This window comes from Spinacia oleracea, chromosome 3 (assembly GCF_020520425.1).
Source record: "Spinacia oleracea cultivar Varoflay chromosome 3, BTI_SOV_V1, whole genome shotgun sequence".
NCBI classification, from domain to species: domain Eukaryota; kingdom Viridiplantae; phylum Streptophyta; class Magnoliopsida; order Caryophyllales; family Amaranthaceae; genus Spinacia; species Spinacia oleracea.
In genome coordinates, this window is record NC_079489.1 from 117,366,966 (window position 1) to 117,439,054 (window position 72,089).

General features: G+C 34.8%; 4 protein-coding genes across 12 annotated transcripts; 2 read left to right on the plus strand and 2 right to left on the minus strand.

Annotated features, from left to right (window-relative positions):
• The first annotated feature begins 1,608 nt into the window (after nt 1–1,608).
• On the plus strand, nt 1,609–7,678 carry LOC110791521 (chromatin assembly factor 1 subunit FAS2). Of its 3 annotated transcripts, none has more exons than XR_008930922.1 (13): nt 1,609–1,894; nt 2,640–2,751; nt 3,618–3,644; nt 3,733–3,805; nt 5,010–5,113; nt 5,191–5,402; nt 5,498–5,594; nt 5,885–5,957; nt 6,129–6,217; nt 6,305–6,443; nt 6,557–6,657; nt 6,739–7,008; nt 7,549–7,678. XR_008930922.1 is itself a non-coding variant. In XM_021996270.2 (12 exons), exons 1-12 carry the CDS (start codon nt 1,781–1,783, stop codon nt 6,945–6,947), a joined length of 1,350 nt encoding a protein of 449 aa, XP_021851962.1. In that variant the 5' UTR covers nt 1,610–1,780; the 3' UTR covers nt 6,948–7,523. The 3 variants fall into 3 exon arrangements, 1 of the variants encoding a protein (XP_021851962.1); XR_002534108.2 differs by lacking the exon at nt 7,549–7,678 and adding an exon at nt 7,195–7,523; XM_021996270.2 differs by lacking the exon at nt 7,549–7,678 and having other exon boundaries at nt 1,610–1,894; nt 6,739–7,523.
• LOC110791522 (protein TRACHEARY ELEMENT DIFFERENTIATION-RELATED 7) lies at nt 7,369–8,453 on the minus strand. Its single transcript, XM_021996271.2, has one exon. The coding sequence runs from the start codon at nt 8,419–8,421 to the stop codon at nt 7,573–7,575; it is 849 nt and encodes a 282-aa protein (XP_021851963.1). The 5' UTR covers nt 8,422–8,453; the 3' UTR covers nt 7,369–7,572.
• Nucleotides 8,454–9,329: 876 nt separating this feature from the next.
• On the minus strand, nt 9,330–13,484 carry LOC110791523 (protein trichome berefringence-like 7). The gene is made up of 5 exons (XM_021996272.2): nt 13,171–13,484; nt 11,839–12,951; nt 10,952–11,110; nt 9,969–10,248; nt 9,330–9,665 (listed from the first exon to the last, which is right to left on the minus strand). Exons 2-5 carry the CDS (start codon nt 12,666–12,668, stop codon nt 9,657–9,659), a joined length of 1,278 nt encoding a protein of 425 aa, XP_021851964.1. The 5' UTR covers nt 12,669–12,951; nt 13,171–13,484; the 3' UTR covers nt 9,330–9,656.
• Nucleotides 13,485–46,934: 33,450 nt separating this feature from the next.
• Nucleotides 46,935–51,260, plus strand: LOC110791519 (DNA repair protein REV1-like). Of its 7 annotated transcripts, none has more exons than XR_008929776.1 (7): nt 46,935–47,201; nt 47,875–47,975; nt 48,184–48,470; nt 48,727–48,930; nt 49,496–49,653; nt 49,770–49,862; nt 50,930–51,260. XR_008929776.1 is itself a non-coding variant. In XM_021996269.2 (7 exons), exons 4-7 carry the CDS (start codon nt 48,862–48,864, stop codon nt 50,939–50,941), a joined length of 294 nt encoding a protein of 97 aa, XP_021851961.1. In that variant the 5' UTR covers nt 46,935–47,201; nt 47,875–47,975; nt 48,184–48,470; nt 48,727–48,861; the 3' UTR covers nt 50,942–51,260. The 7 variants fall into 7 exon arrangements, 1 of the variants encoding a protein (XP_021851961.1); XR_008929779.1 differs by having other exon boundaries at nt 49,496–49,627; XR_008929778.1 differs by having other exon boundaries at nt 48,184–48,310; nt 48,382–48,470; nt 49,496–49,615; nt 49,770–51,260.
• Nucleotides 51,261–72,089: the final 20,829 nt, after the last annotated feature.

The window sequence follows — 72,089 nt, forward strand, 5'->3', positions numbered from 1 at the left end:
AGAAGCCCACTCTCATACTTAGAAAAATAATCTAAGTCTTTTAAGCAGGGCGCTTCATTGTTCGCCCGAGCATGGGGCTCATTAGCCTCTATTGGAGAACAAAAGCCCACCTCATACTTAGAAAAATAATCTAAGTCTCTCAAGCATGGTGCTCTATTGTTCGCCTAAACATGGGGATCATTAGCCTCCATTGGAGAACAAAAGCCTATCTGATACTTAGAAAAATAATCTAAGTCTTTCATTGTTCGCCCAACTTGAGCATTGGCTTTTAATACGCGCGCAAAATAAACTAACCGCCCAACTCGGGACCATCGAACAGCAAGGCAACACACTCTCTAACATTGGGCTGTTAATACTCGCACCTCACGCTTGGCAATGGTTGCGGACATCATCCGCCCAGCTAAGTCCAATGCCTAAAACCTGCCCAACGTGCATCATCCGCCAAAGAGTTGATGACATATTCAAACCATCCGCCAACATCAAATGCCTAGAAGTATTATCATCCGGATGCGTTAAACCATCCGCCAAATTTTGACCTGGGAAAAAGCACTACGCATGCATCATCGACAATATTCACATGCATGGAGACTTAAGTTGGCGGCACATAAATAGGCATAAGCAAAGTAAACTACACGCCAAATACTTGCCTCCTTAAATTATCAAAAGTTGGTTTACTACCCAACCAAAAATACAAGTACTCGCCACCTTGCATGTATCAACCGCCAAAAACATTGCCCCACATACATTTACATCTTCAGCCACTCTTGTATTTTAGGATAACAACAGCCCCGCCCAAAAATATTGGAAGGAAATGCAAAGTAACCGCCACCTTGGATCCGCACTGCTAACCACCTGCAAAATATCAAAAATTGAAGTATGCCTTAAACATTTGCTACTATGCTGTTACCCGGCAATACTATACTTTATTCCGCCAAACACACAAGCCTTGAGACGACCAGTCTTATATATTTGGCGTGGGGCTAATGTTCGGGCCCCCTGTGGGACCCACTTTTACACAAATTACCAAAATACCTTTTAAGGGAAATTACTCAAATACCCTCAAACACAAACCCCTCAATGGGCTTAAACCAGAATTTCGGGGCCCAAGTATCAGCCTCCAGCAGGCCCATGATTTCATACCCCTACAATTGCTCATATTTACTAATAATGCCCTTCGGTATTACTATAAATATGACCCACCTAATCATTACTCAGGGATGCAATTATTCCCACACTCACTCTCTCACTACTTTCTCTCTCTACAAGAACTGACTTGAGCGTCGGAGAGGGTTTTCTCGGGAACCCCCCCGAGCCAGTTTACGTTTGCCGTTTTTGTAGGACAAACCACAACCGATTGGAGGAAAACGACAGCCTGGTTGAAGAGGCTTCCCCTATTTTCACACTTAGCATTTTCTTCGCAGAAACAGTATTAATAGGCTTAAACAACGTGTTAATATTAATTTTTAGACAAAATTCATGTTGTGTTAGTTGCAATCCGTTCTATTTATCCGTTACAATCACTTTCTACGCCAACGCGACCGTTTCCGCGGATTTTTATCCACGTGAGTCTAGAAACCTCTACAAAACATCTTTCCCGCCAAAAGAAAAAAAGCGCCAAACACCTCCCAACTCATCACTTCCTCCTAAAGCCCCTTTCTATTTCTGAAAGGCAGATAAAACTGAATATTTCCCCAATAATTTCCAAAACCCTAAAATTCTTGATTTGAATTTTGTTGCTCTAGATAATTTTACCCGATTTCCTCAAAAATTATTGTGAGAAATGAAAGGAGGAACAGTTCAGATCAATTGGCACGACACTAAGCCGGTTCTAACCCTAGATTTTCACCCTTTTTCTGGTCTTCTCGCTACCGGCGGCGCTGATTTCGATATTAAGGTATTCTCTCTCTTTATCTCTCCTTTATTTCATCTGATCTGAACTAACCCCCTTTCGATTACTTCTTGACTGTCTCAATTGTAGCTCGATTGTTTGATATTGTAGTTATGCTTTAATTGATATGTTGGTATGATGAAATATTCTAGTAGGATACTTGACTATCTATTTATCATAATATTAGTTGCTTCTGTTAATTTTGATGCTGGTATAGGGTTAGGGTTTAACGGGTCTTGTTACTTTTTTCCGATTTCGAGTGTAATTTTGACGGTAGTGAAGCTAAGAACAGTTAAAAATCATTCAGATCTCAATTTCGTGTAATTTTGAAGCTCGAATTAGTTAGATTTCTGTGCACCAAGGAACTGATTAAAGTCATATCAACATAGTAGTAACTAATATTGAAGTTGTAGTTGGTATGGCCACTGGGGTTATTGGTTTATCCTGATACGGAGTACGAATAATATTTTCTCAAGCTACAATCTCCCCTTTTTCATTACCCCTGTGCATTTTAGTGACTAGCTTTTCTACTAGTGGTTAGTGGTTCGACACTTCGATTGCCTTCCCAACATAAGTGAACCCTAAAATTGCCAAATTTTTTTATGTTGAACGCATAGGCAACTTTATGAACATGCTTCTTTAACAATAGTCAGACTCTTGACGATGCAATTCAATTTTGTGTATTCAATCTTATTTTTGCAATGGCATCAGTTTTCTATAATGCTTGAACTACCTGATGTGATTATTTCAGATATGGAAAGTGGAATCGGAAGCAGCACAAAAGAAAATTCCGACAGCTTCCTATCAAACTAGTCTTTCTTATCATAGCTCTGCAGTGAATGTTCTCAAATTCTCTCCTTCGGGTAAGAGTTATTCTTGCTGACTTGCAATTCTTCATTTTCTATTCTTACGAGCTAAAAGTTTCTGGCACTGCTTCAATAGCCAAAATAGCTAAATAAGGTAAAATGCTATTAGCCTGTTCTCTAGGGCTGCATTGAATATGATTTTGGTTGTTGGAAAATGCAAGGTTTGTTGATCTAATAAATTTAACACTTTTCCTTTTGTTGTTCATATTTTGAGGATGACATTGTCTGCCAACACGCTTGACTTCAATTATCGTTGAACTTACACTTTAATATTCAATTGTCTAGTTGTCAAGAGGAATTTGTGTATTTTCCTCCATTTGATGTTCGAACTGTGAGCGTTAAACATACTAATACATCTCAATTGATTTTTTTTTCAGATGTCAGGTGTTTTTTAACAGACTTGTTTCTTTTGAGTTATTGGGAGAGTAAAGGAGGTTCTTGGATAGAGGTTTCAAATAGTTTTGTTCTGCACCCTTTTGTATAGATTTGATATGGACATGACATGAGGACCAAATGACCAAACCAATTGGATGGAATTTTCTTGTTCTATTCCAATCTCTGACAAATGTTTCAATCTGTGTTTGGAAATATCTGTTGTTGCACGTGCCTGTAAAGAAGTATGGAGATCTAAAGTAGGTGAAACTAAATTGTTATGCTATGTGTTAGGAAATCCTAATTTCTTGTCTGAATAAGTGTGGAAAATATGCAATTCTATTTAGGCACATACTAACATATACGCACATAAACATGCTTGTGTTTGCCAGTATCTCTATATGCTTGTACTTCATATCTATGTTTTCCACACTCTGTTGTGGTTTGGATAAGTATGCTAATTCACATTTCTTTCACTGTGCTGTGCGCAGGAGAGTTAATTGCTTCAGGTGCAGATGGTACGACAATTATTTGCTGTGATATTAAAACTTTACCTTTTCTTTTTCATTACTTATAGATTGCTGAACTGATTTCTTATAACTGTAGGAGGTGAACTTATTTTATGGAAGTCTCACCTAACAGATGCCGGTCAAGTTTGGAAAGTTCTCAAGACGTTTTCGTAAGACTTACTTCTGGATCAACTGTTAATCAATTTGTATATATTCTTGTTTTTGTTAGGAAAGTGTTAGGCATTGTAGATAAGTGGTGGATGATGGGAGATAAAAAACTTCTACGGCTTGAATTTATGATCTACATGGAGATTTGTTTACTTCAGTCCTCGACTCCTTGTATGAAACTTATAAAGTCATAACTCAAAAGCTTACAGTTAACAAGGGGTTGGAAACAATAAATTTAATCTTATTTGATCATTATATAAAATTTCTTGTTTTTCACTACTGGCCCTTACACTTTTGGACTTCCGTGAAGGCAGGATTAATATTGGGTTGTTTATTATCTTGGATTCATTATTTTTAACTGGGTCATGAGGTTGTTCCTTGGTGGAACTCGCAGATTGTGTGTTGGAGGTTAGATAGGATTAGATTTATGTTCAAGGCATCCATAAAACAGCAAATAGTTTCAAAGTCTCAGGCTCCAGTGAGTCATGAAGATTTCCTAAGAAGCTTGGTTGGAATGATGGAAGCTGCTGAAGACTAGACAGGCTTCAGTTCTTCTAGAATAACGAGCAAGGAACACACATTAGAAAGTTTTATTTATGAAACGTGCTTGTTAACTGATTTGGTAGTCACCTGTCTGTCGGTCCACTGAAAGCTCATCAGTATTTGTTATGAATTTGTGACCACTATCAATTGTAAGGTAGTAGAACTCAATACTTAAATAAAATAGTGGCCACCTAATCCCTTAAACTGCTTGAATGACAGCTGCACAAACATTAAGTTATTTTGAAAGCAGAATCAGAGAAGTTCTTAACATTTGCAATTCTATTGTTCGCAGAGGTTAGAGGCAGCTAGCATAGACAACCACCAAGTAGAAAAAGAAATCCTTCTTTTTCCATTGCGATACCGGTAGTTCAGTTTTATACAATAACTGATGTAAGGGGAGGGGCACTTTGGACAGTATCTTATAAGTTAGTTATGGGAGCTTGGGGAATAACTTAGGGAGTTTGTTAAAGGAAAAACACTGTATATGAAAGAGAGAGAGAGAATTAGGTTGAAGATTGATAAGAGTAGGGAGAGAAATTGTTACTTGGGAGAGCACCAATCTCTGCTATTTTAATTCTTAGCATTTTGTTGTTGGTTGAATACTTGAATGGCAAAATTTCTAACTATTCCGAGCTTTGATTTACCCTTATTGTTGTTTCACAGATTTCATAGAAAGGATGTACTGGATCTGCAGTGGTCCAGGAATGGAGCTTATATAATCTCCGGATCTGTTGATAATTCCTGCATCATATGGGATGTTGAGAAAGGTACACAAAGATAATGAATTTGACGTGGAATATCTTTTGTTTCATTATTGTTTAAACCTCATATATTTATCATTCAGGTTCTGTCCATCAGATCTTAGATGCACATCTCCATTATGTTCAGGGGGTGGCATGGGACCCATTGTCCAAGTATGTTGCATCACTTAGTTCTGACAGAACATGTAGAATTTATGTTAACAAGCCTCAGAAAGCAAAGGGAGTAGAGAGGATGAATTATGCTTGTCAGCATGTGATCGTAAAGACAGAACAGCAATCTGCAGATGATACCAAGGTTAGTAATGGGCCTAATGGCCTGGTCATAGGTTTCATACTACGTGATTTGTCGATTATTGATAAGCACTAACACTGTCAAAGTTGGAGATGCAGGGCTTGAAGAATCATCTCTTTCATGATGAGACATTGCCATCATTCTTCCGAAGATTAGCCTGGTCACCTGATGGCTCATTTTTAGTAGTACCTGCTGGTAATCGACATTGGATTCATTTAGTTGTAAAATAATACTTAGAATGTTTTATGCCTTTACCCTCTGACATCATTTCAATTTATTTGCTTATTTGGTAGAAGGTTGTGAGTTAAGGGGGTTTTCCCAATTTTTTCATAAATGTGGAGTAGATCGAGACATAAACCTTTTAAGGATGAAGAATTTGAGTTTCTTATTACTCTTAGTTATTACCAAATATACCTTCAAAAAAAAAAGTTATTACCAAATATCATGAACTTGTTTTTGTAACTTCCGACTGCTTTGTCTTGCAGGTTTGTACAAAAGTTCGCCTGAATCTGAATCTATTAACACTGCTTACATATTTTCCAGAAAAGATCTTTCAAGGCAAGATATTACAATTTTACTTTTTTGACTTCAAGATGAATTTTGTTGCCTGAGATGACTGGTTTTAAAAGTTCATGCATTGTGTCTGCTATTTTCTTGATCAAATTAGGAGTACACCCCCAATTTTGTGGGTACAAGGCATACAACTAATCTGTTTTCGTTGATATACAGACCTGCTTTGCAGCTTCCCGGTGCCAGCAAGCCTGTGGTGGCAGTGCATTTCTGCCCTTTGGCTTTTAGTCTCCGTGGATCAAACTCAGGTAGGTTTGGTTGTTAGTTCGATGCATATGGTGATTAATTTCACAATCTAATGTATTAACAAGTACCCGTAATTTTGTCTTTGACAGCTGGGTTCTTTAAGCTTCCATATCGGCTCATTTTTGCTGTAGCAACTCTGAATTCAGTGTACATTTATGACACAGAAAGTGTTGCCCCTCTGGCAGTCTTGGCTGGTCTCCATTATGCAGCCATAACGGATATAGCATGGTACAGTCCACCACTCTCCCCTTCTTGGGGTAAATGGCTTGGTTAAGGTAGTTTACTATTCAAATATTTACTTCAAAATTTGCCGTAGGCCTGAAACATTTTACTTTTGATAGGTCACCAGATGGCAAGTATTTAGCAATATCTTCACAAGATGGATACTGCACATTGGTAGAATTTCAGAGTGACGAACTGGGATCACCTATCCCTTTTCCAGGTTTGCCTGTTATAATTGAGAAATTTAGCCTTTAATTCTGCATGTTTTATTTGATATTAATTTTGTATTAAACTTTCTTAGATGGAAAGACAGCTAATAGTCATGCTGGTGAGACTCCTAGTCAAAAGAAGCCTGAAGAAATGATGGTCAAAGCACCCGTAAAAATTAGCCCTGTTATAGAGAAAAATCGAATCGATAACAACAAACAAGCATCACCAGCGGCGATAAGCACCCCTGTTTCTAGCAAGCCAGCTAAGAGGCGTATTACTCCCATGGCAATCGATCCTTAAACTTCATAGTTTTCTTTGTAAAGTTGATGCTGTAATCATCTCTCGGCTTCCATTGTCTGAGGTATGGATTTTCTTCCTCATTTTGTATAGCGGGTCTTGAAAGGAATCAAGCATGGGTGTAATAAAAATAGTGGGTCCATATATCAGCTAAAATTGAAAGTGACCATGAGATGATGCTAATATATACGAAGTAATTGTTTTTCAACTCCGCGTTCTAAAGTTTGATCATATTGTATCTTCCATGTAGCTGGTTCTTTTTTATCAGTTGGTATTAGACAAGGCAAACACGGACTTCATCTTTAACTGCTGATATTGGGATGTTGGTTTTATTTGAGCTGGAGTATAGTTTATTAGCCATGATTACTGGGAGGTACTTTTTTTTTTTGGAGACCTCTCAATGTCAAATGGTGAATTCCGCATGTTGCAATTTGTATTTAATATTAGATCTTATTGGTACAATTTTCAAATTTTGTAATTCAGTTGAAATAAAAAAAAGCATTCTGAACTTTATTTTGTAACAATTTTGTAACAATCAGCAAACATTAAAGCAATATTGAAATATACTTGTTTCACTCAGTGTTGGGAGTTTATGATTTTGTAGTATATACTTCATTCTTCATCTCATTCACGAGCTCTTATTCGCAATCTGGGGATGATCCGAGTCAAAAGCAGGTGCAGCTGCTTGGAAAGAATGAGGATGATGTGCATGAGAGGTTCTTCCGCCCACAATTTCATCCTTTGTTAGAGTTTCATGAGAATGAATATCCTCTTCCAAGGTTACTAGCACAGCTTGTTCACCATGAGGACCACGTACGATATCTTCGTGAACATGCATCTGTTCATCGACGGTAATATCATCAGTTTCCTTCATCACTCTCTTTCTTCTCTTCTTGATAAAGCAAACCAATGCTGCTGAGAGGAATGCAAGAAAGAAAAGCCCTCCAAGAGATACAAAAACAATAATGATGGTAGCATGGTGCCCAGGAGCAGGAGGTGGAGTGGGTACCACATGAGGAGGTGGTGGTGGAAGTTTCGGTGGAAATGGTGGTGGCTTTACTGCTGGAGCTGGTGGAGGCAAATGATGTGGAGGCGGCCTAGGAGGAGGGTTTGATGGCTTTGGTGGAGGGAGAGCATGTGGAGGTGGTTTTGGTTTCGGTGATGGAGGGGGGTTAGTGGGCTTCGGTGGAGGAAGAGAATGCGGAGGTGGTTTAGGTATCGGTGATGGAGGAGGGCTTGAGGGCTTTGGTGGAGGGAGATAATGTGGCGGTGGTTTCGGTATTGGAGTTGGAGGAGGGTTTGAGGGCTTTGTCGGTGATGGTGGAGATGAAGGAGGGGTTGGTTTTGGTGAAGAACTGGGATGAAAAGGAGGTGGTAGGTTTGGTGGAGGAATGGGATGAGAGGGTGGTGGGAACGGGAAAGCATGCGGTGGCGGAAAAGGGAAAAAGGGATAGTCGAAATTTTGAGGTTGAGCCATGATAATTGGAAGTTGATGATGTTTTGAAGAGATGATATGGGTTAGTGTGTGTGCATAGAGACATTATATAAAGCAATGGAATTTGAGTAAGCTTGAATGTTGAATGAACTTCTAAGTTCATAATAAGAGACTTGCCCATCATTCCAAGAATTTGAGGTTGTCATGTTTGCATTTAGAAATTAGAACTAGTTATTAATATGTTGCTTTCATAATGGCTCATTGAATTCCAAGCATGTTTATTTATACTATAAGATTGACAACATAATACAAATAATGTTAATATTGGCTTTTGATTACCTATCCCACATTCTCACTCAAATTCAAACAAACTGGAAATGAGTAATTTTAATATAAGGTTGATCAATGCTTACAATTTTGGGGTCGATTTGCTCCTATGAAAAGTTGAGGGGACAACTTACACAATGGTTAAAATTCTAGGGGGGGCTTTTGCCACTTTTCCCTACAAAGAATGGAGGTATAGATGTAAAAGGTTGAGGTATGGTTGAGAAGGAAGTAAAAAGTTGAGGTATGGTTGAGGAGGAAGAAATATTTGTCACTTTTCCCTACAAACTTACGAAGAATGAAGGTATAGACGTAAAAAAAACGAAGGTATGGTTTAGGAGGAAGAAAAAGAGTAGTTTGTTGCAATCTAATGGTGTATAGATTATGTGCATTGAAATTAATTTAGGTGTATTTAGATTCAGAAAATATTTGGAAATATTTATTTCCGGTGCTGTATCGTCGTTCGGTTGAGAAATTGATGAAAGATAGGGGTTTGAGATTGATTGCACAATTTATACAAGTGTTGGGGTTAATTTGCTCCAATGAAAAATCAAGGGGCGCAACTTGCACATTTGATGAAAGTCTTGAGAGTAATTTGCCACATTTATTTGGAGAGAAAAGGTATGTACACTTTGCAACTTATTTATTCTTCTTTAATGAACAAATGAACAAATATTCATATTTTCTACATACAACACTTGATCAAAATGTTAATAAAAGAATACAAACTTTAAAACTCCAATGGCTTTCCTTACAGATCTTCATCATACACGCAATGACAAAATTCATGAACGAAAAAGACTGTAGCCTGTAGGAGAGGCTCTTTGACACAAAATCTCTGTACTGATACAACATGCCGCAATTCTCCAAGCTGTATATGTCCTATCAAAAAGAGGACAAATAATGTATAATGGAGAATGGAAGTCGAAGAATCCAACTTGAACTGCCTCATTTCAGCCGGTCTGCAAAAAAGAGTGAACTGAAAGTTAACACAAAGTTAATCTGTTCAAACAACAGCACCCTTTATCTTTCAGAATTGAAGCACCAAGTCTAGAACAGCCCTTGGACTCAATGGGAGCATTAATGTAAGTTAAGTTAAGTTCAGTTCAGTTCAGCTCAAAACAACAGGGCCTAAGATGAAGTTTGAGGTAATGCAACAAATTGGTAAAGAATAACGCAGTCAAACAGGGGCAAAAAAGGTCACATGAAAGATTAAGAACCTGATTGACCAAACTTAATTATTCCGATCATGTTTAGGCAAGTACCTTGTGGGAGAGAAGGGAAGACAACAGAATTTCATTCCAAAAGTCAGGTACTCCAGGGAGACACCAGTGGCTACAGTCAGCAAAAGATTTACGGTCACTCCAGTTGCCTACATGTGCATCTCCCCTAGAAGCTGACATGGAAGTGATCCTCAACATAGTGGCAGGAATTCTCATCTTCTTCACTATATCAGTTACCATATCCGAGAATGGGCTCTGCTGCTTATAATCATAATCTGGTTCTGGAAATTGCATCACAGTACAATGTGCGGTAGACTCATTACTGGTGAAACAAGACAGGAAAACTAAGTTATTAGCAGAATCTGATGATATTTGCAATTTGCAGAAGATAGAAAATGAAGAAGGGAACGAAGAACAGAATAGAGGAGAAGATGATTTTATTAATTGTGAAATTGATCATCTACTGTGCACGCAATCAGCTATATATACAAGTTGCAATATAACTAACTTCCTAATAATCAGGAAGTGGTTACAAGATATTCTGTAATTCTTGACAGTTACTAACTACTTAGGATTGTCATCATTTGAGCTGGAATCTTGCTGATGTGTATGCTGACTGGGAATAAGACCATAGTCATCAACAGAATCAGTGTAGGCCACTCACACACACGACGGATAGTAGTGGAACAGTTCACAGTTGTATCATATATATGTAGTACATCATTGGATGTAGTTATTTCAAGAAAATAGATAATCAACACATATATTGAGTTCGGTTGCCCTAGGAGGTAGACCAGTGCAACAAATTGCGGTTTTTCTTTGAAGCAATACCTCAGAGAATCCAGAATGTTATATAATTTCATGGAGTAAAAATAAGGTACTTAAAGTACAGCCCAAAAGCAAATTTTCAACTTGCAGATTGATACTCGAATCATTTATTTCATCAATGGAAGAGAGTAAATGTTTGCATAGCAAATTGTAATAAACTAACTTTTTAAATATGTAGAGGGGTTTTCTCATTGTACCTCCAGTGAGATGGTTCAAAAGTACGAAAGAAGACACGCGTTCTTGTTGAATTAACTGAAGTTTTCACCCATGAAGCCCAGGTGGACATAGCTATTTTGTAGGCTGAAGGTATTGACATTCCAAGCTTCAGTGAACCACCTAACTGAAAATAGCAACCCCTGTTAGGAGACAATTTAAACAAATTTAGTATATAAATAGTAAAAAGGCAGCCATGTCAAGGGGCCTGTGCCTTTTCTAAAAACAGATTTGCAAATTCACAGTCCATCACAAACAGTATGCATTCCAGCGGTTGGCATAACAATGAGCCAATAACAAGCTATTATTAATGCAAAATGAATAGGATCACAATTTACTTATACAAGTCCATGATGGCGGCTCCAATAGGCCTCCAGTATTCATCACAATAATAAAAAAGTAAACCACCACCATTCCAGATTCTGTCTTTGCAGGGTGTTGGGACTTGGGAGGCATACATGTTAAGATTCTTACCTTTAAGGCCTTAACCAAGACATGCCATCTAACAGAAATTGTTAGGAGGGAAATGAGAATGATAGGACATAGTCCATATACTACTATGCATGGGCAAGACAGTTTAAATTATTTGGCATATTTCAGCTAATTCCATATTTCCATAACATGCCAACTAACAGAATTGTTCAACTTGTTCCTTAATAAGAATTAAGATGTATTCATATTTGACACTCTTCATACCAACCAAGAAAACATCCTAGTCCTGGTGTTCAACACACACATTAATGCATTATACTTAACGAGACATCATTAATGAAGGAGCAGAGAGCAAAAAGTTCTCTTTTCTCCTGGTATTTGCATAAGATTGACAAATGAAACCTAGTTCACATACTTTTATAAGCACCATAAGACTTACGTTTCATATAATTTTGATGGTATCCACCAATGTCCCGAGTTGAATATTATTGCATCTGAATCAATCCATTCCTTACTAATGTCATCCAATTTGTCAAGCTTGAGTGTTGACTTCACTCTCTTTGGAGAATGCTTCGGTGCAATACCTGGCTGGACTAAGAAAACGGACCGGTAGAACTCCACAGATAAGTTAAAAGAGCGAAAGCGAACAACCAAGTGTCTTATGATTTTCGTTATGTTCCTCCCCTTCACTTCATAAACACTCGTCTTATCCTCTACTCCTACCATAAGCAGGCATATAAAAGACTCCCATTGTGTCCTACTCATAGAGTCCCCTACAAAAACAATTCTTTTACCACGAAGCCTTTCCAATACGTTAGATGCGTTAAATTTTGGAATGTCATAATCTTTGGGCTTCCATCTCCATCTAAGGTAATCTTTATCCTTTCTCCCATTACCCAAGCAATTGAAACCTTGTTCAACAAAAGGACATTCAGAAGAATTATACAAAGGATAGCTATAGTCCGATACCCAACTCCCATCAACGACATCAAATATCCTCGAGGAAGCAGCCTGCTCATGATATCCCAGCCCGAGACTAGGGAAAACATAAAGATACCCACAAGATATACCAATGTAGAAAGTAATTAGCGGTCCAATAATGACGAGAATACACAATTTCCGAGAGATCAAACTATCTCGACGAATTCCATTGGAGTTGTCTAAATTGTCTTTATGGAGAAACTCTTTTGGACTGCCAACGGGAGCAGCATTCTTCCTATTAGAAGAAACACTCCTACTAAATGCTGAACCACTACTGAAAATTTTCATGGTCTTAAATTTAAAAGTACACCAAAACACTCCTCAAAATACACATTATCCAAACCCACAAAACCCTTGATCCCGAATCCCCAATCTTCTATAACTAAGAAAATTGGCACGAATTCGGCGCAGATTCATTCCTTCATCATCGTCTTTCAAGTCAAAATTGATTCTAAACTTCAAACGCCACATGTACCCACTAATCCAAAATTCAAGCTGAATCAACAAACTAATAATTATAGGTAGAAGATCTTTTGGGTTTCAAGGCATCAAATTCAAATCCAAAGCACAACTGCAAACACAAATCAATAAAAAGCAGTACATAAACATTGATTGGTTTCCAAGATTCACCAACATTAAACAACAAAAACAACGAATTAAACTATACCCAACTCATAAATCATCTAAAAACCCAAATTAGAAACTTTCAAATCTCGAGAAATACATGTCGTGTACAGAATCACAATGATATAATGGTAGTATAATGACATAAAATGAAGGAAAAGTTTACCAGTTAGAAGCTGAAGAACGATCTCGAGGCATCAAATAATGCAGAAATAAAGAGTAAGTAATTTGAAGGATTTGGATTGGCAATGTTTGGGGAAGAGAGAGAAAGAGAAGATTCGAGGAAGAAGGGTGGGAGCTGCACATGAGTACATGAATGAGACAGAGACCGGACAACCCACTACTAATTTTGTTTAAACTACTCCAATTGAGTTTGTTCTTCCTTAGATTTTGCCAACCCAGAAAATGATACTTTACTAAACTACCAACTAAATTTGGGAAGGAAAACGGATAATTTCTACAAGTATTTTTGGAAATAATCATTCTTTTCTCGATAGTAGGTAAATTTCTTTTCTTTTGACACCCGCAAAATGAACAACTAAAACATACAAAGAAAAATTGAAAAACTATTATAAAATATATATTAGGATGGATTTTCATTATACCCTTACCCCTGTATAATATATGTATGGGCTTGTTTGGTATGAGGTATAAGGGGTGGGGATAAGGATATTTTATCCTTTTATACTCTTATCCCTTGTTTGTTTACAAGGAATTCTAATTTATTTGGGGATAGGGATAGGGACTAATAGAGCCTTTATCCCCATCATTTTGTACGAGGGTAGGAGGAGGTATAGAATGGAGGATTTCTCCTTTTTATGTTAAAAGACTATTTTATCCTTCATTAAAAGGCTAATATGTAAAGAAAGAATGTTGACATGATTTTAGCCTACCATTTTAAAAGGGGTAATATAGTAAATTTATTATTTAATCTCTATCCTTATCCTCAACCATGCCAAACAAGGGATAGGGATAAAATTAATGAATTTTCTATCATAAATTCCCTATCCCTATCCCAATTTATATCCTTATCCCTATCCCCTTCTCATACCAAACGAGCCCTATGTGTATATATTATATATATGCCTATGGATATGGATGAATAAGATATAACTAACATACAGTTTCTCTCTTCCTCTCTCTCCCTTTCTCTCTACTTTCACAGTACGTTATCAGCACCATTTTCATTTTTCTTTCGCACAAAGACCCATTTATGTCCCACTAGCTTTACATCTTCAGGTGTACGGACTACAGGTCCGAATACTTCTCTTTTTGCAAGAGATTTCAATTCTGATTCAATTGCTTCCTTCCACTTTGGCCAATCATCTCTATGTCTACATTCTTCAATAGACTTTGGTTCATGATCCTCATCATCATCCACAACATTTAATGCTACATTGCATGCAAAAACATCATCGACGTCGATTTGATTTCGGTTCCATGTAATTCCAGACATGATATAATTTTTTGAAATTTCTTCATTATCAGGTACCTGAATTTCATCTATCATGTCTAAAGTCTCTTCTAGAGATCCTTTAAAATTGATTGTATCCTCGATTTGACCATCATCAACTATTGCTCCTTTTCTTTTTCGAGGATTCTTGTCTTTGGAACCTATTGGTCTTCCACGCTTCTGGCGTGCCTTAGACTCATTAGCAACATCATTTTGTCCTTCTGGGACATCAATCTTAATTGGAGCATTCACAGCTGGTATATGTGACTTAGTCACTCTCTTTGGGCCAGTAAAAGCGTCTGGCAACTGATTTGCTAAACTTTGTAAATGAATTATCTTTTGAACTTCTAGTTCACATTTCTTAGTACGAGGATCAAAATGAGACAATGATAATTCATTCCAACTAATTTCTTTATCCAGCTGTTTGTTTTCTCCCCCTAAACCTGGAAAAACTGACTCATTAAAATGACAATCAGCAAAACGAGCCTTAAATAAATCCCCTGTAGTTGGCTCAAGATATTTTATTATTGATGGGGAATCAAATCCAACATATATTCCCAACCTCCTTTGAGGACCCATCTTGGAGCGTTGTGGTGGAGATATAGGGACATAAACCGCACATCCAAAAATTCTAAGATGGGATATATTTGGTTCCTGGCCAAAAACCAATTGTGATGGGAGAATTTATGATAATTTGTTGGCCTGATGCGAATCAATGCTGCTGCATGTAATATAGTATGTCCACAAGCAAAAATATGGAGTTTAGACTTCATTAGCAATGGTCTAGCAATTAGCTGAATGCGTTTAATTAATGATTTAGCAAGACCGTTTTGTGTATGAATATGTGCTACAGGATGTTCAACATTTATCCCAATGGACATGCAATAATCATTGAAAGATTGAGAAGTAAATTCACCAGCATTATCAAGACGAATAGACTTAATAGGAGTATGTGGAAAATGTGCTCTTAATTTAGTCAATTGAGCAAGTAATCTCGCAAACGCCAGGTTGCGAGATGATAACAAACATACATGTGACCATCTAGTCGATGCATCGATTAAAACCATAAAGTATCTAAATGATCCACATGGGGGATGTATTGGCCCACAAATATCCCCTTGTATACGTTCCAGAAAATTGATTGATTCAAAATTTATCTTAGCTGGTGATGGCCGAATTATCAACTTCCCTTGTGAACAAGCAACACATGAAAAATTATTAGAAAGAATCTGTTGGCTCTTTAATGAATGTCCACAGGAATTTTCAATGATTTTTCGCATCATAATTGAACCGGGATGGCCTAACCGGTCATGCCAAACTATGAAGCTATCAGTAAACTTCTGGTTTACTATAGCATGTGTTTCAATAGAATTAATTCTCGTGTAGTACAAACCAGTGGAGAATGTAGGTAATTTCTCCAAGACAGTCTTTGTGCCATTAGTTATGCTCGTGATTTGAAGGAATTCATCATTTCCTTCACTAATTGTTGAAGGAAATAATGCCCTTGGTCCAAGTATGCATTCTATGTTAAGTCTAATAAATGCGGTTCAGTATTAATTAACAAGTTAATAATTCAGTGAGATCAAGTGAGCTGAATGCCTAGCTAGAGGCCGCTTCAGTTCAAGTGGAATTAATGATATTAATCCACAGCTTACTCTTGACTGAACCCGTAGGGTCACACAAATAGTACGTAAACGGATCAAGTATTTAATGGCATTAAATACTCCATCTATGGATATTCGGAATCGACGGATCTTGGTTTCAGTGGGAGCTGAGATTGTCACAGGCAAGAAATGAATACTCCGGAAACGATGATATTGCCGGAAACGGAAATATGGATCGTATCGGAAATATAAATATTATCCAAGTCGTAGATGTTGCCGGAAACGGAAACATGGTACGTATCGGAAAATATTATCGGAAATAGAAATATTGCCGGAATCGGAAATATTGCGGGAAACGGAAATATTGTCAGAATCGGAAATATTATCGGAATCGAAAAATAATTCCGGAAACGTAAATATTAAATATTTGTTCGAAACGGAAATTAATTCCGGAATCGAAAATATTAAATATTGTTCGTATCGGAAATATATTCCGGAATCGGGAATTTAATCGGAAGCGTATCGTACGAATAAGCATCGGACGAGGCCTGCCGGACGAGGGCCCAGCACGAAGCCAGGCCATCGCCCAGCAAGCCAAGCGCGCCACACGAACAGCCAAGGCCACGCCAGGCCCAGCGCAAGGCCAGGCCCAGCAGGTCGTGGCAGCGCGCACAGCGCGCGCAGCGCGCGCAGCTGCGAGCAGTGGGCTGCGAGCATTGCTGCAGCTCGCGTGGGCTTGTAGCTCGCGTGGGCCGTGCGGCCGTGTGGGCTGTGCGCGGGCATGGCCTGCACGCTTGCGGGTCATGCTCGCGTAAGTGTTTGTGTTCGCGTACGAAACCTAAAACGTGCAGAGTTCGGTTAATGATTAAATTCCTAATTCTATTTGATAAATTAATTAAATAAGAGTTTTATTATAATTCTAATTTAATTAATTCGTATCCTAATAGGATTCCAATTCTCTTTCCATACCCCTATAAATATGTGGCCTGGGTTCACAATTTATAACGAGTTTTTTCAAGTATTCAAAGTGAGTTTTTGAGAGAAAAATTCAGTCACACATCTTGCTCAAAAGTGCCGAAAATTTATAGTACCTTAAGGGCGATTCTAGTTGGTCAATCTTAAGGCGGATCCGGACGTGCTGTGGACTATCTACGGAGGGACGACACTTGGAGTCCTAAAGACTTGTTCTTGTTCGGTTCGGGCGCAGCTAGGGAAGGCACGCAACAAAGAGTATGCATCTAAACTATGCTATATGATTATGTGTAAATAATATGTATTCCTGGCTAAATGGTTGTTTCCGCATGATTTATGAATTGTCATATGTATCATAACCTAACAGTGGTATCACGAGCCTCTTATTATTTTCATAATCGAAATTGCATGAACATGGTTAAATATTACAAATTTGCAAGAATTAAAAAGGGTGATTAATTTTCGTAATTGTTAATTAATTGCAAATTGTGTTTATTTAATTATACGTACGCAATTTTTCGGCAGTTTCTTCGTTACTCATCCAAATTGAGTGATTTTTGTGTCAATTCCGCATGTAAAAGGCATTCTAAAATTTTGACAAAAATAGTCTTTTTCTGCCGAACCCATAATTCTCAAATTCGAAGCCTAACTATGACTTTTCGAAGGTTTTAGTTTTTCGAATGCAAAATTTCGTAAATTTAAGATGTTAAATTAAATATTTGCGATTCTTGTTGATAAATCTTGAATTTTTGATTGACCTACTGTATATGTTTAACAAGTTTGAATGCCTAGCCTTGTTAATTATGCAATCTAATTTGTAATTATGATTAATTTGTTGAAAATTAGAATAATTTAGAATTAATTTGATTTTCATAATTAATTATAATTTAATTAGAAACCTATGATTAAAAAACCACCATAAAAATTGTAAATTTATGATAAATTTTAAATTTTTTTATGACCTAGGCTTGAATCCATAATAATCGGAAATCAATTGAATAATAAATTTTCGATTTTTCGCCCTAAAATTATGAAATTAATATTATTTATTAATTTGTCATTAATTTTAAATATAAATTTTAAATTTTTATGCGATTCGTTCATATAACTTGCACGCACAAAGCAATGGACGCTTCGTGTTACCCTTAAGGGGTGTTGTATAGTGCGGGCATGCGACGACAAGCAAGGGAGCTCGTCGCCCGTGCGGCACGAATGCAATGAGCAAGGGCATGGTGCACGAGCACAAGGCAGCAGCCCTGCCTTGTGTCGTGGGCCACGAGCTATGTGTTAGGTTATGATACATATGACACTACATAGATCATGCGGAAACAACCATTAACCCAGGACAACATATTATTTACACATAATCATATAGCATAATTTAGATGCATACTCTTTGTTGCGTGCCCTCCCTAGCTGCGCCCGAACCGAACAAGAACAAGTCTTTTAGGACTCCAAGTGTCGTCCCTCCGTAGATAGTCCACAGCACGTCCGGATCCGCCTTAAGATTGACCAACTAGAATCGCCCTTAAGGTACTAGAAAATTTCGGCACTTTTGAGCAAGATGTGTGTTTGATTTTCTCTCAAAAAACTCACTTTTGAATACTTTGAAACTTGTGTATAAATTATGACCCCTAGGCCTTTATTTATAGAGTTATGGAAAAGGAATCGTAATCCCAGTAGGATACGAATTAATTGAAATTAGAATCCTACATGAATTCTATTTAATTAATTTATCCAATTTAGGAATAGAAATTTAATCATACACTGACTCTTGTAGATTCAGGAATCACGCATGAGCACAAACTCACACACACACGGCAGCCACAAGGGCTGCCCATGCGCGTGCGAGCAGCAGCCCGCGCAGCACGGCCCACGCAGCCGTGGCCCTTGGCGCGCGCTGGGCCTGCCTTGCGGTAGGCCTGGGCGCTGCCTTGGCTGGGCTTGTGGCGCGCATGCTTGCTGGGCGATGGCCCCGGCTTCGTGCTGGGCCTTCGTCCGGCAACCTCGTCCGATGCTAATTCGTACGATACGCTTCCGATTAAATTTCCATTTCCGGAATCTATTTCCGTTACGAACAATATTTAATATTTCCGATTCCGGAATTAATTTCCGTTTCGAACAAATATTTAATATTTCCGTTTCCGGAATTATTTTCCGATTCCGGCAATATTTCCGATTCTGACAATATTTCCGTTTCCGGTAATATTTCCGATTCTGGTAATATTTCCATTTCCAATAATATTTTCCGATACGTACCATGTTTCCGTTTCCGGCAACATCTACGACTTGGATAATATTCATATTTCCGATACGATCCATATTTCCGTTTCCGGCAATATCATCGTTTCCGGAGTATTCATTTCTTGCCTGTGACGATCTTAGCTCCCACTGAAACCAAGATCCGTCGGTTCCGAATATTCATAGATGGAGTATTTAATGCCATTAAATACTTGATCCGTTTACGTACTATTTGTGTGACCCTACGGGTTCAGTCAAGAGTAAGCTGTGGATTAATATTATTAATTCCACTTGAACTGAAGCGGCCTCTAGCTAGGCATTCAGCTCACTTGATCTCACTGAATTATTAACTTGTTAATTAATACTGAACCGCATTTATTAGACTTAACATAGAATGCATACTTGGACCAAGGGCATTATTTCCTTCAGTCTCCCACTTGTCCTTAGGGACAAGTGTGCATTTCCTAATTCCTTTGTCGCTCGATGCTTGCTCTTGAACATAAGGTAAGAGTTGTCATCCTTATTATGTCCAGAGGTGTTCCTCGGTTTCAGAGTTCAACTGATCAAATAAACAGATAATCATAGCCTATGATTCATCCGAGCACGGCCATGCATTTCACAGTTTCTAGCTCTCCGAGTGGCCTTGTACAACTTTTAAGCATCTCATCCCGATTTATGGGAGGACAATCCCAATCTTGCGATCTTGAGATTAGACTTCGTTTGATAGGTGATTACCTGAGCGTTGCCTTTATAGCCTCCTTTTACGGTGCGACGGTTGGTCAACGTCAAAGCAACCAGTTCTCAAACAAGTAATCTCAAATCACTCAGGTATTGAGGATTTAGTGTCTAATAATTTAATGAAATTTACTTATGACAGACTTTCATCTCTTACAGTAAAGTTTCATAGGTCTTGTCCGATACTAGTCTTCCCAAAGTAAGTATCTATGCAAATGATTATGACATTGCCATGTCCACATAGTTCAAGAAACAGAACTACTAGTCATCTTGCATTCTAATCGTCTAACGTTTTCTATGCGTCCAATTTTATAGAAAACTCCGATTAGGGACCATTTTCAACCTTTGACATTCAAGTTCACTTGATAGACATTTCTTAGTCACAGGACTGGTCCTGACAGTCTATCTTGAATATATCGTCAAATTTGAAGGGACTCATCATTTAATACTAAACCAAGATTAAATGGAATATGAAAATACATTTCATATATGATAAACGTTCAACCCCAATGTTTTATAACCATGGGCCTCAAACCCATCTTCTAAAACAATTCATGGAATTCAAGGCTATGCTTGATTTCCAGTGCTACAACGTGAGTGTTGCTTCTCACTTGTTGCATAGGTTTAGTTATCATGCTTTGCCAATCTTAATATCCTTTTTATCGAATGTTCTTCGAGATATGATGATAAGATCTTTTCGAGTTTGTTTATTATGTGATCTAGTCTTTCTTACTTCGATGGTGGTTTTACTCATTTTTCAATGAAGAACCATCAAGTTAGCAGACGTTTTTCTTGCTTCAAGAGTGGTTCTACGCATTTTTCAATGAAGAACCATCAAGCCAGCAGATAGGTGATCTACCCAAGTTCAGTGAAGAACTTTAAACAACCCTGTTTTATTGCTTCTTAGGCAATAATTACTTTTACTTCAACTGTATAGGTTGCTAGTGATGCTTTGTTTGGATTTACCTATCCAAGCAGTTCATAGATATGTGGAAGACTCTCCAACTATATCTTAGAACATAGAAATTAATATTTTAATTTCCCACGCAACAACTCATGGTCTCCAATCCATGTTGCCATTTCAAAACACGATGCTCTATAGCTCGTCCTTGCCAATGGTTAACTCCAAAGGGGTCTTGCTTGATCCTTTGCCAGTGTTTCTGCGTGTAGCATCAATATTTAGCATATCTTTATTTCCTTGAATCAAGAACTATTCCTATGTACCTTTTCAAGTACCATAAGTATTCTTGATCTCAATCTAGTTGATCTTCACTTAGATCAATAGAGATTGGTATATGTTCGTCATGGCTAAAGTCATACGATACGTTTTTGGCGATCCTCATATTATATCATACATGATAAATTCTTTTGCAGAATAATTCCCAATTGAATTCTATTCATGTAACTTTAGCTTATTCAATTTCAGCAGATACTGAATCCAGCTAAATTCTTTGACATATAATATAGGTTAAGAATCTTATTTAGACTCTTTGATGTTTAACTTAGTAAATGCTTATACATAGTTCAAACATCCTTTACTTAGATTTATTCACATGGGTCGAATATCTCCAATGGAGACTTTCGTGTTTGATTTAGTAAATGCCATTACTTAATCCAAAACAATATCATAAGATCTATTTAAGTAAATAGATCTTAATACCCAGTATGTACTAAGTTTCGCCATGGTCCATTATTGATGAATAATTTCAAATCTAAGTCATTAGCATTTGAATGTTATTTCACAATAGAGAGATATGTGTGTGATACACATAGGACCAATTAAGTTTTATGTACTCCCACTAAACTTCTTATACATCTATAAGAATCATGTACATTTTATGAAACTAAAATGCTTATTAGCTTCACTTAAAATACAGTTCCAATTCCCAATTGCTTGCTTAAATCTGTACTTAGATTTCATAAGCTAGCTTTCTTTTTCAAGCATTTATTTGGATCCACAAATCCTATGACATACCATGTACATAGTTTATTCCAACATTTGATTGAGGAATACTTTTGTCATCCAATTGCCATATTTACCAATACGCAATCATTGCTTGAATTATAGACTTGAAGCATTACGATTTTGCATGAGGTTTCAACACAATCCACATTGTGAATTTGCTTGTAACTTTTAGCAACTAATCTAGCTTTGTGTGTGAACACAATTCCATGTTTGATGGTTTTTATCCTTAAAACAAACTTGCAACCAATAGATGTGAAACTATTCTTGCAAATCAACAAAATTTTAATTTTGTTATCAAAACATTGAGTATGTTTTATGGCCTCTAACCATTTAAAATATTTGAGTCTATATATGGCCTCTAACCATTTTAGGGAATCTAGGTTTCGTCATAGCTTTCTTACAAGTCATAAACTCATTAATCTACATGATAATAGTTTGACTGCAAGTTGTAGGTTTCTTCACTATCGAATAGAAGAATCTCATAGTTTCATTGACCAGAACTCTATGTTTCCTTACTATCTAATAGAAGAATCTCATAGTTCCAGTGACTTGAACTCTATGCCTACTTGGGTATAGAACATCAAACAATAGAATATCAATAGCCACTTGAAAGTCCTTTGAATATTCTGTTCTCCTTGAAGCATTTGTAAAGTCTTCTAAGAGATGTCTATTCTTTAAAAGCTACTTCTAAAGTCCTTTCAGAATAAGTTCGGATTTTCTGAAGCACTTCGAAAAGCCTCCGGAATGTCCGTTTATGTTTGTTGTTCGCCTCGAAAACTTTCGAGGTCTATTTTCTCCCACTTGTCATTTTGGAAACGAATCTCCAAAAGGACATCATTTCGAGCAAACAAACATTATGTTCTCAAAAATTCGTGGTAGAAACAATACCCTTGTGTCTCATTTGAATAAATCACAATGAAACATATATCTATACTTGGGCCTTAGTTTGTTGAATAACAAACACTAAGCTCCCACTGAGTTTAGCAACTCTTTAGATATATATAATTGAAAAGATATCCTGAAATTACTTTTCAATAGCTTTGACGAATTTGGTTTAGTTTGGTGGTAGTTGAGCATTTTGTTTTAGAAATTATAGGAAAAGTCTTTATGATTCATCATTGATCGAATCAAGTACTAATCGACTTCGATCATTCCAACTTAGATATGCCATATCTTATGGACCTAGATTGTGAAATTACAACACACAATCATTGATGATCATATTTGGTCTCAAGTAATCATCAACATGATCTAACCTAGATCTTTATGATTTCTTGCCAAGTGGATTTTATACTTCTGAATCTTTGAACTAGCCAAACAGATTCAACTTATATCACATTTGAGTAAATAAACCTATATTCACTCAAATCCATGTGAAATAATAAAGTCATAAAACCTTTCTTTAGCTTTGAACTCTATCGTCTAGGCGTTCTAACAATAGTTCATATTCTTTGTTACTTTCAACAAGTAAGACTAGCTTGTCTTAAGTTGATCTAGAAATCAACCAACTTTCAAAAGTCCATCAAAATAGAGCTTTTGAATGTTAACTTGTTGATATGGTCTAAGCAACAATGCCAAAGATTAGTGGAACTCAAATCAAGGGTTTGATTTGAACCTAGTAAAGTTCTTTAAAGAGTTGTTTGTTTTAATCAAGCATATTGACTCAACCAGTAATTGACCATTTCATTCAAATAAACAAACAAACAAGCATTGTTTTTGTTCTTCTGAATGTGAGTCTTTCTGTGTTTGAAGCAGAAATTTAGGTATGCTGATTATGGAACAAAATAGCCATTAAGTTCCAGCCTTTGAAAGGACTTAAAACAAACTAGATGACCCTACAACTAATGTAGCATTGCCATGCTTCATTTCCCACTTGTAGGTCATTAGTGTATCCTAGCTTCCATTGTTTGAGTTATTACCGAAGTAAGAACCTCAAGCGGTATATGATACCAAGGAAGTTTGATTGCTAGGTCACTTCTCTTTAAACATAAACTTATAGGTAGAAACGGAATCGTAAATTCCTTTCATTTGTTCCTCGTCTTCCTATTTCTTGTACCCTTTCTTATAGTCTTAAGAATTGAATTCTTTAGTGTTGACTTTTATACTTTGTTAGACATGTCCAATGTCACCAACAAGGTTCTTTACCATTTTAATTTATGTTGAATATTTTGTTTCAACTAGATGATCTTACCAGAAGCTTCTAAAGTTCTCTAAGCATCGATCTATTCGAATGTCTAGTGACTAGACTCATTCGAGAATTAAATGGACAAAGATATTAGGTTGTTAACCATTGGTAAAGCTGAGCGTTTAAGCTCAATGCTTTATGATCTCAAAACTACAGTGTATTTTGAATTCACAAGCACCAATTGGTTTGCCATTCGATTTTGATCTTCGAAAACAACCATAAAAGTCGCTAAAAGAAACGTACATTTTAAATTGCTCACTTTCTCTCATTTCCGTGAATCGTTCTTGGATTCACTACCAATCGAGGAAATTTACTGTTACCTTTCTAAAAGGATTTATTGCAGTGCAAGATATTTAATTATAAACAATAATTAAAACATACATTGAAGCATGCAAAGTCTAAACATTTATCATGAATAATAACTTGAAATTAAAGCAACCATGCAATTTAAACAAGTTATTAGCATTTTATTCGATTATATTGTTCCGGCAGGTGTGAATAAAATGATTCCAAGACCCTAAAACCATTGAAGAATTAAGCACAGTTTGTCGACTCAATTCTAAAACATCTTAGGTAAGCAAAAGCCTTTTGCTAATAGTCTAGAAACTACTCTTGGTTGATAGGTACGTCTAAGAACTTATTAGGTAAACCTATCGATTTTGCCACGACATAAAAGGACTCCTTACTTATATCGTTGAGTTTCACCAAAACTAACATGTACTCACAATTATTTGTGTACCTTGCCCCTTTAGGACCAATAAGTAACACCTCGCTGAGCGAAAACTATTACTAGATTGATGTAAAGGATATCCAAGCAAGTGTATATTTTGGCATGGCACCTTTTAACTCAATTTTTTAAGTTTGGAACTTAAGGCTCTTACTATGTTGGTTAGATTTTAAGTGAACTAAAATCCTTAATCATGCAACATAATCAAGCTTTTGATCTCATGCATTTTAAGACATATTTAAAACAATAAATAACTTAAAACATGCATAAGATATTTGTGATCTAGTATGGCCCGACTTCATCTTGAAGCTTTGACTTCAAAATCCGCCTTGAAAATCTCCGTGGGAGGCACCATTTTCTTCAAATAGGATAAGCTATAACTAATTACAACTATTTGATGGTTCGCAGACCATATTTGAATTGAAAAATAACTTTGGTACTTTAGACCAATTACATTCAAATTAATGGTACGCAGACCATATTTTCTATCCTATTTGGGCCACACTAGTCACTTCATAACCTGCAAAACAGTACATATACAATATATACCATTCACCCATTCATTATCATGAATGGCCCACATAGCTGGTTAGTAAAACACATTATGCATCACGTAAACATTTGCAGCAATTAATCAAGGGCACCAATAATCTACCAATTATTCAGTCCTTATTAATTCTAATCGAGTTGTTTTAACCTTAAGGATTTGTAGACCTAATCAAGAGTTTATGACTAAAAAGCGCTCCCACTCAAACCAATAAATTCATATGCTTTACTAATTTTAAACATAAAATTGTATTTCTAGTCTAACCGGAAACATACAAATTTAATTAAAATTTAAAGCTCATATAGATTTATAATTGAATCCAAAAATTTAATTTAATTTCAGTCGCATTTAAATTAATTCATGATTTTAATTTTAGTAAAATAATTAGAATAAATTCCATTTATTATAATTATAATATTCAAAATTAAAATCCAAGAAATTAATTCAAATTATTAATTTTAAAATTAATTAAAATTACGTGAACTGAAATTTTCAAATTAAACATTCAAAACGATCTAATCGTAACGCAAACACCCTACGCGTTGCACGCCCATGGGCCGCACGCACACAGCCATTGCTGGCCATGTGCGCGCAGCCCATGCGCTCGTCGCATAGCTGCTGCTGTCCTATCGCAAGCCTCCGCACAGCGCCCCATCGCACGCGAGCTATCGCTCGCAGTGCGCGCGCGCGAGATCGCTCGCTGGGCGCGCTGGCTCGCTCGCTGTGCGCGCGAGCCATCGCTCGCTGGGGCGCGACATCGCTCGCTGGGCGAGCGACATCGCGCGCTGCGCGCGCGAGCCATCGCTCGCTGGCGCGAGCCATCGCTCGCTGGTGCGCGACATCGCTCGCTGGGCGAGCGACATCGCGCGCTGCGCGCGCGAGCCATCGCTCGCTGGCGCGAGCCATCGCTCGCTGGTGCGCGACATCGCTCGCTGGGCGAGCGACATCGCGCGCTGCGCGCGTGAGCAGTGCTGGGCGCAGCGCTCGTGGCACGCGAGCTTGCGCTCGCTGCACGCGAGGCTGCGCGCACTTGTGCGAGGCAGCGCGCGTTGTGGCGCAGCTTGCTTGCTGCCCACACGCGACTGCCTTGGCTCGCCCTTCGCCCATGCCCATTCGTTCATTGCTCGTGGCACACGACACAAGGCAGGGCTGCTGCCTTGTGCTCGTGCACTACGCCCTTGCTCATTGCATTCGTGCCGCACGGGCGACGAGCTCCCTTGCTCGTCGTCGCATGCCCGCATTATACAACACCCCTTAAGGGTAACACGAAGCGTCCATTGCTTCGTGCGTGCAAGTTATTTGAACGAATCGCATAAAATTTTAAAATTTTATATTTAAAATTAATGACAAATTAATAAATATTATTAATTTCATAATTTTAGGGCGAAAAATCGAAAATTTATTATCCAATTGATTTCCGATTGATATGGATTCAAGTCTAGGTCATAAAAATTTAAAATTTATCGTAAATTTACAACTTTTATGGTGGTTTTTAATCATAGGTTTCTAATTAAATTACAATTAATTATGAAAATCAAATTAATTCTAAATTATTCTAATTTTCAACAAATTAATCATAATTACAAATTAGATTGCATAATTAACAAGACTAGGCATTCAAACTTGTTAAACATATGCAGTAGGTCAATCAAAAATTCAAGATTTATCAACAGGAATAGCAAATATTTAATTTAACATCTTAAATTTACGAAATTTTGCATTCGAAAAACTAAAACCTTCGAAAAGTCATAGTTAGGCTTCGAATTTGAGAATTCTGGGTTCGGCAGAAAAATACTAATTTTGTCAAAATTTTAGAATGCCTTTTACATGCGGAATTGACACAAAAATCACTCAATTCGGATGAGTAATGAAGAAACTGCCGAAAAACTGCGTACATATAATTAAATAAACGCAATTTGCAATTAATTAACAATTACGAAAATTAATCACCCCTTTTAATTCTTGCAAATTTGTAATATTTAACCATGTTCATGCAATTTAGATTATGAAAATAATAAGGGGCTCGTGATACCACTGTTAGGTTATGATACATATGACACTACATAGATCATGCGGAAACAACCATTAACCCAGGACAACATATTATTTACACATAATCATATAGCATAATTTAGATGCATACTCTTTGTTGCGTGCCCTCCCTAGCTGCGCCCGAACCGAACAAGAACAAGTCTTTTAGGACTCCAAGTGTCGTCCCTCCGTAGATAGTCCACAGCACGTCCGGATCCGCCTTAAGATTGACCAACTAGAATCGCCCTTAAGGTACTAGAAAATTTCGGCACTTTTGAGCAAGATGTGTGTTTGATTTTCTCTCAAAAAACTCACTTTTGAATACTTTGAAACTTGTGTATAAATTATGACCCCTAGGCCTTTATTTATAGAGTTATGGAAAAGGAATCGTAATCCCAGTAGGATACGAATTAATTGAAATTAGAATCCTACATGAATTCTATTTAATTAATTTATCCAATTTAGGAATAGAAATTTAATCATACACTGACTCTTGTAGATTCAGGAATCACGCATGAGCACAAACTCACACACACACGGCAGCCACAAGGGCTGCCCATGCGCGTGCGAGCAGCAGCCCGCGCAGCACGGCCCACGCAGCCGTGGCCCTTGGCGCGCGCTGGGCCTGCCTTGCGGTAGGCCTGGGCGCTGCCTTGGCTGGGCTTGTGGCGCGCATGCTTGCTGGGCGATGGCCCCGGCTTCGTGCTGGGCCTTCGTCCGGCAACCTCGTCCGATGCTAATTCGTACGATACGCTTCCGATTAAATTTCCATTTCCGGAATCTATTTCCGTTACGAACAATATTTAATATTTCCGATTCCGGAATTAATTTCCGTTTCGAACAAATATTTAATATTTCCGTTTCCGGAATTATTTTCCGATTCCGGCAATATTTCCGATTCTGACAATATTTCCGTTTCCGGTAATATTTCCGATTCTGGTAATATTTCCATTTCCAATAATATTTTCCGATACGTACCATGTTTCCGTTTCCGGCAACATCTACGACTTGGATAATATTCATATTTCCGATACCATCCATATTTCCGTTTCCGGCAATATCATCGTTTCCGGAGTATTCATTTCTTGCCTGTGACGATCTTAGCTCCCACTGAAACCAAGATCCGTCGGTTCCGAATATTCATAGATGGAGTATTTAATGCCATTAAATACTTGATCCGTTTACGTACTATTTGTGTGACCCTACGGGTTCAGTCAAGAGTAAGCTGTGGATTAATATCATTAATTCCACTTGAACTGAAGCGGCCTCTAGCTAGGCATTCAGCTCACTTGATCTCACTGAATTATTAACTTGTTAATTAATACTGAACCGCATTTATTAGACTTAACATAGAATGCATACTTGGACCAAGGGCATTATTTCCTTCACTATGGATGAATGGGCATGGGCGAAAGGCAAGGCATGGCAGTCGCGTGTGGGCAGCAAGCGAGCTGCGCCACAACGCGCACTGCCTCGCGCAAGCGCGCGCAGCGAGCGCAAGCTCGCGTGCCACGAGCGCTGCGCCCAGCGTCGATCGCGCGCAGCGAGAAATTGCTCGCGCACAGCGATCGATGGCTCGCGCACAGCGAGCGATGGCTCGTGCACAGCGAGCGATGGCTCGCGTGCATCGAGCGCTGGAGCGCGCGCAGCAAGCGCTGGCGAGCGCGCACGGCGAGCGATGGCTCGCGTGCATCGAGCGCTGGCGCGCGCGCAGCGAGCACCAACTTGTGCGATGGCTTGCGATGGGTAGATGTAGCAGCTATGCGACGAGCGCATGGGCTGCGCGCACATGGCCAGCGATGGCTGTGTGCGTGTGGCCCATGGGCGTGCGATGCGTAGGGTGTTTGCATTACGATTAGATCGTTTTGAATGTTTAATTTGAAATTTTCAGTTTACGTAATTTTAATTAATTTTAAAATTAATAATTTAAATTAATTTTTTGGATTTTAATTTTGAATATTGTAATTATAATAAATTTTATTTATTCTAATTATTTTACTAAAATTAAAATCATGAATTAATTTAAACACGACTGAAATCAAATTAAAATTTTTGGATTCAATTATAAATTTATATGGGCTTTAAATTTTAATTAAATTTGTATGTTTCCGGTTAGACTTGAAATACATTTTTATGTTTAAAATTAGTAAAGCATATGAATTTATTGGTTTAAGTGGGAGCGCTTTTTAGTCATAAACTCTTGATTAGGTCTACAAATCCTTAAGGTTAAAACAACTTGATTAGAATTAATAAGGACTGAATAATTGGTAGATTATTGGTGCCCTTGATTAATTGCTGCAAATGTTTACGTGATGCATAATGTGTTTTACTAACCAGCTATGTGGGCCATTCATGATAATGAATGAGTGAATGGTATATATTATATATGTATTGTTTTGCAGGTTATGAAGTGACTAGTATGGCCCAAATAGGATAGAAAATATGGTATGCGTACCATTAATTTGAATGTAATTGGTCTAAAGTACCAAAGTTGTTTTTCAATTCAAATATGGTCTGCGTACCATCAAATAGTTGTAATTAGTTTTAATTATAGCTTATCCTATTTGAAGAAAATGGTGCCTCCCACGGAGATTTTCAAGACGGACTTTGAAGTTAAAGCTTCAAGATGAAGTCGGGCCATACTAGATCACATTTATCTTATGCATGTTTTAAGTTATTTATTGCTTTAAATATGTCTTAATTATGCATGAGATTGTGGCTTGATTATGTTGCATGATTAAGGATTTTAGTTCACTTAAAATCTAACCAACATAGTAAGAGCCTTAAGTTCCAAACTAAAAAAAAAAAATTGAGTTAAAAAATGCCATGCCAAAATATACACTTGCTTGGATATCCTTTACATCAATCTAGTAATAGTTTTCGCTCAGCGAGGTGTTACTTATTGGTCCTAAAGGGGCAAGGTACACAAATAATTGTGAGTACATGTTAGTTTTGGTGAAACTCAACGATATAAGTAAGGAGTCCTTTTATGTCGTGGCAAAATCGATAGGTTTACCTAATAAGTTCTTAGACGTACCTATCAACCAAGAATAGTTTCTAGACTATTAGCAAAAGGCTTTTGCTTACCTAAGATGTTTTAGGATTAAGTCGACAAACTGTGTTTAATTCTTCAATGATTTTAGGATCTTGGAATCATTTTATTCACACCTGCCGGAACAATAAATTCGAATAAAATTCTAATAACTTGTTTAAATTGCATGATTGCTTTCATTTTCAAGTTATTATTCATGATAAATGTTTAGACTTTGCATGCTTCAATGAATGTTTTAATTATTGTTTATAATTAAATATCTTGCACTGCGGTAAATCCTTTTAGAAAGGTAACAGTAAATTTCCTCGATTGGTAATGAATCCAAGAACGATTCACGGAAATGAGAGAAAGTGAGCAATTTAAAATGTACGTTTCTTATAGCGACTTTTATGGTTGTTTTCGAACATCAAAGTCGAATGGCAAACCAATTGGTGCTTGTGAATTCAAAATACACTGTAGTTTTGAGATCATAAAGCATTGAGTTTAATACGCTCAGCTTTACCAATGGTTAACAACCTAATATCTTTGTCCATTTAATTCTCGAATGAGTCTAGTCCCTAGACATCCGAATAGATCGATGCTTAGAGAACTTTAGAAGCTTATGGTAAGATCATCTAGTTGAAACAGAATATTCAACATAAATTAAATGGTAAGAACCTTGTTGGAGTGACATTGGACATGTCTAACAAAGTATAAAAGTCAACACTAAAGAAATCAATTCTTAAGACTATAAGAAATGGTACAAGAAATAGGAAAACGAGGAACAAATGAAAGGAATTTACGATTCCGTTTCTACCTATAAGTTTATGTTTAAAGAGAAGTGACCTAGCAATCAAACTTCCTTGGTATCATATACCGCTTGAGGTTCTTACTTCGGTAATAACTCAAACAATGGAAGCTAGGATACACTAATGACCTACAAGTGGGAAATGAAGCATGGCAATGCTACATTAGTTGTAGGGTCATCTAGTTAGTTTTAAGTCCTTTCAAAGGCTGGAACTTAATGGCTATTTTGTTCCATAATCAACATACCTAAATTTCTGTTTTCAAACACAGAAAGACTCACATTCAAGAAAAACAAAACAATGTTTGTTTGTTTATTTGAATGAAATGGTCAATTACAGGTTGAGTCAATATGCTTGATTAAAACAAACAACTCTTTAAAGAACTTTACTAGGTTCAAATCAACCCCTTGATTTGAGTTCCACTAATCTTTGGCATTGTTGCTTAGACCATATCAACAAATTAACATTCAAAAGCTCTATTTTGATGGACTTTTGAAGTTCATTGATTTCTAGATCAATTTAAGACAACTAGTCTTACTTGTTGAAAGTAACAAAAGATATGGACTATTGTTAGAACGCCTAGACAATAGAGTTCAAAGCTAAAGAAAGATTTTATGACTTTATTATTTCACATGGACTTGAGTGAATATAGGTTTATTTACTCAAAGTGATATAAGTTTGAATCTGTTTGACTAGTTCAAAGATTCAGAAGTTTAAAATCCACTTGGCAAGAAATCATAAAGATCTAGGTTAGATCATGTTGATGATTACTTGAGACCAAATATGATCATCAATGATTGTGTGTTGTAATTTCACAATCTAGGTCCATAAGATATGGCATATCTTAGTTGGAATAATCGAAGTCAATTAGTACTTGATTCGATCAATGATGAATCATAAAGACTTTTCCTATAATTTCTAAAACAAAATGCTCAACTACCACCAAACTAAACCAAATTCGTCAAAGCTATTGAAAAGTAATTTCAGGATATCTTTTCAATTATATATATCTAAAGAGTTGCTAAACTCAGTGGGAGCTTAGTGTTTGTTATTCAACAAACCAAGGCCCAAGTATAGATATATGTTTCATTGTGATTTATTCAAATGAGACACAAAGGTATTGTTTCTACCACAAATTTTTGAGAACATAATGTTTGTTTGCTCGAAATAATGTCCTTTTGGAGATTCGTTTCCAAAATGACAAGTGGGAGAAAATAGACCTCGAAAATTTTCGAGGCGAACAACAAACATAAACGGACATTCCGGAGGCTTTTCGAAGTGCTTCAGAAAATCCGAACTTATTCTTTAAGGACTTTAGAAGTGGCTTTAAAGAATAGACATCTCTTAGAAGACTTTACAAGTGCTTCAAGGAGAACAGAATATTCAAAGGACTTTCAAGTGGCTATTGATATTCTATTGTTTGATGTTCTATACCCTTGTAGGCATAGAGTTCAAGTCACTGAAACTATGAGATTCTTCTATTAGATAGTGAAGAAACATGGAGTTCAGGTCACTGAAACTATGCAATTCTTCTATTAGATAGTGAAGAAACCTACAACTTGCAGTCAAACTATTATCATGTAGATTAATGAGTTTGTGACTTGTAAGAAAGCTATGACAAAACCCAGATTCCCGAAAATGGTTAGAGGCCATATATAGACTCAAATGTTTTAAATGGTTAGAGGCCATAAAACATACTCAATGTTTTGATGACAAAATTGAAATTTTGTTGATTTGCAAGAATAGTTTCACACCTATTGGTTGCAAAGTTTGTTTTAAGGATAAAAACCATCAAACATGAAATTGTGTTCACACACAAAGCTAGATTAGTTGCTAAAGGTTACAAGCAAATTCACGATGTGGATTGTGTTGAAACCTCATGCAAAATCGTAATGCTTAAGTCTATAATTCAAGCAATGATTGCATATTGGTACATATGGCAATTGGATGACAAAACATCTTCCTCAGTCAAATGTTGGAAGAAACTATGTACATGCTATGTCATAGGATTTGTGGATCCAAATAAATGCTTGAAAAGAAAAGCTAGTTTATAAAATCTAAGTACAGATTTAAGCAAGCAATTGGGAATTAGAAATGTATTTTAGTGAAGCTAATAAGTATTTTAGTTTCATAAAATGTACATGATTCTTATAGATATATAAGAAGTTTAGTGGGAGTACATAAAACTTAATTGGTCCTATGTGTATCACACACATATCTCTCTATTGTAAAATAACATTCAAATGCTAATGACTTAGATTTGAGATTATTCATCAATGATGGACCAAGGCGAAACTTAGTACATACTGGGTACTAAGATCTATTTACAAAGATCTTATAATATTGTTTTGGATTAAGTAATGGCATTTACTAAATCAAACACGAAATACTCCATTGGAGATATTCGACCCATGTGAATAAATCTAAGTAAAAGAATGTTTGAACTATGTATAAGCATTTACTAAGTTAAAACATCAAAGGATCTAAGTGAGATTCTTAACCTATATTATATGTCAAAGAATTTAGCTGGATTCAGTATCTACTGAAATTGAATGAGCTAAAGTTACATGAATAGAATTCAATTGGGAATTATTCTGCAAAAGAATTTATCATGTATGATATAATATGAGGATCGCCAAAAAAATGTATCGTATGACTTTAGGCATGACGAACATATACCAATCTCTATTGATCTAAGTGAAGATCAACTAGATTGAGATCAAGAACACTTATGGTACTTGAAAAGGTACATAGGAATAGTTCTTGATTCAAGGAAATAAAGATATGCTAAATATTGATGCTACACGCATAAACACTGGCAAAGGATCAAGCAAGACCCTCTGGAGTTAACCATTGACAAGGACAAGCTAAAGAGCATCGTGTTTCGAAATGGCAACATGGATTGGAGACCATGAGTTGTTGCGTGGGAAATTAAAATATTAATTTCTATGTTCTAAGATACAACTGGAAAGTCTTCCACATATCTGTGAACTGCTTGGATAAGCAAATCCAAACAAAGCATCACTAGCAACCTAAACAGTTGAAGTAAAAGTACTTATTGCCTAAGAAGCAATAAAACAGGGTTGTTTATGTTAAAGAGTTCTTCACTGAACTTGGGAAGATCACCTATCTGCTGGCTTGATGGTTCTTCATTGAAAAATGCATAGAACCACTCTTGAAGCAAGAAAAGGGTCTGCTAACTTGATGGTTCTTCATTGAGAAATGCGTAGAACCACCATTGTAGCGAGAAAGACTAGATCACAAAATAAACATACTCAAAAGATCTTATCATCTATCTCGAAGAACATTCGATGAAAAGGATATTAAGATTGGCAAAGCATGATAACTAAACCTATGCAACAAGTGAGAAGCAACACTTACATTGTAGCACTGGAAATCAAGCATAGCTTTGAAATTCCATGAACTGTTTTAGAAGATGGGTTTGAGGCCCATGGTTGTAAAACATTGGGGTTGAACATTTATCATATATGAAATGCATTTTCATATTCCATTTAATCTTGGTTTAGTATTAAATGATGAGTCCCTTCGATTTGACGATATATTCAAGATAGACTGTCAGGACCAGTCCTGTGACTAAGAAATGTCTATCAAGTGAACTTGAATGTCAAAGGTTGAAAATGGTCCCTACTCGGAGTTTTCTATAAAATTGGACGCATAGAAAACGTTAGACGATTAGAATGCAAGATGACTAGTAGTTCTGTTTCTTGAACTATGTGGACATGGCAATGTCATAATCATTTGCATAGATACTTACTTTGGGAAGACTAGTATCGGACAAGACCTATGAAACTTTACTGTAAGAGATGAAAATCTGTCATAAGTAAATTTCATTAAAATTATTAGACACTAAATCCTCAATACCTGAGTGATTTGAGATTACTTGTTTGAGAACTGGTTGCTTTGACGTTGACCAACCGTCGCACCGTAAAAGGAGGCTATAAAGGCAACGCTCAGGTAATCACCTATCAAACGAAGTCTAATCTCAAGATCACAAGATTGGGATTGTCCTCCCATAAATCGGGATGAGATGCTTAAAAGTTGTACAAGGCCACTCGGAGAGCTAGAAACTGTGAAATGCATGGCCGTGCTCGGATGAATCATAGGCTATGATTATCTGTTTATTTGATCAGTTGAACTCTGAAACCGAGGAACACCTCTGGACATAATAAGGATGACAACTCTTACCTTATGTTCAAGAGCAAGCATCGAGCGACAAAGGAATTAGGAAATGCACACTTGTCCCTAAGGACAAGTGGGAGACTGAAGGAAATAATGCCCTTGGTCCAAGTATGCATTCTATGTTAAGTCTAATAAATGCGGTTCAGTATTAATTAACAAGTTAATAATTCAGTGAGATCAAGTGAGCTGAATGCCTAGCTAGAGGCCGCTTCAGTTCAAGTGGAATTAATGATATTAATCCACAGCATACTCTTGACTGAACCCGTAGGGTCACACAAATAGTACGTAAACGGATCAAGTATTTAATGGCATTAAATACTCCATCTATGGATATTCGGAATCGACGGATCTTGGTTTCAGTGGGAGCTGAGATCGTCACAGGCAAGAAATGAATACTCCGGAAACGATGATATTGCCGGAAACGGAAATATGGATCGTATCGGAAATATAAATATTATCCAAGTCGTAGATGTTGCCGGAAACGGAAACATGGTACGTATCGGAAAATATTATCGGAAATAGAAATATTGCCGGAATCGGAAATATTGCCGGAAACGGAAATATTGTCAGAATCGGAAATATTATCGGAATCGGAAAATAATTCCGGAAACGTAAATATTAAATATTTGTTCGAAACGGAAATTAATTCCGGAATCGAAAATATTAAATATTGTTCGTATCGGAAATATATTCCGGAATTGGGAATTTAATCGGAAGCGTATCGTACGAATAAGCATCGGACGAGGCCTGCCGGACGAGGGCCCAGCACGAAGCCAGGCCATCGCCCAGCAAGCCAAGCGCGCCACACGAACAGCCAAGGCCACGCCAGGCCCAACGCAAGGCCAGGCCCAGCAGGCCGTGGCAGCGCGCACAGCGCGCGCAGCGCGCGCAGCTGCGAGCAGTGGGCTGCGAGCATTGCTGCAGCTCGCGTGGGCTTGTAGCTCACGTGGGCCGTGCGGCCGTGTGGGCTGTGCGCGGGCATGGCCTGCACGCTTGCGGGTCATGCTCGCGTAAGTGTTTGTGTTCGCGTACGAAACCTAAAACGTGCAGAGTTCGGTTAATGATTAAATTCCTAATTCTATTTGATAAATTAATTAAATAAGAGTTTTATTATAATTCTAATTTAATTAATTCGTATCCTAATAGGATTCCAATTCTCTTTCCATACCCCTATAAATATGTGGCCTGGGTTCACAATTTATAACGAGTTTTTTCAAGTATTCAAAGTGAGTTTTTGAGAGAAAAATTCAGTCACACATCTTGCTCAAAAGTGCCGAAAATTTATAGTACCTTAAGGGCGATTCTAGTTGGTCAATCTTAAGGCGGATCCGGACGTGCTGTGGACTATCTACGGAGGGACGACACTTGGAGTCCTAAAGACTTGTTCTTGTTCGGTTCGGGCGCAGCTAGGGAAGGCACGCAACAAAGAGTATGCATCTAAACTATGCTATATGATTATGTGTAAATAATATGTATTCCTGGCTAAATGGTTGTTTCCGCATGATTTATGAATTGTCATATGTATCATAACCTAACAATTGTCTCAATATGATAACCATTACTTCGAATATCTTTAAAACTCAATAAATTTCTTTGAGACTTGGGAGAATATAATGCATCAATGATGACAAATTTAGTTCCCATAGGCAACAATATATTTGCTCTTCCGGAGCCTTCTATAATATTTGTACTACCCGATATAGTACTCACACTAGTTTTCTCATCATCAATTGAGAGAAATATTTCTTATTCTTAAGTATAGTATGAGTAGTTGCACTGTCTGCAAGACACAATTCTTCATCATTTATTTTCCATTGACCTTGACATACAGTTTCTGTCTTCCTCTCTCTCCCTTTCTCTATACTTTCATAATAAAAACAACACGAGTTTTTTTTGCTCTTACGTTGCATTTAAAATCTAATATATATATATATATATATACTAGTTTTATATGCACGCGATGCGTGCGACGATCTCTGTATATATTGGAAGGTCTCACTTCATCATTGATTTATACAAAAGGTCTCAGTTCATCACTGGAAGATCTCTGTATATATTGGAAGGTCTCAGATCTCTGTATATATTGGAAGGTCTCAGCAGGGTGGATCACATTGGACTAAGAGAGAGAAATCTATATAATATACTCCCTCGGTCCCAGATTTGTTGTTACGTTTTCTTTTTTCGTCCGTCTCAGATTAGTTGTTACACTTCTAAATTAGGAATGACCCCACGATTATTATATTGTCTCTCTCTTCCCACTAAACCTTTTTTTGTCCTCACACCCTCTCTCATTCAATTAAAAAAAATACCCCACTAAGGCCCTGTTCTTTAGAGCTGAACTGAACTGAACTGAATTGAACTGAACTGAACTGAACTGAACTGAACTGAATGCTCCTGAACTGAACTGAACTGAACTGAACTGAACTGAACTGAACTGAACTGAATGCTCCTGAACTGAACTGAACTGAACTGAACTGAACTGAACTGAACTTTACTTAATAGAATATATTTCCGAAATAAATAATAAATAATAAATAATAAATAATAAATAATAAATAATAAATAATAAATAATAAATAATAAATAATAAATAATAAATAATAATATAAATAATAAATAATAAATAATAAATAATAAATAATAAATAATAAATAATAAATAATAAATAATAAATAATAAATAATAAATAATAAATAATAAATAATAAATAATAAATAATAAATAATAAATAATAAATAATAAATAATAAATAATAAATAATAAATAATAATAATAAATAATAAATAATAAATAATAAATAATAAATAATAAATAATAAATAATAAATAATAAATAATAAATAATAATAATAAATAATAAATAATAAATAATAAATAATAATAATAAATAATAAATAATAATAATAAATAATAAATAATAAATAATAAATAATAAATAATAAATAATAAATAATAAATAATAAATAATAAATAATAAATAATAAATAATAAATAATAATAATAATATAAATAATAAATAATAAATAATAAATAAATAATAAATAATAAATAATAATATATAATAAATAATAATATAAATAATAAATATAATAATAATAATACTAATAATAAAAATAATAATTAATAAAAATAATAATAAATTATATTAATTATTAATAAATATTTAGTTATAAATAATAATAATAATAATAATAATAAGTAATATAATAATATAAGTATAATAATAAGTAATATAATAATATAATAATATAAATATAAATAATAAGTAATACAATAATATAAATAATAAATAATTAATATTAATAATAATAATAATATAATTAATAATAATAATAATAATAATATATTATAATAATAATTATTATTATTAAAATAAATTAAATTAAATTAAATTAAACTGAATTGAATTGAATTAAACTGAATTAAACTGAACTGAATTTAATGCTCCTGAACTGAATGCTCCTGAACTAAACTGAACTGAACTGAACTGAACTGAATGCTCCTGAACTGAACTGAACTGAACTGGACTGAATGCTCCTGAACTGAACTGAACTGAACTGAACTGAACTGAACTGCCAAATAAGTCCTGAAGCTGAAATTAAGCCAAAAAGAACAGGGCCTAACTCCTATCACATCTACTTTTTCAATAAAATAACAATTGATAACCAAACAACCACTTATCACCTAAAACTTTGTGCAATGGTAAGTGTAACAACTAATCTGGGACGGAGGGAGTACTTAAGAGAGAAAATCAATGTGGTGATGACAAATGTCACTCATTAATTGGCCTCTCTTTTAATATAAATAATTAAATTTAATAAAAAAATTAAAGCAATAAAATTTTCAGATACCAATAATATCACGTAATTTATGATTAACTTCCCAAAAATAAGGGTGAGATTTTCATATACTTAAAAAAATATATAATTTTTAAATTGATTGTGTAATTATTTTGTTAACTTTAAGATTTCGTTATATACATGGATAATATCTTATAAACTACCTTTTCTATAGTTTGGTAACAAATCTAAAAATATAAGATTATCTTTTTCATAAAACTTTAATCCATTATAAAAATTTAAGCGCATGTAGTCTAATAATTTGTACTTACATAATTAGAAAAAAGAGTGTATACAAATCTTAATAGAGTACTATATACTATTTTAACAACTAAATTCGATAATTATAACCGCAATTGATTGTACTATTTTATACACAATATATCTATATCTATATAATACGGAGTATACTAAAAGAGAGGAAACAATGTGGTGATGACAACTGTCACTCATTGATTCGCCTCTCTTTTAATTAAAATAGTATATTAAAAAAGTTCTATATAACATAATGACTAACCTCACTTAAAAAATAGTTAAAGAAAAAAACATTAGAATCTTAATTAAGGAGCAACAATTTTATATTACATACGGAGTATACGCATATCGTTTTCCTAACTTATGTTTATTTTGTAGCAATTATATATACATAGTACTACCCATAAATAATATATTTTTTTCAAATAACTAATAAAATCAATTTATGGGGATGTCAGATTGTTAGTGGGGCGGGTTTTTTGGTAGATCTCCTTGTGCATCCGCCCCAAGTAGGCGACAATGGAAGAAAGTTTATTGCGTAATGGGGTCAAAAAATGTATTTGTCGCGGGTGAAGGGGCGATGATGGATTTCAGATTGTACCGTCTGAGCCGCAAATCTTTCATCTAACTTTATAATGTTTTGTTTATTTACTTAGTAACTCTAATCAGACATACGGATTTTCAGAGGCTATATAATAGAGTTTCGAGTCTAGGGGTTGGTGTGGATACACGGGGATGGGGGTGATAAATTTTATTTTGTACCTCTCGAGACGGGGTTAGGAGGGGTGGGTATCTTTCTTATCGTGGATGGAAGGGATGAAGATGAGAATTGTAGGTGGGTGCTGGTGTGTTTCCCCGCCTCAAAGTCATCTCTAGCTCAGCAAAGTACTTGATCTAGATAGCTGTTGAGTGATCGGGTAACCAGGTTGACGAGTGATTGTGCAAGTATTAAGTGAGTATTAATAACGAAGTGAAAGTTAGGTGAGATAACTTTATGCTTGACACAAGTGGTGAATGATGAAAATAATTTTATCTATGTACCTTTATTTGTTTTAATTATTTTAATAAGCAAGACACCGAATGAGAAGTAACAAATTTATTCATTCTTAATTATTTTTTATTTGAAGAATATCTATAAACATTATATTGATCATAATTTCAACCAGATTTCATAATAATTTATATTTAGATTATAAGTCGTGCATCGCACGGGTACTATACTAGTTAAATACTATATACAAATCACCTAATACAATCATAATTTAGAATCACATCACAAACCCTTACAAACTCTCGTACCAAATTACAACATTGCAAAATTTGATGCCAAAAACTGCAAGCATAATGCTGAAGCTGTCGTCGAGAGTCGATAATATCATTAACAGTTGAGAGATCGGTAGCTTCCATTAGACAATAGACATTAATCCATCTACCATTCATCAAATAATTTCCTTGCGATTGCAATTTTTGTGAGAAAAAAAAAATTCATATTAAGGATAAGAACAAAATAACATTTCTAATTAAAATGGTTTATAGTTATATATGAGTGAAATGTTAATTCTCTGTACAATAATAAGATAAAATTATGTACATGCAAATATTTAGAAAGCAATAATAAATTTAAACTATACTACCTGCACCGAAATCTAAAAAATATAACAAAAAAGAATAGGTAAAAAAGTTCATTTTCTCTGATATTTCTGTTAGTAATATTCTATGTTCTATGTGACTATAATTGAGTGTCTTTGATTATAATTTAAGGAAATAACTTGGCAGTTAAGAGGAATAAAGGCTAACACTTTCCGTAATTCAATTACAGAAACTCCTCAGCCAAAAATATGGACATTATTAATTAGTTTTCTTAACTAAACAAACATCATAGAAAGCACAACTAAACACACAAAACACACACAAATTCAAGCTTTATATTCAATTCGATATCAAAATGCTACCTGCTAACCAAAATTAATTACATTTAACAAAAATCATAAATAAAAAAAATTCAACTTTCACAAATTATATCAAAGAACTTTCTGAACTAACTAAACTATAGTAATGGTTTTTTTTGCTTTGCTTTCTTTCTTTCTAGTTGTTTTAACTTGACCCTAGATGATAGCCTAATATTTGATAATTATTCATCTCCTGCCCCTTAAGATGCTTTTGGATATCTATTCTTAAAATTCTGAAAAAACTAAAAAGGAAAATGGAAAGCAGGGCCGCAAAAAAAAATGTACGCAAAAGGGAAAATATTGCATTCTAACTTCTCATAAATCAATTACAATTTACAAAGCCCACACGGCCACACTTATAGGCTTACAGTTTCACTTTAAAATGGCCAAAAATAATATAAACAACCAAGTAGAGAAGGTGGAAATCATGTCCACTACTCACGGGGCATAACTAAAAACATATTAATTAATATAATGCCACTAACTCACTACTAATTTTTTGGAACCACTACTATGAAGCATTAATCCTCACAAGCACCCCTTTGCTAAACAACAATGCATGCACCACTAAAACCCTTAGCAGCAAGCCAGAAACCTCTTGATCAACCACCAGTTCCAACTTCCAACCCATTTACGCCTTAATAATTACTTCTATCTCCCTGTTGTAGAAACAAAATCCCCTTTAGGCATCTAAATTATCAACTGGTGTCGAATTATGGATCAGTGGCGAGCTGATATTTTTCAATCATAAAAGACCTTTATGTATTAGTAAATAACCCCACAATTCCCACAAAACCATGAATTAACCCATTTCACTTACCCGACTTGATCCAGCAATTTGTGTACATAAAATTCATCACAACAACACTAAAACCCTTTAAGTTCGCCACAACGAAAATTCACAATCATGACTACATGTACATGAGGTTTAAGGTTTTATCAAAACTAATCTCGATTCAAGTCCATAATTCTCACCACCAAAACCCACATGATTTTACTAATTTTAACGATACCCACAATCAAATTCCAGACATTATATCAACCTAAGTAAACCATTTATCAACATTGGGTCAAGAAACAACTCCTTAATCACACATATAAGCCAAAACAGTAAAACAAAACAACAAAGAAAATCAATAAAACCCACAAACATCATAAGTTCCCCAATTAACATCGTCTTTTCATGGGTATGCACAAATTAATCAAAGGGTCGTAGAAATTAATCAAAATGCAATAAATTAACCAATTAGCTATGTACATGAATCTTAGATGCAATATACGAATAGTAGCCAACGAACAGGTCAATTGAATATTATAGTTGCATATTAATTCTAGAATACTCAATTGAATATGCTTTTTACTGGCTGTTTACTGGAATATATGAATCGATAGCAAAATAAATAGTACGCATTTGGGCTGTTAGTATGTTGGCTTAATCAAATACTCTATTGAATTGATTCGCGTATACAATATGAATTGATAACAAAATAAATAGTATGAATGGATATAATCTATTCTATAATAACAAATTTTCTTTTTACAGTGTGAATTGATATACTAACAGGTCGCCTGAGTTGTCTTTTTCTTATATTCAAGGTTGTGTAGATGCAATTTACGAATAGTAGCCAAGATGATAAAAACAATGAAGATGGTTCAGAAGGAAAGCATACCTGATGGTTTCAAGAGGTGCCAAAACCGCCTTCGACATAGCCCCAACCAAAGCACCACTAAGAAACTCCCCTACATCTCTGGTTCCAATAAAATTCTAAGCCACATTAGAGCATCATTTCAGTCAAGTACACACATCAATTCAACCAATTAGACAATGAAATCGCTGTCTAATGCTGATCAATTGAAACAAAACCGCCATCACTTTAACCGCAAAAGAAACAAAAAATTCACACAAATTAATCGAAAATGCAACTCTCCATAGAAAACCACATAGAAGCTAAAATTATAGTCTGAAAGTCCAGTCTGAGGTGAGTCTGGGGATAATGTGTAAAAATAGGGTGAGTTTATCCCCAGACTCACCTTCAATCTTCAGACTCTGCCACATCAGCTTTCCACTAACTTTTTCATTATCTAGACTCACACAAAACTCACCCTATTTTTACACATTATCCCCAGACTCACCTCAGACTCACCTCAGACTCACCTAACTCTTAAAATATTTTATGTATATATTTTTTTTGGGTACATTTCCCAAATAATATTGAAACTATGTTTTCTTATATATAAACAAAGTAGACCCAATCAAAAGGTCGAGAACATAAAAATTTGTCCATTATGTCGGGGCGAGCCGGGCCAAGCTTCGGGCAAATTTTAGGATGCCCAAAACCCGCTATTTCGGGCTAAAAATAGCGGGCTTTCGGGCCAATTTCGGACCGGGCCAAATTTATAACTGAAATTGTTGTTTTGCGTTGTCCAAATGTCGTATATATTTTTAAAAAATCGGGTCGAGCCGGGCCTTCTGCCCAACACCCGGCAATTTTCGTACCGGGTCAGGCCGGGCTAGCGGGCCAAGCCCATGTTGATCGGCTCTAAAACAAAGTAATTTATAATTCGAGAAAAAAATGAAAAAAAAATGTTAATTTCGAAATTGACATATGTTCCGTACAAATTAGAAACAATAATACAACATAGTATTAAATTCAAAAGATCTAGAACATAAACTTAAAGGCAAATGAAACAAAATAATACATAAACCATCAATAATTTAGTTGGGTGAAATAAGATAAATTAAGTTTGATGATGTGGCATGATTTGATTGGAGGAATAAAAAAAGTGGAGTCTTAACTGAGTCTTGAGTGAGTCTTGGATTTTCAAACTCACTTCAAGACTTGGTGTAGTCTTTTACCACATTATCCCAAGATTTAGGCTTGAGACTCAACTCGAGACTCCATTCAAGACTAGGGATAAACTCACCCTAATAGAGATATAACACACATTTGAAAGCTAACCAAACCAAACCACTTGAACATACGAATTATATCTAAAACGCTTTGCCAACATCAAGAACTTGGAATTTAAGGTCCACAATCTGGGCTTTTTCAAGCTCCACCTGTTTAGGATGCAAAACAGTTCCATAGACATCCCCAAACACCAACTGATTGTTATTCTGCAAATTCAATTAAACACCCATTTTTTAAATAAATAGAGATTGAATTTCCCTCTTGATAATTAAATTCGATCCAAAATGAAAATTGAAAATTCACCAAAACCAATCAAGTATTTCGCTATCATTCTCGATCTGTTTTACAGGTAAAAATTGCAATCAAGGAATTAGAATCTCAAGGTCTTAAACCCGGAGATGTGTTTGCAATTAATCACAGGAGGATCGACCTAAAAATACTCAAACGCTTAATACTATTATTCACCTCTGTCGCTGCATCAATTACAAATTAATTCACCATAAAATTAAAATGAATAATAAAATCATTTCAAAACTTTTCAGAACTTCAACAATAATGTGAGAAATTAAGAAAATTTGCAGAGATTAAGAAAATAATTAAGAGAGAAATTAAAGAAGAAATTAAGCTTCAACAGATCGAAAATACAAATTTGTAAAAAATTAAGCAAATAATTAAGAGAGAAATTTAGGTTAAAAACCTGGTGTGAGGAGGAAGAACAGATATGGAATTGAGATCGCAAGCTTTGTTGATCTTTAGTTTCATCTAGTTAAAATTAAATCGACGATTTCGAAATTTGGTTGGGAATGCCGCTACGGCCATCTCCGCCACCACCGGCGAGAATCATAAATGCCGACGGATTGTCGGAGGAGTTTTCGCCGCCAACAACAGTATCATCGGTTAGAGGGTGAAGGAAATAATGCCCTTGGTCCAAGTATGCATTCAATGTTAAGTCTAATAAATGCGGTTCAGTATTAATTAATTATGCAAGTTAATAATTCAGTGAGATCAAGTGAGTTGTATGCCTAGCTAGAGGCCGCTTCAGTTCGAGTGGAATTAATAATATTAATCCACAACTTACTCTTGACTGAACCCGTAGGGTCACACAAATAGTACGTGAACGGATCAAGTATTTAAGTGAATTAAATACTCTATTTATGAATATTCGGAAACGACGGATCTCGGTTCCAGTGGGAGGTGAAATCGTCAAAAGGCAAAATATGAATACTCCGAAAATGATGATATTGCCGAAAACGGAAATATGGATCATAACGGATATATAAATATTATCCAAGTCGTAGATGTTGCCGGAAACGGAAACATAGTACGTATCGAAAAATATTATCGGAAATAGAAATATTGCCGGAATCGGAAATATTGTCGGAAACGGAAATATTATCGGAATCGGAAATATTGTCGGAATCGGAAATAAATTCCGGAATCGTAAATATTAAATATTTGTTCGAATTGGAAATAAATTCCGGAATCAGAAATATTAAATATTTTTCGAATCGGAAATGAATTTCGGAATCGGAAAACGAATCGGAAGCTCGACATACGAAACTATCGACGGACGAGCTTGCTAGACGCAAGGCCCAGCACGAAGGCAGGCCCAACGCCCAACGAAGCCTGCGAACGCAAGCGAGCAGCAAGGCAGGCCCAGCGCAACGAGCAAGGCAGGCCCAGCAGCAGCGCCCAACAACATGGGCTGCGTGCTGCCAGCGCCCACCCTTGGGCCGAGCAGAGCGCCAGCGCCCTCGTGGGCTGCGTGGCTGCGAGGCTTCGTACGACCAAGTCCTTGGTCGTTTAGGATTGCTTGCTTAATATCGTTTTCCTAATTCTACTCGAATTGAATGTTTTTGTTAAATCTGAAACACTTAGGTGTTTGATTAAACATTAAATTCTAATGATTTAATTCAACTAGAATCCTAATGAATTTAGTTATTGGAATCCTAGTAGAATTCTAAATTCGTTATTTACACCCTATAAATACGTGGTTCATAATCACAATTTATACAACAATTCAATAAGTATTCACATAGATTAAGTTCAAGTAAGAATTTAATAATTTTCCTAAATTAATAATTAAGCTTTCCGAATAAACACAATACCTTAGAGAATATCCTAGTTGGTTGAATCTAAGGCGGATCCGAACATGCTGTGGACACTACTAGAAAAAAGGCTTATAGGAACGCTCTTTTATGCAACGGTTTTACTTGCGTTGCTATATCATAGCTATTGCAACAGTTAAATTATTATACATTTGAGTAGACTTTAAGTTTGAAAAAGTGTTGCCATAGAAAAATTATAGCGACGGTTGCATATTTTAATTATTCTATTGCAACAGTTTTTACATTTTGTATTTTGCTAATAAGTTATGGCAACGGTTTTGGTGAAATACGAAGTATGTTAAAATTAAAATAAATAAATTAATTAATTAAAGTATTAAGATTTTCAATAGACCACAATTTTTTTTGGTTTCCCTCCCTCTCACGTTTTCAATGTCCTGTTTTGCTCCCCCAAACCCTTAATTCCTTAACACTTTCTACAGTTCTACCTCTCTTTATTAGATTTCTTCCTCTTCGTCGTTCTCCTTCATCCTTTTCATCATCATTCTTTGGAGATTTGCGTTTCTGAATTGTTGATTGGGTCTTTGAATTGGAGATAAAAGAAATTGGTGAATGGGTCTTTGAATTGGAGATGAGAGAAATTGGTGAATCGTGTTTCTGAATTGGCGAGAAGAACCAGGTTATTTGTATATTTCTCTTCGAATTTCCTCATAAATTAAGAACTTGGGTTGTTTAAATTATTATCGATTAAAATTGGATTTTTTTTGTGTGGTTTTATGGCTAATTGGGGTTTTTTAGTTAGGGAAATTCGTATGATTTTTCTCTCAGGTTTTTTTTGATGCGTGTACGATTTAATTACAGAAATATTTGTTGATTTCACAATATCAATCAATTTTGGGGATCGATCAATTGGTTGTTTTGGATGAATTTAGTTCTAAATTTTGGTAGAATTGTGTGAACGATTATATTAAACTGATTGATATTGATTATTATCAGTTTTGATAGTTGATGGTGCTTGAAATCAATGAAGTTATCCCGAATGTATTCATCTTCTGAATTTGTATAGTGTTTTCTCCTCCTATTTCGTTTTGTAATACCCTTTTCTTCAGTTGAATACTTGCCCATCATAAACTTCCTGTAATTAGTTTGTTGTAATTGTTTGTACAGGTCCCTGTGATGTTTTGTTTTCTGGTTGTTAGTTTCTGGTCCTTCCTAGAAGGCTGGAAACACAACTTGAACTTAGGTTGTAAAAATGGTGTTTGGATTTTGAATATAGTTGCCATAGCTTAATTTGAATATAGGCAGGAAGGGCATAAACTTAAGTTATTTTGGACTGATCTTTGAAACTACAGGTTGCACAGCTAGTGCAGGGATTGCTGCAAATATGCTTATAGCTCGTCTTGCCATCAGAACTGCTAAACCAGATGGTCAATGCTAAATTTCTCCAGAGAAGGTATTCGTAAGAGTTTCATGTTAAATATTTTTGTTAAAAGAAACTCAATTAAGTTTCATGACTGCATGAAATGAGCTTGTGCAAAGCTCAACTCGATCTTGCTTAGTCAAGATTGCTTGATTATGATTCATGCAAGATTTAAATTTCTGCATGCACAAAGTTTCTTGATTATGATTCATGCAAGATTTTTTGTGGCTGTCGTTATCAGGAACTGTCCAGAATTGATGGACAAGCCTGTAGCAGTGTGCCATTCAGACAGTCCTAGAGGAACTTTTGAAATTTCTTCTGCTAACTATCCTGCTCGAGATTATGGTTGTTTTGAAATCCTTGTGCCAGTAAGCATTGTGGTTTAAATACACACTTTTTTGTTATTCATATTCAAGTGGTTTTGTGTTTCTCGGAATAGGGGTTAAAGCTGGAATGTTCGTCAGAGATGCCAAGGCTCGTTGTCCTCATCTGGAAATCGTACCTTACAATTTTGAAGCTTATGAAGAGGTATTGTACCACCCCCCCACCCCCCACCCCACCCCCTCTAAAACATAAGGGGAGAGGGGATAATATTGAAGTCCTGATTTTTAGGTCTTTAGAGCTATATGAATCATCTGTTGTTGTGACAGGTAGCTGACTAATTCTACACCATATTGCATAAACACTGCGATAAAGTGCATGCATGTGTTAAAATATCCTATACAATTTAATCTTCACTGTCAGTATGTTAGTGTTCTTTGACAGAATATCCGTTTACCTGCAGGCAGTAAGTTGCGATGAAGCATTTCTGGATGTCACTGACTCATAAGTGGCAGAGCCCGAGCTTTTAGTTTAAGAAATAAGAAAAGAGATCTTTGAAACTACAGGTTGCACATCTAGTGCAGAGATTGCTGCAAATATGCTTATGGCTCGTCTTGCCACCAGAACTGCTAAACCAAATGGTCAATGCTACATTTCTCCGGAGAAGGTATTCCTAAGAGTTTCATGTAAGAGATTTTTGGAAAAAGAAACTCAATAAATTGCATGACTGCATGACTAGGGCTGTTAATGAGCTTGGGCAAAGCTCAACTCGATCTTGCTTAGTCAAGATTGCTTGATTATGATGCATGAAAGATTTAAATTTTGGCATGCACAAAGTTGTAATTACCTTATTCTAACTAATTTGAGGAATAATTTAGAAGGTATTAATTTAAACCAAAGAGCCGAGATGCAGTCTAGGCGAGCTTCATTCAGCTTCAACTTTACGTAATTTATGGTTTAGGGATTTCTAAATGGGCTCGGGTTTTCCTTTGCTTTCTTCTTTCTTTCTTCTACCAGAGAAATTAATATTTCAGTAAACTTTCTGTCTCCAGACGGATGATTTAGAAAATCTTGGGATTTATTTGATTGTAGCTTATCGGGTTTGAGAGCTCGCTCGGTTTTCTCTTTGCTGTCTTGTGCACAGATCCTATTAAGTTCCTTTCTCCGTCTCTCTCTTGGAGCCATTGCTCCCTTACAGTTGATTTTTGTCTCTGAAATTATCACTCTTACAGGTCGATGAGTATCTGTTACCACTCCCTATAAAGACAGTCCCAGGTATTGGACATGTGTTGGAGAAAAAGTTGAAAAAGAAAGGAGTTCAGAATTGCGGCCAGCTGCGAATGTTTCCCAAGGTCTAATATTTAGTGAGAACCATCAGTGCTAACTTTGTGTATGATGTTCTCTGATTGGAATATTGGTTGATTAGTTCTTTTTATCTGCCTCTTTTTACCAACGAGTTTTCTCTTACAAAATTTCTCAACAAGGTTTTATGTATTGAATCTGCAGGAGGCTTTACAGAGGGACTTCAGAACAAAGACAGGTGAAATGTTGTGGAATTACTCCAGAGGTGTTGACAACCGGCTAGTTGGAGTCATTCAGGTTTGGCATAATATATGACACTTGTTTGTTGCGCCTCTTTGGTTTACTTGAAATTTTCTATGGTGGTTGCTTATGAGGAATCGAGAGGTTACTTGGGATGGAGTTACGTTTTGCAGCAAGACTAGCTAGTAGCTACGGAAAAACTTTAGAGGTTCACATATTCCTTATTTGTTCTTTAGTATCTTTAGTGGTTCAAAATTGTATGTATGGACACACCAGTTCAGTGAAACTGCATTCCAAAGTTTAACTTCCCACGCTTACTCAACCTGGTTGTCCCCCAAACATACCAAAGTAGCTTCTCTCTTTATAATGTTTTCTGATACAAATTGTTGGTTTTTTTTTTTTTTTTTTTGGATAATGCGTCATGTGAAGCAGTATAAATGACTTTACTGGTACATTGTTGTTATCAATTTGTCAAATTTTCCTAGTCAACAAAAAAACCTAATACTACGTTCATTTTGAAGTTGTTTGTTCTGGTTGTGAGTCTGCAACAATTTTTCTGGTTCTGTTGGAGTTTTTTTTTCTAGTTGTGAGTCTGTAGTGTGTTCTAGTTAAAAGATTCTGACCTGCTAGTAGTTGTTTAGTTCCGCAAGGGTGGCTAGTAGTTGTTTAGTTTCGCAAGGGTGGCTATTCAGTTCCAGATAGCAGATTCTGATCTGCTAGTAGCTTTTCAGATTCTAATGTGCAGGTTGTTGTTCAGTTCTGTAGGGCTCTGATCTGCCAGAATGGTTTATTCTCGTTGTCAGTCTGGTAAAATCCTGCGATAGAAGTCGTGCAACTTTGATGTGTTTAAGCTATTGCTTTGCAGGATTGCAGCAAGTTTTTTGCTCCCTGGAATTAGTTTGTTTTGTTCAGCCATGTGGTTTTACTGCTTTGCAAGATTGCAACAAGTTTTTTGCTCCCTGGAATTCATTTGTTTTGTAGTTTTGCTGCTCGTTTGTGTTTCTTCCCGTGCAGCTGTGTTGTACGGTTTTCAAATGTTGTTTTACATAATTGATCTAATAATTTCATTTTAATTTCACCCATTAATTTCCTATTATATTGACTATTATTTTGTTTGTTTACAGGATGGTAGATAGAAGGAGAATGGTAGATAAAAGGATGGCAGGAAAGGCATAGATCAAAGTCCTAATAAATTAAATACTAGATGTTTGTAATTGTTATGGATATTTTTGTAATAGTTGGATGTTTTAGTGTAATATTTTTATTTTAACGAGCTACTAAATAAACGCTTATGAAACTATTGCTATAAGCTCACATTAAAGTGATAGTGTATCAAGAAACGTTGCTATAGACTCATGTAAAAGTGTCGTCATAACATGTATCAAGAAACGTCGCTATAGACTCATGTAAAAGTGTTGCAATAACGGTATCAAGATGTTGCTATAGACTATAAAAGTGTTGCAATATTAGAGCAATAAACGTTGTCATAGAGTGTTGATAGCGCTGCTTTAGATAATAAAAGTGTTAGCCTAAACACTAAAACTGTTGCTTGAAATCCTAAATAATTATTACTAAAACTTAAAAACTATCGCCTTAGATATAATAAAACTGTTGGCAAAGGTTAAAAATCGTTGCCTAAGAAAAGCGTTACTAATGATAACTATGGCAGCAGTTTTATAAAGTTGTTGCCTAAGGCATCATAACTGTTGCCATAGAGTTATAGCAGCGCCACCTATTGGCAACGCCATATAAACTGTTGCTATAGGTCTATGGCAACATTTAATGGATTTTTGCCAACACATTTAGGCCGTTGCTATAGCCCTATTTTGTAGTAGTGAGACTATCTACGGAGGGGCGACATTTGGAGTCCTAAAACTTCTTGTTCGGTTCGGGAGCAGCTAGGGAAGGCACGCATCACATTGTATGTATCCTAATTATGCTAATTGACTATGTGGCAATTAATTTGGATTCCTGGCTTTATGGTTTTTCCGCATGAAATATATTGTTTATATTTGTCATAACCTAACAGTAGTATCACGAGCCTCTAATTAATTCCATAATCAATTATAGTTAACATGGTTAAATTTTATAAAGTTGCAATGAATTAAAGGGGTGATTAATTTCGTGTATGTAATTAATTGCAAATTCGTGCGATTATTTAATTATATGTTCGCAGGATTTTTCGGCAGTTTTGTCAATAATGTTTCGGAATCTTATAATTTTATAGTGAATTTTGCATGTAAACGACGTTTTAAAATTTTGACAATAATCTTACATTTGTAGCCGAACCCGGAATTCCAAAATTCGAAGCCTAACTATGACTTTTCGGAGGTTTTAGTTTTTCGAAAGCAAAATTTCTAATTTTTATGATGTTAAATTAAATATTTGCGAATCTTGTATGTAAATCTTGAATCTATGATTGACCTATTGTATATGTTTAACAATTTTAAAGCCTAATCTTGTTAATTATACAACCTAATTTGTAATTGTAATTAATTTGTTGAAATTCGAATAATTTAGAATTTGTTTTGATTTTCATAATTAATTAGCAATTTAATTAGGATCCTATGATTAAAAACCACCATAAAATTTGTTAAAATTTAAAAGTTTTAAAATTTTATGACCTAGATTTGAATCCATGAAAATAAATATAACCGGCAATTAATTTGAATAATAAATTTTCGATTTTTGCCCGAATTTAATGAAATTAATATGATTTATTAATTCGTCAATTAAATTAAAGTATAAAAATTATTAATTTTTATAAAACCGATCACCAATGTTGCACGCACGAAGCAATGGAAGCTAAGTGTTACCCTTAAGGGGTGTTGCATTGTGCGGGCATGCGACGACGAGCAAGGGAGCTCGTCGCCCATGCGGTACAAGGCAACGAGCAACCAGGCATGCGCGGCAGCAAGGGAGCTGCGCCGTGCGTGTGCCGTGTGGATGGTCGAGCAACAAAGGGCATCGATGCAACGTAGCGCCAGGCACAAGGCAAGGCAGCAGCATACGAGCAAGGGAGCTCGCATGCGCTGCGCATGCCAAGGCCCAGCGCTGGCAGCCATCAGTGAGCAAGACACCGAGCAAGCGAGCAGCACGCACAACGCAAGGCTGTGCGCAGCGATGGGCATCACTCTGCCACTCATCGCAGGCATGGGCACTGCTTCGTGCACGCGGCCCATGGCGCTGCGGATGTGTTGTGCTTGGGCGAGGCTTGGGCTTCGGCCTAAGGCCTTGCCTTAGTACGTAAGGGCCGTTTTATTTATGTTTCGGTTGAAAACGATTTTAATTAAATTTAAATTCGGAATTTAATTTTGATTAATTTAATGATTATAAATTTATTTATACTAATTATTTTACTAAAATTAAAACCTTGATAAAATTTAAATTAATTAATTTTACTCAACTGAAAATAAAATTAAAGGATTTAAATATTATTGTATATGAGCTTTAAATTTTAATTAAATTTTTAAGTTTCCGGTAGGACTAGGATATACAATTTTATGTTTAAAATTTGTAAAACATGTAAAATTCTTGGTTTTAGTGGGAGCTTTTAGTCATTAAACTCTTGATTAGGTCTACATTCCTTTAAGGTTAAAACAACTCGATTAGAACTAATAAGGATTGAATAATTTGTAGATTATTGGAACCCTTGATTAGTTGTTGCAAATGTTTATGTGATGCATAATATGTTCTACTAACTTGCTATGTGGACCATTCATTGATAAAATAGTTGGTGAATGGTATATTGTAAATGTACTGTTTTGCAGGTTATGGAAAGTGACTAGTATGGCCCAAATATGATAGAAAATATGGTCTGCATACCATTAATTTGAATGTAAAATTGGTCAAATGTACCAAAATTTTTATTTTAAATGTGGTCTGCGTACCATCAAATAGTTGTAATTAGTTTCAATTATAGCTTATCCTATTTGAAGAAAATGGCGCCTTCCATGGTGAAATTCAAGACGGAGTTCCAATCCATTTTCAAGACGGAGTTTGAAGTTGAAGCTTCAAGATGAAGTCGGGCCATACTAGATCACATTTATATCTTATGCATGCTTTAAGTTATTTATTGCTTTAAATATGTCTTAATTATGCATGAGATTGTGGCTTGATTATGTTTCATGATTAAGGATTTTAGTTCACTTAAAATCTAACCAACATAGTAAGAGCCTTAAGTTCCAAACTTTAAAAATTGAGTTAAAAGGTGCCATGCCAAAATAACACTTACTTGGATAACCTTTACATCAATCTTAGTAATAGTTTTCCGCCATAGCGAGGTGTTACTTGTTGATCCTAAAGGGGTAAGGTACACAAATAATTGTGAGTACATGTTAGTTTTGGTGAAATTCAACGATTTAAGTAAGGAGTACTTTTATATCGTGGCAAATCAGATAGGTTTACCTAACAAGTTCTTAGACGTACCTATATATCAACCAAGAGTAGTTTCTAGACTATTAGCAAAGGATTTGCTTACCTAAAATATTTTAGAATTGAGTCTAAATACATAATGTGCTTAATTCTTCAATGATTTAAGGATCTTGGATTCGTTTTATTCACACCTTCCGGAACAATAAATTCGAATAAAATGCCAATGACTTGTTTAAATTGCATGATTGCTTTAATTTTCAAGTTATTACTCATGATAAATGTTTAGACTTTGCATGCTTCAATGTATGTTTTAATTATTGTTTATAATTAAATATCATTTACTGTAATAAATCTTTTTAGAAGGGTAACAATAAATTTCCCCGATTGGTAGTAATCCAAGAACGATTCACGAAAATGAGAGAAAGTGAGCAATTTAAAATGTACGTTTCTTTTAGCGACTTTTATGGTTGTTTTCGAGTATCAAAGTCGAATGGAAAACCGATTGGTGCTTGTGAATTCAAAATACAATGTAGTTTTGAGATCATAAAGCATTGAGTTTAAACGCTCATCTTTACCAATGGTTAACAACCTAATATCTTTGTCCATTTGATTCTCGAATGAGTCTAGTCCCTAGATATTCGAATAGATCGATGCTTAGAGAACTTTAGAAGCTTCTGGTAAGATCATCTAGTTGAAGCAGAATATTCAACATAAATTAAATGGTAAGAACTTTGTCGGAGTGACATTGGACATGTCTAACAAAGTATAAAAGTCAACACTAGAGAAGTCAATTCTTAAGACTATAAGAAAGGGTACGAGAAATAGGAAAACAAGGAACAAATGAAAGGAATTTACGATTCCGTTTCTACCTATAAGTTTATGTTTAAAGAAAATTAACTTAGCAATCAAACTTCCTTGGTATAGTATACCGCTTCAGGTTTTTACTTCGGTAATAACTCAAATAATGAAAGCTAGGCTACACTATTGACCTACAAGTGGGAAATGAATCATGGCAATGCTACATTAGTTGTAGGGTCATCTAGTTTGTTTTAAGTCCTTTCAAAGGCTGGAACTTAATGGCTATTTTGTTCCATAATCAGCATACCTAAATTTCTGTTTTCAAACACAGAAAGATTCACATTCAAGAAAAACAAAAATAATGTTTGTTTGTTTATTTGAATGAAATGGTCATTTACGGGTTGAGTCAATATGCTTGATTAAAACAAACAACTCTTTAACAATAAGAACTTTACTAGGTTCAAATCAACCCATTGATTTGAGTTCTACTAATATTTGGCTTTGTTGCTTAGACCATATCAACAAGTTAACATACAAAAGCTCTATTTTGATGGACTTTTGAAAGTTGATTGATTTCTAGATCATTCAAGACAAGCTAGTCTTACTTGTTGAAAGTAACAAAAAGAAATGAACAATTGTTAGAACACCTAGACAATAGAGTTCAAAGCTAAAGAAATATTTTATGACTTTATTATATCACCTGGATTTGAGTGAATATTGGTTTATTTACTCAATGTGATATAAGATTAAATCTGTTTGGCTAGTTCAAAGATTCATAAGTATAAAATCCACTTGGCAATAAATCATAAAGATCTAGGTTAGATCATGCCGATGATTACTTTAAGACCAAAAATGATCATCAATGATTGTGTGTTGTAATTTCACGATCTAGCTCCATAAGATATGGCATATGTACGTTGGAATGATCGAAGTCGATTAGTACTTGATTCGATCAATGATAATCATAAAGACTTTTCCCATAATTTCTAAAACAAAATGCTCAACTACCACCAAACTAAACCAAATTCGTTATATCTTTTCAATAATATATATCTAAAGAGTTGCTAAACTCAGTGGGAGCTTAGTGTTTGTTATTTGACAAACTAAAGCCCAAGTATAGATATATGTTTCATTGTGATTTATTCAAATGAGACACAAGGGTATTGTTTCTACCAGGAATTTTTGAGAACATAATGTTTGTTTGCTCGAAATAATGTCCTTTTGGAGATTCGTTTCCAAAATGACAAGTGGGAGAAATAGACCTCGAAAGTCTTCGAGGCGAACAAAAAACATAAACAGACATTCCGGAGGCTTTTAGAAGTTCTTCAGAAAATCCGAACACTTATTCTTTAAGGACTTTAGAAGTGGCTTTAAATAATAGACATCTCTTAGAAGACTTTACAAGTGCTTCAAGGAGAATAGAATATTCAAAAGACTTTCAAGTGTCTGTTAATTTTCTATTGTTTGATGTTCTATACCCAAGTAGGCATAGAGTTCGGGTCACTGAAACTATTTGATTCTTCTATTAGATAGTGAAGAAACCTACAACTTGCAGTCAAACTATTATCATGTAGATTAATGAGTTTGTGACTTGTAAGAAAGCTATGACGAAACCTATATTCCCTAAAATGGTTAGAGGCCATATATAGACTCAAATGTTTTAGACGGTTAAAGGCCATAAAACATAATCAATATTTTGATGACAAAACGATTTTTTTTGTTGATTTGCAAGAATGGTTTACACCTATTGGTTGCAAATTGGTTTTAAGGATAAAAACCATCAAACATGAATTGTGTTCACACACAAAGCTAGATTAGTTGCTAAAGGTTATAAGCAAATTCACGACGTGGATTGTGTTGAAGCCTCATGCAAAATCGTAATGCTCAAGTCTATAAATCAAGCAATGATTGCATATTAGTACATATGGCAATTGGATGACAAAACGTATTCCTCAATAAAATGTTGGAAGAAACTATGTACATGGCATTTTATAGGATTTGTGAATCCAAATAAATACTTGAAAAGGAAAGCTAGCTTATGAAATCTAAGTACAGATTTAAGCAAGCAATTGAGAATTGGAATTGTATTTTAATTAAGCTAATAAATATTTTAGTTTCATAAAATGTACATGATTCTTATAGATATATAAGAAGTTTAGTGGGAGTACGTAAAACTTAATTGGTCCTATGTGTATCACACACATATCTCTCTATTGTGAAATAACATTCAAATGCTAATGACTTAGATTTGAAATTATTCATCAATGATGGACCAAGGCGAAACTTAGTACATACTGGGTATTAAGATCTATTTACAAAGATCTTATAATATTGTTTTAGATTAAGTAATGACATTTACTAAATCAAACACGAAAAACTCCATTGGAGATATTTGACCCATATGAATAAATCTAAGTAATGAATGTTTGAACTATGTATAAGAATTTACTAAGTTAAACATCAATGAATCTAATGAGATTCTTCACCTATATTATATGTCAAAGAATTCAGCTGGATTCAGTATCTACTGAAACTCAATGAGCTAAAGTTACATGAATAGAATTCAATTGGAAATTATTCTGCAAAAGAATTTATCATGTATGATATAATATGAGGATCGCCAAAAATGTATCGTATGACTCTAGGCATAACGAACATATACCAATCTCTATTGGTCTAAGTAAAGGTCAAGTAGATTGAGATTAAGAAAACTTATGGTACTTGAAAAGGTACATAGGATTAGTTCTTGATTCAAGGAAATAAAGATATGTTAAATATTGATGCTACACGCATAAACACTGGCAAAGGATCAAGCAATATCCCTTTGGAGTTAACCATTGGCAAGAACGAGCTATATGCATCGTGGTTTGAAATGGAAACATGGATTGGAGACCATGAGTTGTTGTGTGGGAAACTAAACATTAATTTCTATGTTATGAGATACAGATGGAAAGTCTTCCACATATCTGTGAACTGCTTGGAAAAGTAAATCCAAACAAAGCATCACTAAAAACCTATACAGTTGAAGTAAAAGTAATTATTGCCTAAGAAGCAATAAAACAAGGTTGTTTACGTCAAGAGTTCTTCACTGAACTTCGGTAGATCACATGTCTGCTAACTTGATGGTTCTTCATTGCAAAATGCGTAGAACCACTATTGAAGTAAGAAAGACTAGATCACATAATAAACAAACTCAAAAGATCTTATCATCCTATCTCGAAAGACATTCGATGAAAAGGATATTAAGATTGGCAAAGCATGATAACTAAACCTATGCAACAAGTGAGAAATAACACTCACATCGTGGCACTGGAAATCAAGCATAGTTTTGAATTCCATTAGTTGTTTTAAATATGGGTTAGGGGCCCATGTTTGTAAAACACTGGGGTTGAACATTTATCATATATGAAATGTATTTTCATATTCCATTTAATCTTGGTTTAGTATTAAATGATGAGTCTTTTCAATTTGACGATATATTCAAGATAGACTGTCAGGACCAGTCCTGTGACTAAGAAATGTCTATCAAGTGAACTTGAATGTCAAAAGTTGAAAATGGTCCCTTGTTGGAAGTTTTCTATAAAGGTGGACGCATAGAAAACGCTAGATGACTAGAATGCAAGATGACTAGTAGTTCTGTTTCTTGAACTATGTGGACATGGCAATGTCGCAATCATTTTCTTAGATACTTACTTTGAGAAGATTAGTATTGGACAGACCTATGAAACTTTATTGTAAAAGATGAAAATCTGTCATAAGTAAATTTCATTACATTATTAGACACTAATCCTCAACACCTGAGTGATTTGAGATTACTTGTTTGAGAACTGTTTACTTTGACGTTGTCAACCGTCGCACCGTAAAAGGAGACTATAACGACAACGCTCAGGTAATCACCTATCAAACGAAGTCTAACCTCACGATCACAAGATTGGGATTGTCCTCCCTTAAATTGGGATGAGATGCTGAAAGTTGTACAAGGCCACTCGGAGAGTTAGAAACTGAAAAATGCATGGTCGTGCTCAGATGAATCATAGGCTATGATTATCTGTTTATTTGATCAGTTGAACTATGAAACCGAGAAATACCTCTGGACATAATAAGGATGACTACTCTTACCTTATGTTCACGAGCAAGCATCAAGCGACAAAGGAATTAGGCAATGCACACTTGTCCCTAAGGACAAGTGGGAGACTTAAGGAAATAATGCCCTTAGTCCAAGTATGCATTCAATGTTAAGTCTAATATATGCGGTTAAATATTAATTAATTATGCAAGTTAATAATTCAGTGAGATCAAGTGAGCTGTATGCCTAGCTAGAGGCCGCTTTAGTTCGAGTGGAATTAATAATATTAATCCACAACTTACTCTTGACTGAACCCGTAGGGTCACACAAATAGTACGTGAATAGATCAAGTATTTAAGTGAATTAAATACTCTATTTATGAATATTCGGAAACGACGGATCTCGGTTCCAGTGGAAGCTGAAATCGTCAAAAGGCAAAATATGAATACTCCGGAAATGATGATATTGCCGAAAACGGAAATATGGATCATAACGGAAATATAAATATTATCCAAGTCGTAGATGTTGCCGGAAACGGAAACATGGTACGTATCGGAAAATATTATCGGAAATAGAAATATTGCCGGAATCCGAAATATTGCCTGAAAAGGAAATATTACCGGAATCGGAAATATTTTATGAATCGGAAATAAATTCCGGAATCGGAAATATTAAATATTTGCTCGAATCGGAAATAAATTCTGGAATCGGAAATATTAAACATTGTTCGAATCGGAAAACGAATCGGAAGCGCGACTTACGAAACGATCGACGGACGAGCTTGCTAGACGCAAGGCCCAGCACGAAGCCAGGCCCAGCGCCAGCGAAGCCCGCGCGCGCAAGAGAGCAGCAAGGCAGGCCCAACGCAGCGAGCAAGGCAGGCCGAGCAGCAGCGCCCAACAGCATGGGCCGCGTGCTGCCAGCGCCCACCCTTGGGCCGAGCCGAGCGCCAGTACCCCTTGTGGGCTGCGTGGCTGCGAGGCTTCGTACGACCAAGTCCTTGGTCGTTTAGGATTGCTTGCTTAATATCATTATCCTAATTCTACTCGTATTGAATGTTTTTGTTAAATCTGAAACACTTAGGTGTTTGATTAAACATTAAATTCTAATGATTTAATTCAACTAGAATCCTAATGGATTTAGTTATTGGAAGCCTAGTAGAATTCTAAATCCGTTATTTCCACCCTATAAATACGTGGTTCATAATCACAATTTATACAACAATTCAATAAGTATTCACATAGATTAAGTTCAAGTAAGAATTTAATAATTTGCCTAAATTAATAATTAAGCTTTCCGAATAAACATAATACCTTAGAGAATATCCTAGTTGGTTGAATCTAAGGCGGATCCGAACGTGCTGTGGACTATCTACGGAGGGGCGACATTTGGAATCCTAAAACTTGTTCTTCTTCGGTTCGGGAGCAGCTAGGGAAGGCACGCGTCACATTGTATGTATCCTAATTATGTTAATTGACTATGTGGCAATTACTTTGGATTCCTGGCTTTATGGTTTTTCCGCATGAAATATATTTTTTATATTTGTCATAACCTAACAGAGGGAACCCAGGAAGCTCCGTGAGAGGAACACCGTATCTCTCTCCTCTCTCGATTTCTTTGCTCTGGTGATTTTGGAGAGAGATATTCGAAGGTTTTGGGTTTAGGATCGAAAGAGGAGAGAGAAATAGATGAGATAGGGTCGAGATCGAAGGAGATCGAAATTTGAGGGTTTGAGGCAAGGAGAGAGAAAGTACGTGAGAGTGATAGGGAAGCGGCGGAAGAATGAACTGATGTACGCGAAGGGGTTTGACAGTAAAAGGTAGAGGGCATTTCCGTCTTTTTCATGGCGGACACGAAAAGTGCATATATATATATGTATATATATATATATATATATATATATATATATATATATTGTTTCTTCAAGAGCATTGAGAGCGTCCACATAGGAAAGTCCAATCATAAAATAGAATATTAATTATTTTGAAAAAATAGTAAATAGATAAATATGGTAAAAATATAAATTCACTTCATAATATTTTAGATAGAGTTTTGAGAAAAAACAATACTCCGTACTGATTTTTCAATTTTACAAATTTTTAATTACGGCCGTCTAACGCGTCAGACCTTCCTACGTGTCATGGTGCGGGTCAGGACGCGGGTCAGGGCGCGGGTCAAGTCTTTATTCGGGTTCAAAACGGTTTTATTTACGGGTTGAGTATAAAAGGCTTTGTTTCCCACTCTTTTCCCTATTTTCAAATCACTGTTCATCTTTTAGAGAGAGAAAACCGTCGAGTTCTTCCATTTTAGGAGAGAGAAAACTTCTTCTCTTTGATCTTCTCTTCAATTGCTTCAATTTCTGTAAGTTTTTTGCATTTTCATTTGTTTTTCTTTGTTCGTCCCTTGTTCTTAATGATTTCTCCTCTTTTTTTTCGTTCGATTTAGGGTTTCGAAAGTGTGATTGTGATATTTTCTGTTTTACTTCAACATTCGGTAAGTTCTTTCTATTTTCATCTACTTTTTGTTCAATTTTGTCATCATTTCATGTTCGTTTTTGATTTCTTACTGTTTTTGGTTTTGATTTAGGGTTTCATAATTGCGATTTGTGATAATTTCGATTGTTCTTCATTTTCGACAATATTTTGTAAGTTTCTTGTCATTTCTCCTTCTTTTTGTTCAATTTGTTCATAATTTGAAGTTCGTTTTGGTTTCTTACTAGTTTTTGTCTTTTTTTAGGTTTTTGTAACTGCGATTCGTGATTGTGTTGGTTGTTCTTCATTTTCGACAACACATTGTAAGTTTCTTGTCATTTCTCTTTCTTTTTGTTCAATTTGTTCATAATATAAAGTTCGTTTTGTTTTTCTTACTGGTTTTGGTCTTTTTTTAGGGTTTTGTAACTGCTATTTGTGATTTTAGGTTTTTAAGGTCTTTTCTGTTGATTTAGTGTTTTCATGTGCTCAAACTTGTATTTGTTTTTATTTTTTCGTGTGATTTTATCTACCTGTAGATGTTTTAGTTAAGAATTTCGTGTATTTAGTTAAGATACCAGTATTTTTAGTTTTGATCTTTTTCATATTTTTTAATTTATTCTTGTTCAACAGTACACATGTATTATTTTCGTATTTGTTGTTATTAGTTTAGTATTGACATTCATTAGTTTTAAGTTTTTAAACAAATTAGTGATTTATTTAAATCAAAAGTTCCCTGATAAATTAGTTAGTTTATTATCCAATTAGTTAACTATTTTTACCAGTTAGTGATTATTTCAAAGCAATTAGTTATACTATGGCATTCATTAGTTAATTTTAAACGAATTAGTTATTTATTTATCTTCAAAGTTTCTTGACCAATTAGTTTAGTTTTTTAACCAATTAGTTAATTGCACAATCCAATTAGTTAACTATTTTAACCGGTTAGTGAAACATTCAAAGCAATTAGTTACACAATGAAATTGTTATGTTTTTTAATTTGTTTTAGTTTTTGTATTGTTATGTATACTGATTATGTTCATTATACATCTTTCATTCTTTGTATTTGCGTATTGGAATTGTTTTAACTACATTCATTCATTGTTCCAATTCACAAAATGAGGTCGAAAAATGCTAATAAACCATCTGATTATCATGATGCTAATTCGCAAAACACATCTGGGAATTGAAGCCGAGTGAAGATGTTCCAACTAGTGCGAAGCCGAGTGAAGATGTTCCAGCTAGTGCGAAGCCGAGTGTAGATGCTGCAGCTGGCAAACATGATGATGAGAGGAAAGTAGGAAGAGGGCCAAAGAAGTCCAAAGTAAAATTAGAATACATGGAAGATGGCGGGGAAGTCGTAGAGATGAATAGGTATAACTTCTATCCTCTTTAACTATTATTTATCATTGTTTAACTATTTTTATTTATTTTAAAACTAATTTCTTTTGCTGTGAAACCAATTATTTTACCTATATCAATTAGTTATGGAATTAAAATAATTAGTTAACCTTAAAACACAATTAGTTAAAAATTGATTCTGCAATTATCAATTAGTTATCATATTTTACAATTAGTTAACTTTTTTCACCATTTAGTTAACTTTTGACCGCATTTAGTTAAGTATTTTTCATCAATTAGTTAACCTTTTTTTTAAAGAATCTTTCCAATAGTTTCATATTCACCTTTTCATCTTTTAGTTAACCATCAAATATTTATCCTTTTCCATCAATTAGTTAACCTATTTCATCAAATATTTTTTCTTCAATTAGTTAACCTATTTCATCAAATAGTTAACCTTTTTCTTCAATTAGTTAACTTTTTACAGCAATTTGTTAAATATTTACATTAATCAGTTTACCTTTTTCAGGAATTAGTATTTTTCCTATATCAATTAGTTAAGCAATTATAATAATTAGTTAAGCTTAAAACACAATTAGTTCAAAATTGATTCTGTAATTATCTTTTCAAAGTAAGAAAGTAATCTGTAAAAATAATTAGTTATGAATGTCAAGCATTTAGTATAACTGTTTTATTTCCTTCTTTTAACATATTCTTTGTTTTAAATTCTTTTGTTTTGTGTAGGGATTACAAACTTAGTTGTAGACCGGAGGCTTTGATTGATCTTCTAGATGCTATAAAGAAGAAAGATGACAAACTGAAAGCTATAAGAGAAATTGGTTTTTGTGGTTTGTTGAGTGTTCGACTTCATGACATCAACACACGCCTTGTTCCATGGCTACTTCAGAATTTTAATTGTGTTGGTCATATGCTCCAATTTGGAGAAAATCATAATGTTCAGTTATATGACTATGATGTCTATGACATCTTTGGCCTGTCATGAAACAAGGATGTCGATGTTTAGGAGACACCAAGAAAGCGGGTTGAAGGAGATGCCAACCATAAAATGATTCAGAGATAGAATGAGAAGTACCACAAGAAACCAACTGTGCAGGCTCCAACCTTGATGGAGTTGGAGTCTTATTTGATTAAAACAGATGAGTCTGGAGACGAATTTAAACGTGCCTTTGTGGTATATGTTTTAGGTAAAATTTTTCTAATTTTTTTCCTGCCTAACTTATTTACTTTTAACAGCAAGTAGCTAGTTAACTATTTACATTAATTAGTTTACCTTTTCATCAATTAGTTTTCATTTTTCATTAATTAGTTAACTTTTTACAACAATAAGTTTACCTTTTTAATCCATTAGTTACTTTTTTCATCAATTAGTTAACTTATTTTACAATTAGTTAACTTTGTTCATCATTTAGTTCACTTTTTACATCAATTAGTTAACTATATTTATCAATTAGTTAACCTATTTTTTTAATGAATCTTTCCAATAGTTTCATATTCAGCATTTTATCAATTAGTTAACCTATTTTCATAAATTAGTTAACTTTTTACATCAATTAGTTAACTATATTTATGAATTAGTTAACTTATTTTTTTAATGAATCTTTCCAATAGTTTCATATTCAGCATTTCATCAATTAGTTAACCTATTTCATAAATTAGTTAACCTATTTCATCAAATAGTTAACCTTTTTCAACAATTAGTTAAACTATTTCATAAAATAGTTTACCTTTTTTCAGCAATCAGTATTGTTAACTAATTCCTTTGCTTGCTTAACCAATTTTTCTTAGTGTAACTGATTGAAATTAATGGTTAAATAATTGATGTAACTGCTTCACTAATTGTTTATGTAATTATCTAATTGTTTTTACATGTGTCTTTTTGGCTCCTACGTCTAACCGGTTGTTAGACATCAAGGTTCTCAAGGCCGTTGAGGATGTTTCACAGATTGTGAAACAAAATTGGTGTAAATATGTGTTAAACCACCTTAGGTCTGCTGTGGAGAGGTGGAGAGAGAGCGTCAAGAATGACAAGGTTGGTGGTTGTCTTCTATTTTTGGAGATAATTTATCTGCAAAGGTTGTTGTTCCGGGGTGTAGTTCCCCCTAAGGAAATCTCACTTGTTCAACATTGGAATGATGAACAAGTGACTGAACGTCTGGTCTCCGAGGACAAGATGGGTTTTGGGGTAGCTTTGGTTGATATAACCAACTATCCCGTGTCTAAGACTTTTGCTGATTTGTTAGGGGGTCTTAACCCTATCAAACTCGAGGTTCCTGAAGCTCCCGAAGCTCCTGCTGCTCCTGCTAAGCCTTCAGAATGTGCACTGGATAATTCCAAAGCCGATCGAAGCAGGATTATTGAGTTCCATATTCCTGAAGGTCTTCAAACTGATGCTGAAATTCAAGATACCTGCGATGATGTAAGTCATGATTATGTTCATTTTTATTTCTGTTGTATTGTTTTTTTTAATGAATCTTTCCAATAGTTAACCTATTTCATCAATTAGTTAACCTTTTTTATCAATTAGTAAACATTTTTCTTCAATTAGTTAACTTTTTACAGCATGTAGGTAGTTAACTATTTATTTAACTTTTAACAACAATTAGTTTACCTTTTTCATCCATTAGTTAACCTATTTCATCAATTAGTTAACCTTTTTTTTATCAATTAGTAAACCCTTTCTTCAATTAGTTAATTTTTTACAGCATGTAGGTAGTTAACTATTTATTTAACTTTTAACAACAACTAGTTTACCTTTTTCATCCATTAGTTAACCTATTTCATCAATTAGTTAACTTTGTACAACAGTTAGTTAACTATTTTTTATCTATAAGTTAACTTATTTTTTAATGAATCTTTCCAATAGTTTCATATTCAGCATTTCATAAATTAGATAAAAAATAGTTAACCTATTTCATCAATTAGTTAACCTTTTTTTTATCAATTAGTAAACCCTTTCTTCAATTAGTTAATTTTTTACAGCATGTAGGTAGTTAACTATTTATTTAACTTTTAACAACAATTAGTTTACCTTTTTCATCCATTAGTTAACCTATTTCATCAATTAGTTAACTTTGTACAACAGTTAGTTAACTATTTTTTATCTATAAGTTAACTTATTTTTTAATGAATCTTTCCAATAGTTTCATATTCGCATTTCATAAATTAGTTAACTTATTTCTTCAAATAGTAAACTTTTTCTTCAATTAGTCAACTTTTTACAGCAATTAGTTAACTTTTTACATTAATTAGTTTACCTTTTGCATCCATTAGCTTTCCTTTTTCATTAATTATTCAACTTTTTACAACAATTAGTTTACTTTTTCCATCAATTAGTTAACTTTTCCCATCAATTAGTTAACTTTTTTGATGAATTAGTTAACCTATTTCATCAATTAGTTAACCTATTTCATCAATTAGTCAACTTTTTCCATCAATTAGTTAACCTCTTTTATCAATTAGTTAACCTTTTCCATCAAATAGTTAACTTTTTAAAGCAATTAGTTAACTATTTTTATCTATTAGTTAACCTATTTTTTGTTTGGTACAAACAGCATTTAGTACACATTAACCTATATTTTTTTTGTTTTCATTTCAGCGCGGTACAAGGACAATGTTACGGGCTATGATTTGTTCAACCTTAGTTCTTTCTGATATGAATGAAATTCGAGCACACGTGCTGGAGGAAATGGAATCATTAAACACTATTAAAGCTGGTATTTGCCCTGCTGTTTTTTATCGCCGAAAGAAAAAGAACGCAGAAGAAGAAAGAATGAGAAAAGAAGCAGAAGCAAAGAAGAAGCAAGAAGTAGAAGATGCTGCTAAGTTGAAAGAGCATGCGGATTTTAAAAAGGCTGAAGTACAAGGAAAAGGTTAGAAACAATTGCAAAGAAGAAAGCAGCCCAAAAGAAGTCAGTAGATGACAACAGTGCAACTTTGAAAACATACAAGTCATCAAGGCAAAATGCCAAGAACAAGGAACCAGTACCAGCAGCTGAACCAGTGGCAACGGCACAACCAGTGGCAACAGGAGAAGTAGTGTCATTAGCTGATATGGCTCAAAACAATGTTACTCTTGGACCAAAACCAAAGAAATCAAAACTTGTTCATCCTAAGCCTTCTAATTAATCAGTAAACTTATCCATCAGGTCCTTTTTAGTTGATATTTGGTAAATAATTTAATATGTGAATATTTTTATCAACCGCTCCTTTTGGTTGATATTTTGACCAATAGGTCATTTAAAACATGAATTTTATTAGTGAATATTTTGGGCAAGTAGCTCCTTTATGTTGAAACATATATATTTAGCAGGAGCCTATTTTGAATTATTTACTTGGTATATTTCAAATCAGTCAAGCTATTACATAAATTACTTATGCATTAAATTCAATTAGTGAAGTCTCAAATTCAATTAGTTAAGTATAGAAAACAATTAGTCACATATTCTAACCAAATAGTGAACCTTTTACAACAAGCAATTAGTGAAGTACTCAAAAATATAAGTGAACTTTTCAACCTAATTAGTAGAGTATATAAACCTATTAGTGAAGTATAAAATCAATTAGTGAAGTATTCAAACAAAGTAGTCACATATTCAAACTAAATAGTTAACCTTTTACAAAGATTAGTTAGAAATACTAACCAATAACTTAAATAACTTAGCGAAGTATTCAAACAAATTAGTGAAGTATTCAAAAAAATAAGTGAACTTTTCAAGCTAATACCAACCAATTACTTAGTTAACTATTTTATGAAAAAGGTAAACATTTCAACCCAATTAGTTCGCTATTTTATTAAAAAGGTAAACATTTCAACCCAAAGAAATAAGTGAACTTTTCAACCTAATTAGTGGAGTATATAAACCTATTAGTGAAGTATTAAAATGATTTAGTGATGCATTCAAGTCAATTAGTTACATATTCAAACCAAATAGTGAACCTTTTACAACAATTAGTCACATATTTAAACTAAATAGTGAACCTTTTACAAATATTATTTAAAAATACCATCCAATTACTTAAACAAATTAGCGAAGTATTCAAAAAATAAGTCAACTTTCCAACCTAATTTGTGGAGTATATAAACCAATCAGTGACATATTAGAAAATGAATTAGTGACGTAAACTTATTAATAAAAATAGTTAACTAATTGCTTCAAAATGTTAACTAATTGATGAAAAAGGTTAACTAATTGATGTAAAAGTGGGCAATTAGTTAACTATTTGACTAAAAAGTGGTCAATTAGTTAACTATTTAATTAAAAGGTTAACTTTTTAAGCCAACTACTTTTTTATACATATCAATTAGACAAATGTTCAACGCAATAAGTGAACTTCATTAAACTAATTAGTGAAGTATATAAACTAATTAGTGAAATATGTAAATAAATTAGTGAACTCACTTAACCGAATTTGATACAACAATGAAATTGTACTTCCTGAAATAATCAATATATTAGTTTATGAAATAAAGCAATTAGTGAAGTATACTAACATATTAGTGAAATTATTCAATCCAATTTGATAAACACTAAAATTCAACCCAATGTCTTTCATTAGTTAATAAATGCTTTAAAAAAGTTGTTCTTTTGGTGTAAAAGTTCCAAATTCCGTAGGTCCTGTTGATGATGTCCTTATCTCAAAGTATCTTTTTTTCCTTTTATTTCTTCCTTTTGTCTTCACTAGTGGTGGATTTTCAACTATTATCTGTGGTGCATTTGATGATGAAGATGATGTAGACGGTGCCATGTTCATTGTAGTGTGTTGTGGTTCAACGTCCTCTTGTGCCTTTTGTGCTGCCTCCTTTTCTGCTGCTTTTTCTGATTCTAGAACCTTATTTATGCTTTCGTTAACATGAGCATAAGCTTCCTTAAGAACCTATTAGTTAAGATTTAAAACAAACTAGTTAAACTTTTGAAGTAATTAGTACTTATTGTTATGTATTAGTTAAATAATAGTTAGTAAAAATCTTTTTAGCTGCATCACTCCCTTGACATTTAATAACCAAATTGTACAAATTTCTTGCCATCTTATAACGCCATGGAGTAATTTTTCTCTTTTCTATTCCATTATCTTCTCTATGTTCCACTCTCTTCCATACTTCACTTTTTGCAAACTTTGTCCACCTTTTGGAAATATATTGCTCTGGAATGTTGACTATAGAATGTATATGTAGAACTCGTATTGCAGGGAAACATAGCCATCCTGCATATTGTGACATCAACAATATTTCCATTAAATTACAGGAACTTTTGAAAATAAAATCAATTAGTTAACTAATTGAGGGAAAAAGTTAACTAATTAATGGAAAAGTTACTAATTGATGGTACAGGTTAACTAATTCATGGAAAAAGTTAACTAATTGTTGTAAAAAGTTGACTAATTGATGGAAAAGGTTAACTAATTGTTGTAAAAAGTTAACTAATTGATGGAAAAGGTTAACTAATTGATGTAAAAAGTTAACTAATTTAGTTAACTTATTTGTGCTATTAGGTTACACACTTTTAGTAACTGAACATGTTAAACATATTATCTGTTCATTTAAAATCTCAATTCAATTAGTTATGTTTATATACCAAATAGTGTATGTAAAAATGCAATTAGTTAAACGTATCAGTTTAGTAAATTTTCTTGTGTTCCATATATTAGTTTAGTTAACAAATGAAATTCATTAGTTACCTTTTTATAGGAATTAATTAAGAGCATTAACTAACCTGATTCTTCGAAGTTCCTACAACTGCATTTAATGGAATTTGTTGTTGGATCAAATGCTACATATTGGGCAGTATGCTCTGGCCAAGATTCATGTTGCACTTTGTAACCAAAGAAATTTCCGTTGATGTAGTTAACATTTGAGATGCAACCCATTGCATATGAATTCTTTTTCGAAATCTCTAAACAATGTGAGTGTGTAAACATTTGCCGCGTGTTTTATCATTCCGACCATTGGAAAATCAGAATTTAGTTACGAAGTGGAACCAATTAGTTAAGAATTTACCATAATTAGTTAAAAATGAAATTTGAAAAGTAGCATTAGAAATAAAATTCTAACCATTTTCTTTCTTAGTTATGTACTTCACTAATTCATTCTACACTTAAACAGAGTATTTATACAACAAATAGTTACGAAAAGAAAGCATTTAGGCCCTGTTTAGTTCACCTTATTTCTCCTGATCTGGTCTGATGTGATCTGGTCTGGTCTGATCTGATTCTGGTCTGATCTGATCTGAACTTATTTTTTCTGATCTGATATGATCTGGACTTATTTTTCTGATCTGATCTGATCTGGTCTGATCTGATCTGATCTAATATGATCTGATTCTTCAGAATTAAGTTTAAACAAAAATCTACATTTATTAATATTAAACGACTTACGTGTAAAATAAATGTTACACAAATTTATAATATTGTTATTATTTATTGGACTTTGCTCATGATTTAACTATTCCTTATATTAGATAGACTCATACATGATTTAGATGGATCGGTTATGATCTAGACATATAAGTTGTGATCTGGATATGATCTGTACAGATCGGTTCTGATCTAGACATGATTTCTACATATCAGTTCTGATCTGGACATGATATGTATATGATCTGTACATATCAGTTCTGATCTGGACATGATTTATACAATTCAGTTCTGATCTGGACATGATCTGTACAGTCCAGTTCTGATCTGGACATTATCTGTACATATCAGTTCTGATCTGGACATGATTTATACAATTCAGTTTCTGATCTGGACATGATCTGTACAGTCCAGTTCTAATCTGGACATGATCTGTACATATCAGTTCTGATCTGGACATGATATGTACAGACCAGTTCTGATCTGGACATGATCTATAAAGATCAGTTCTGATCTGGATATGATCTGTAAAGATCAGTTCTGATCTGGACATGATCTGCGCAGATTAGTTCTGATCTGATCATGATCTGTGCATATCAATTCTGATCTGGTCATGATCTGTGCAGATCAATTCTGATCTGAACATAATCTGTATAGAGTCGATATCTAGACCAGTTATAATTTGGACATATCGATTCTGATCTGGACATGATCTGTACAAATCGATTTTGATCTGAACATGTTGGTTCTACAAGGATCGGTTCTGATGTAGACAAGATCATTGCAGATTTGAACATGAGCTGGACATGATCTGTACAGATCAATTATGATCTGGATATTATATGATCCTACCAGTTCTGGTCTAGATATATAATGGTTCTGATCTATAAAAATCAGTTCTGATATGGACATGACATGATCATACCGTTTCTATGGTTTTAATTTGGACATGATGAATTTGAATGTTTTGTAAATGTTCTTTATGCCTTAAATAATAGATTTTAATTGCACCAACAACAACATTATTTTTTATTAAAGCAATAATAGTAATAAAATATTAAATAATAACAATGATATGAACATATACCAATGATAATAATAATAATAATAAATAATAATAATAATAATAATAATAATAATAATAATAATAATAATAATAATAATAATAATAATAATAATAATAATAATAATAACATATACCATTATTTAGTTGATCGATCGGCTTTGTTGCGTGAGGTTCGGCTACATTGTCCTGCTCTTTCGCGTTGGGTTGAATTCTGCTACTCTTCTCCAGCGCGGCTGTATTATGGGGAGCATACCTTGTGGTCTTGTCAAGGTGTGAAGTAAGGGGATCCTCTCGGCCCTTTGCTTTTTTCTCTGGTTCTACATCCATTGGTGTGTTGAATCAGAGACTCTTTTGATCTAACTCTTCAGGCTTGGTACTTGGACGATGGCACTATCGTTGGTGACACTTTGGTGGTTGGAAAGGTCTTGGAGTTGATTTTGGAGGAGGGTCCTCATTTAGGTCTCTATGTTAATGTTGAGAAGACAGAGGTTTTCTGGCCTTCGGAGGACCCACGCAGTCGTCTAGAGGGTGTCTTTCCTACGGATATTGCTCGTCCTGCGCTTGGTGTTAAGTTGCTTGGTGGTCCAGTCAGTACGAATTCCTCTTTTTGTAAGGAGTTGGTTTCGCAACGTGTGTCGAAGACTGTTGTGTTGATGGATGCTGTGGCTAAGCTTAATGATCCCCAGTGTGAGTTGTTGCTTCTTCGTGCGTGTACTGGAGTTTCTAAACTCTACTTTGCTATGCGCACTTGTCCGCCACATCTTTTCGAAGCGGCCCAATTATCTTTTGATGTGGCTCTT

Excerpts from the sequence above, each read along its gene's own strand:
- LOC110791521 (XM_021996270.2), top strand. The coding sequence starts at position 1,781 with ATGAAAGGAGGAACAGTTCAGATCAATTGGCACGACACTAAGCCGGTT. Across the intron at positions 2,752-3,617 it reads TCTCAAATTCTCTCCTTCGG|GAGAGTTAATTGCTTCAGGT; the intron begins GTAAGAGTTATT and ends TGCTGTGCGCAG. Across the intron at positions 6,444-6,556 it reads GCCATAACGGATATAGCATG|GTCACCAGATGGCAAGTATT; the intron begins GTACAGTCCACC and ends TACTTTTGATAG.
- LOC110791522 (XM_021996271.2), bottom strand. The coding sequence starts at position 8,421 with ATGGCTCAACCTCAAAATTTCGACTATCCCTTTTTCCCTTTTCCGCCA.
- LOC110791523 (XM_021996272.2), bottom strand. The coding sequence starts at position 12,668 with ATGAAAATTTTCAGTAGTGGTTCAGCATTTAGTAGGAGTGTTTCTTCT. Across the intron at positions 11,111-11,838 it reads CCATCAAAATTATATGAAAC|GGGTTGCTATTTTCAGTTAG; the intron begins GTAAGTCTTATG and ends GTCTCCTAACAG. Across the intron at positions 10,249-10,951 it reads TTTGAACCATCTCACTGGAG|TAATGAGTCTACCGCACATT; the intron begins GTACAATGAGAA and ends TTGTTTCACCAG.
- LOC110791519 (XM_021996269.2), top strand. The coding sequence starts at position 48,862 with ATGCTTATGGCTCGTCTTGCCACCAGAACTGCTAAACCAAATGGTCAA. Across the intron at positions 48,931-49,495 it reads GCTACATTTCTCCGGAGAAG|GTCGATGAGTATCTGTTACC; the intron begins GTATTCCTAAGA and ends TCACTCTTACAG. Across the intron at positions 49,616-49,769 it reads AGCTGCGAATGTTTCCCAAG|GAGGCTTTACAGAGGGACTT; the intron begins GTCTAATATTTA and ends TTGAATCTGCAG.